The 71126-nt window shown below is 40.4% G+C and overlaps 3 protein-coding genes across 8 annotated transcripts; 1 reads left to right on the forward strand and 2 right to left on the reverse strand.

Moving 5' to 3' along the window:
* Positions 1 to 8161: 8161 nt before the first annotated feature.
* Positions 8162 to 37765, reverse strand: HTR7 (5-hydroxytryptamine receptor 7). 6 transcript variants are annotated; one of them, XR_011681069.1, is made up of 4 exons: positions 36818 to 37765; positions 14872 to 15618; positions 10928 to 11156; positions 8162 to 8763 (listed from the first exon to the last, which is right to left on the reverse strand). XR_011681069.1 is itself a non-coding variant. In XM_071439102.1 (3 exons), exons 1-3 carry the CDS (start codon positions 37342 to 37344, stop codon positions 11141 to 11143), a joined length of 1290 nt encoding a protein of 429 aa, XP_071295203.1. In that variant the 5' UTR covers positions 37345 to 37765; the 3' UTR covers positions 8162 to 11140. The 6 variants fall into 6 exon arrangements, 2 of the variants coding, with proteins under 2 accessions (XP_071295203.1, XP_071295205.1); XR_011681072.1 differs by lacking the exon at positions 10928 to 11156 and having other exon boundaries at positions 14180 to 15618; XR_011681071.1 differs by having other exon boundaries at positions 8162 to 11041; positions 14180 to 15618.
* A 5549-nt stretch (positions 37766 to 43314) lies between these two features.
* Positions 43315 to 60324, forward strand: RPP30 (ribonuclease P/MRP subunit p30). The gene is made up of 11 exons (XM_071439105.1): positions 43315 to 43787; positions 44702 to 44757; positions 45076 to 45132; positions 45825 to 45899; positions 46432 to 46503; positions 51048 to 51137; positions 53230 to 53346; positions 56826 to 56855; positions 57269 to 57306; positions 58432 to 58511; positions 59875 to 60324. Exons 1-11 carry the CDS (start codon positions 43706 to 43708, stop codon positions 59982 to 59984), a joined length of 807 nt encoding a protein of 268 aa, XP_071295206.1. The 5' UTR covers positions 43315 to 43705; the 3' UTR covers positions 59985 to 60324.
* Positions 60325 to 61983: 1659 nt separating this feature from the next.
* Positions 61984 to 69930, reverse strand: ANKRD1 (ankyrin repeat domain 1). Its single transcript, XM_071439201.1, has 9 exons — positions 69898 to 69930; positions 68548 to 68727; positions 66691 to 66828; positions 66494 to 66601; positions 65764 to 65862; positions 64636 to 64734; positions 64395 to 64493; positions 64051 to 64149; positions 61984 to 62889 (listed from the first exon to the last, which is right to left on the reverse strand). The coding sequence occupies exons 1-9, from the start codon at positions 69928 to 69930 to the stop codon at positions 62779 to 62781; spliced, it is 966 nt and encodes a 321-aa protein (XP_071295302.1). The 3' UTR covers positions 61984 to 62778.
* Between the last annotated feature and the right edge of the window lie 1196 nt (positions 69931 to 71126).

Below are 71126 nucleotides of genomic sequence, written 5' to 3' on the forward strand. Positions count from 1 at the left end.
GAAATGTCATTCACCAGTTTCAACACTTCAATTTTAAGATTCTGAGTACATGTGTATTAAATTATATAACTTCTTAAACATCTGCATCATATCCTTTTGGTCAGCAAAGGAAAGCATCAAATTTACTGTGAAGGCTTGCTTAAAGTAAATTTATCTGTGAACCTGTATATATCAATAATTTCTAATTAATGAGAGTTAGTCCTTTTCAAAGACAGCAGGAAGTACAGACGTAAAGACTAAAACTGATCTGTTAACTTTGTGTTTGTTGTTTGCTGGCTTAAATCTTGAGTAAAAAGACTGTTTGAAACTTTCAGTTTACCAATATTGCACCACAGCTAAGAATTGTTCTGTTTTTAAAATAATTCAAAAGTGAAAATGAAGTTATAAGAATATATTTTTTTTGTGCTGAATAATCATCATGGAAGACCAAGAAAGTATAGGAAAAGAAATTTTTCTGACCTTTGTGACCTTTCTGTAAGAATAAACTCAAATTTACCAACTACTGGCCTGGTGTACAGGACACAGGGAGGCAGGGAGTGCACTCAGACTCAGCTGTGCAACCCCCACAGGATTGGGTTTTATTAATCACAGACCCATCAGCTTGAGCTGGCTGGGGGCTGGGGGGAAATCCATATTAAAAAATAAATTATGCTCTGGCTTATCTTCCTATAGGGAAAAAATTAATCCTCTGCCTTCTAATAAACAACACCTGGAAAAAATTTGTTTTGTGGGTGCTCACGGATCCAAATTAGGCAGCCAGCAATGATCTTTGTTTGGCACCAGCAAGAGGCAGAGCTGCTTGTTTCCACTATAATTCACAAAGGGCCGATGTCTTCCAGCTCCTTTCAAAGCCCTTGTTAGCCAAGAAGCAAAATCTGTACTACAAATTAGAAAGGCTGAAATATTATCAAATGTCACTTGGAGGACAGAGATACCCATATGAGTTTGTGTCCCAAGTAATCTCAGGACCATTTTCTCCAATAAAGCCTTAATCTTTTTTCTGTGTTTTATCAGAACTGGTCAGTCTTTTCTACTGTTTTGTTCACTAAATCACAGTTTAGGCTCTACAGACTGTAACATGAAGATAAGAGTTTGAAGTCTAAATGGAAAAAGATTTATCTATGTGAGCTGCAGTTTATGGAACTATAGCAGATAAAGAGAAATATATTTTTGGAGCTCATTCAGGTTATTTTCTTCTGCAATCTGCTGTGCTGCTTAACCAGTAAATTAGGTAGGCCAATTCATGGAAATAGAGGAAATTATAATCTATTCCACACCACTTCTAGGTGATAATTTAACAAACAACAATTTTGTCCAGCCAATTATCTGGGAATGTTCTAAAGGGAACATTACAAAGACTAGAATGTACCTTTGTGGCAACAGAGTAATTTTAAATAACATTTTAAAACTTGCCTTATACAAAAGCTTTTATGCTCAATGGTCTGAAGATCTTTCACTCAGAAAAGTCATATTGGAGCATAAGAGTAAGAGACTGTATGTTATAAAAGCCGTTTTAATTTCTCAGGTTTTCCACATTGCATTTTGAGTTTGAGTGTTACATGGGCTTCCCCTGCCAAATCCAAGCTTATAGTATAGTATGTAAAATATTTGTTTATTGTATGCAACAGGTACTTTTTTAGCTTCAGCTGTAAAAGTGAAAGTATTTCTGCCATCTAGACTTTTGTAGATAGCTAGGAATGAGGGATAAATTCACTAGGACAAATCCAAATAAAGGAGCTTGCCCAATTTCTCACTAATTCCAGCTGCTGAGTGTTAGGAGGTCACACATCCTTCATAAGGCCTCACTGAGGCAGGGAATATCACATCAGTTTGTTATGGCTGAAGAAGAGCCTCTGCTCTGAAGCCCTCCCTAGGGGAGCAGTAATTTATATTTTTCAAGATGTTCTTCATGATTCTGTAGGATGATATGAAGCTCACCTGGGAAACTGTCAACTTGAGTCCTGTTTTCTGCTCCTGGAACTTTATCCACAATTTTGACTGTACTTCCACAATACATTCACTGGATAAAGAGCTCCTTAAATTAGCATCTGAAGTGGTAAGCTATGGAGTCATGTGTTCCTTCAGTTCCATTTTGGTCTGATTACTACTGAATTTTCTACCATTTTTCTCTTGCCTTGCTTCTTGCTTTTGCTGTCCTTTTCAAGAATATGATCACTTACAATATGTCTATTTTTGTAATGTTTTAGATGAGAGATAAGCTTTTTGTTGGGGGTTTGTCTCTAATGATTCATCTAAAAATCATGATCATAAAATAATTCTATTAGTTAATTGCCAACTTGATGTAAGTTGTTATTAAAATTTAGTTTCCTACCAGCAATTACTCCTCAGAAATCATATTTTATTCACTCTGTAAATCTATTGCACTGTTCATAGTGCTATTATACCTGTGACATTGTAATAGCAACAGTGAAAATCAACTCATCTTTCTGCTGACAGAATAAAAGCAGTAAATGTCAAACTAATGAATGTAGAGTGGGCATATGTAAATGACCTAGAAGAGCAGAGAGGTTCTTAACATTTCTCATTTTAAGCATAGATCAACCTGAGTTTCACTGTGTGAAAGACTCTTATGTGGTTCATCTGCACTGGCTGTAACTTGATCAGATTTTTTAGAGGGCTTCATATTCTTGCTAAAAATTAAGTAATGTTCAATAGATATCTAGCTTGAGAAGAGCAAAGCTAACTCAGCTCTTACTCCTCGTCAGGCTGAGCTCTGGGCACAGGGCTGGGCACAGGTGTGCCCAGAGCAGGGATGTGCTGCTGTGTGCCACTCCTCACCTGGGCACTCTGCTTGCTCCATGCTGTGCCCAGAGCAGGGATGTGCTGCTGTGTGCCACTCCTCACCTGGGCACTCTGTGCTGTGCCCAGAGCAGGGATGTGCTGCTGTGTGCCACTCCTCACCTGGGCACTCTGTGCCCAGAGCAGGGATGTGCAGGGTGCGGAAGTTCAGGGACATCACACCATAACCAATATGATCCAGTGAAGCTGGATTTCTTACCCCTAAAAAGACTGTATTTATAATAAATCTCTACTGTCCATGTGCCTCTAGCTAATACATGATTGGTTAATCCCAGCTGTTCCCACATCTGAATTAGAATGCTGGTTGGATCATCTAACTTTTCACAGTCTTGCTGTGGTTGTCTGGCCCACCCATGACTCACTTCTTTCTCACTTTCCCAAGCTTGCTGACAAACTTGCTGAGCCTTAACGACTCTTCTTCTTGTATGTCTTTCAAGGACATTCCGAGCCCATTCCTGAGTATGCCCATTATTCATTGGTTGTGAACGTGTCCATTGTCCATTGCTACAAGCAGGTAGGATTGTGCATCGGCTGAATGTGGCCATTGTCTTGCAAAAACTCCTCAACCTGCAAAAAGCTCTGGACAGGGGTGTGCTGTGTGCCACACCTCACCTGGACACTCTGCTCCCTCCCCACATCTGCATTCAGGCCCTGGGAAGTAGCCCCATGCTGAGGACACAGCTGTGAGCCCTTGCTTGCTTTGCCCTGGCTCTGCAGAATTGCAGAACATGCTCAGGGTCTCAAGTACAGCTTTTCTCTGGTGTGAGTTCCCACCATGGCTGTGCTGCTGTTTGTGTCTTTCATCTCTCCTGAATCTGGTAATTGAAACTGCAAGAGATAAGCTTTGCTCAGAACTGAGATGTTACATGAAAAACTGATTTTTTTTTGAGAGCAGTTTCAAAACACTCTTTCTTCTGAAAATCTCTTTCATAATATGTTGGGGAAAAATCAAAATATCCTCTCTATCTTTCTAACAAATTAAAGAGCATCACTAGCTTTTTTGATTCTAGAAATAATTTGTTTATTTGGCAAAATACCCAACTTAGATAAGTGGTATTTGTAACAAAGCAATTCATAGAGGTAGTCAATCAGAGAAGAATATTCTGGCTAAAGAAATAAGCATTGATTGAACAGATTTAAAAATAAAATTTAAAAAATCCATTAACATGAATGAATTATGTTATAAAACACCTAAATATCATTTTCTGAGGATGTTCCAAGATGGATGTCCTCTATGCATTGAAAATATTATCATAGACAAGAGGTTAGATTATATAATTCAAGAAGTTGGACAGAATATGCTGGCTAGTCTGAGCAGCCTTCTCTGGTCTGAAATGCAAATAAAATTTTTCCACATTCACCCTTCCCTGAAAGGGCTTGAATAGATGAAATCAGCTTTTGTTTAGGAGCAATCAGGCTCAACCTGCTCCATATGGCCCCTGCCAGGGCTCTTTGTAGCAGCACTTGTGCTGAGCAACCAAACCACGCTTTCTTCAGGAGAGTCATTAAAAATCTCTCATTCTTTCACCACTCTCCCACAAGTATAGGTACTTTCTTCAGCATTGAATTTAATACAGTAAGGATTTTCCATTAGCTGAGCTGAAAAAAACCAGACATTTTTGTAGATGATAATGTCTTCCAGGTATCTAAATTAAAATCACTTAAACAAATGGATTCTCTATTTAATGTAGTATTAGTTCAAAAAAGCACATGAAACAGGGATTAGGATTCAGTAGACTTCTTCTTTTATTGTATAAAAGTAATTACCTTTTAAATACTATCCAAATTAACATTTTAATATTCCTCTAGGCTTATACATTTTAAAAGCATATTATAACTTGATACCTAATACAGAAGAACCCTATTTCCTTTTCTGCTAAATTAGTCTGCTGTATAAATTTGAATAATTTTCAATGTAAGTGACAGCAATTTATTCTTACAAATAAAACTCCTATTACAACAAAAGATACTCAGTATTTTCAGCACAGGCTAATTAGAATGTGAAGAGCTTCATTTCATCATGTTTGTATTTCTTGGTAAGCTATTTGGGGAAAAGAGTCTCTTGTGTTACCCATCTTTATGTTTTACCAGACCTTGTCAAGGTTAAATAGATATGATTATATATTTATATAATATATAAATATAGTTATATATTATATGTATATTTATATAATATATAGTTATATATTATATGTATATTTATATAATATATAAATATAGTTATATATTATATGTATATTTATATAATATACATATAACCATTTATATATTATATTTATATAATCAAATGAATATATATATGAAATATATATATGTAAGAAATATATGACCTAAAATGGAGTTCCATCTCAATCCTCTGGTGAATTTTGCATATTAAAAGTCCCAGCTGGCTGAAATAATACATAGAATTCACTTTTATCTTTTAAAAATGAGATCATCTGACTGCTTGCATAGTATACTTTGACATTATTTTCGTGCTTCCACATAACAATTTTATCAGTGTATATTGTGATAATAAAAAAGACTACCTTCTTTTATCACTGGATTTATTTTTTGCTCATGTCTGAAGCAAATTAACTACTTTATCATCTTGATAAAGCCACATAATTTAGTAAGAACTTTACTGGTAGAATAAAGGGGACAGATAGGAAAAGGCTTTAATTTTGTAGAATAAAAAAAGATTAATCCGGAAAAAAAGATTAGGGAAGTGCAGGAGAGATATAATAAAAGTGTACTAGGCTTGTCCACCAAATATCTCAGTGGTCTGTTAACCATAAGAGTATAGGGGGAAAAGACAGGATCAGGTGGATAGTGAAAGATGAAGGGGTATGCAGTTTTTTAAAGTCATTTATTTTATTAAATGATAATGGGAACTGCTAAATGCAATGGTAACTCCCATAGGGCAGCCCTGTGAAAATGCAAGCTGCTCGGTGTGACATCCCAGAACAGGTTTTAGTGGCAGGGTTAGAGAGATGCAGCCCTCTGCAGATCCAGAGGAGTGGTTCTGAGCCTTGCTTCTGCATCACCCACTCTGCTGTCATTGTACCACAGCCTGGGGACCTGGACAGTCCCAGTGTGGGGCAGCTCCATGTGCTGCCCTTGTACTGGGGGCTACAGGAACAACTGGAAGCTCAGCTCCTCGTCCCACCAGGCTGCCTCATCTCCTGACCTCCTTGGATCAGCCCTATTTCCTTCCTAATTCTCTAAAATATTGTGTGCATTGTTTGCTGGTATTTGCACTTAGCCTTGGGTCTCTCTCCTAGCTGCTGCAGTCTGGGTTTGTGCATTGCTTTGAGAGGTGACAGCCCTGACAGTCACAGCAGGAATGAAAATGAGCCTCATCTCCTGTGGCAGAGTATCAGCACTGTGTAGTTCCTAATGCTCTCTGTGTTGTTTATGTGCCTGAAAGATCCTGGGTGAAAAACTTTTAGTGGTAAAACAGGTAGAACTGCAACTTTATAGGTCTGTGATGCCACAGATAGCCTCATAATTTCTGTGAGATTCTGGGAATGTAATAGGTAGTAAAACAATATAGGTAATAATAGATTCACTACTTTCTTTTCATGAGGAAGTAACACCCTAAAACACAAGGGACATAAGTATGTGTGTTATATATATATATATATATATGTATGGATACATCTGCCTGGAACTGTAGCTCCCTAGCAGCCAAAAGCTCTTTCTGACTCTTTTGCCCTCTCTTAAGTTCCTCTTACAGCACACATTTTCCCTTATGCTTAAAATAATGACATTAAAAACCTCATACATTTTCACAGAAATTTTTCACTGGTAGCTATTTTTTATTTGGGTATTTTTTTAATCCTTTAAAATATTCCTATAATTTATAATTTTTCCATTTCACTTCAAATTAAGGTTTTGACACAGCATCATGAACAAGGAAAATGACAGTCTAATTCATCAAAGTAAAATTGTTTCATTGCCTTTGTGAGATGGACATGCAACTGAGACCATAAAGCTTGAAAATGAGTACAGCCACTGCCCTTCATTTTAAGGCTTGGGTTTTTTTAAAAAAATGAACCCCTCCCTCCATTTTTTCCCCTTTTTTCTTGTTACATTTGTGAAACTATTTCCCTTTCTCACTAGGTTCAGTTATAATATAATTTGCCAACGTAGTTTTGCCTTCAGCTGAGTTCCTCTGAATATATTCTCATAAAATGCAACCAGAACTGGTCCACTGGCCTTTGCCAATAACTGTCCCTTTTCCTGTTAAATACTTCAGGCTAACCACGTAAAAAGCATTTCTTTGTCATTCCCTCTAGAAAATAAAATAAACTGTAAGACTCATTTTGTTTCAGAGGCAGAGTTCACAGTGAGTGGCTGTATCAGTAAGACACTGAAATGAGCCTTGCTGACCGAGTGAAATGAAAATCTGCCCCTCTGGTGCTCTCATGGAACCACAGGAGTCATCTTGGGGTGTCAGGATCAGGTGTGGAATAAGGATTAGGCTCTCTCTTCTAGGCTTTACACAGCCTTAACATATATTTGATTTGCTTCCTATGCTGATTCCTTGCCAATAAGGAATTAATTGGCCTGTTCTGGTATGTCTGACTCCTTATTTAGGCAGCTATGCTGAACTTTTATATTGGTATAAACAAAGGAAATTGAAATCCCAGTGGCTCATGCAGCCACTGGATGATTTACCAGCAGCATTTTGGTCAAACTGCAAGGGATTAAATTATCACAAATCCCACAGCTATGGAAATAAGGCAAATGCTCATTGAGGTGTACTTTTAAAGAAGACAGACTTTGGGAATGGGATGTGTTTCTGCATTGTGCATTGTATAACTGTGCATAGTTTAGAAATTCGGAAGGGAAATTAATAAAAGAAGCTCAAAAAAAAAAAAAAAACCAAACAAAAAGAATGTTAAAAGCTGTTTTTAAGGAATGGTGCCTTGAATCAATTTTCCCTGGGAAAAATGGTCATTTATACTCACCTATTTAGTTTTTGTCAAGCCAAAAGGGATCTGTTTTAATTATAACAAACCATTGGCAGGAATAACAATTCTTAAACACATTTTCAAAAATAAAATTTAATTCTCTCTCTAGCTAGGCAGTAAGACAAAAAGCAAAGTGTTGTGGAAATCCTCCAGCCTTTTATACATATTTGAATTGAAATGACAGACATTTATAAATTGGCAGGTCATGAAAATCACATTAAAGCAATCATATTTGTAAATTAGCTGTGGTGTAACACCTGTGCATTCTAATTTGGTCCCTTAACTTTTGTCACTGCATAACTGAAAGCAGCTTTTACAAAAGTCTGGGAGAACCACCCACATGTATGCAACAAGTAACAGACATTTACTTAATACAACAGAAATCTTTAACAAAAATTTGGCTTTTATTGTTGTCATTCTCAATGCCATTGCAGGTGTACAGCATCTCTTTAACACAAGCTCTGAAAGCATCCACAGAGACAGAATTTGCCTGAAAACCTCTCTTTTTTAGTACAGCAAAATACATTCAGTATCACTGACAATCCCTGAACATGAATACCAATGCTGGGATCCACAAGCATGGTAAACATGCAAATGTTCTTCTACATAGTTAAATGTGGTGGAAATCTGTACAGGGCTTTGAGTTTTAGTGGCATTCCCCCCACCCTTGTCAAACTTATTGCTGAAATTATTTGGCTTTCTCAGGCAGAAAACTATTTTCATTTGTATGTAACAGCATTTTCCTCCATAACAAACAAGATGTGAGCACTTCCAATAGAAATGTATCTAATGCAATGTATTGAGCTCATGGAATATTTTTAGCACACTCCCATCAAAGGAAGATGAAGTACATTTTATAAATCCATCCAGTTCTTCAGAAGCCAACTCTTCATTTTTCTTCTTCCTGGTCTGGCTTGACTTTTTCTGGCTGCTTCGAAGCACATTTGGTCATGACTCTTTTTCCCTGGAGAAATCAGAACTTCTCCTGTTGTTAAAAAAGTGGATGAATTAGATGAGCGATATCCTGGAGCAACTAAAAGCTCTGACCAAATATCCCACTGAAATAAATGGAAGCATTTCTCAAGAGGCAATTAGATCATGTCTATTGAGATAATTCTCTAAAATCCCATACAAATGAGGAAGCTGGGGGAAAGTGGAGCATTCTGGGGGCTTTCAGTCCTTTGTACTCATCGTATTTCAGGTTGTTGTGGGAACTGAGGAAGTTCTCTGTCTGTTTTACACAGTTCAGTAGCAAAAGCCCTAAATTCCTTCACCAAATAGAGGTGACTTCATTGAGAGCCCTGCATTTGGTGCAGCCTTCCACCTCTGGTGGCAGCACAAACCTCCTCGTGCTCACGGAGACCCCACATGTGAGAGGGAGAGAAAGGAGCCAGGGCAGTAATGAAGAATTATTCTGCCTTGCTTCCATAAAATTGGCTGTAGACAAAGAATTACTGCAAAGTCTTTGCATGGAATAATCAAATTCCTGCCTCTCCCCTCAAGCTGGGTGAAGGGAAGAGCCACTCTTGTGCAGCAGCCAGGCTGAAATGTTGAACACAAACACCTGCAAGGTTACAAAACAGGGTTTCAGGGCATCCCTCTCCAATCTTGCAGCAAGGTACTCTTTTGTCTTGTGACAGCCTCCCTCTTCAAACCATGGAATTATTCATGTCTCTGGTTGTTTCAGGAGCAGGCATTTTTACAGACAAACCTGCATTCTCACTTATTTCAAATATTTTATTACATGAAAACACATCCTGGTGAAAAATTGTCCAAATTAAAGGAAGGCTGATAATCATATCCAAGTTCAAAACTAGATATAAAGGAAAGACAAAGACATTTTAAATTCTATGCTTTAGGCAACTGTGGATTTTCTTTTAATGCCAGAATAAAATTCTGGGTTTTATACAATTTACCCTAGAGAATGTTGTTTTTCTCTTTTCTGGGCTGATAGAAGACTATTTCAGAAAGGTTATACTAATATTAAAAAAAAATTATTTTGCAGCATTAAATTTATGTGCTTAGCTGAACTTCTGATTTATTTTTTTTCTTGTAATGACAAGTGAAAGGTCCTTAGCATGATTTTCCCTTGCTGCATTTACTGCTTTCTTTGAAGACAGAAATAAAATTTATGGGTTTGTCAGCTTTTGCACTACTGTTGGGAAGTAAATGTTAATTTGCCTAATTTGTATTTTCCTTGCAACCACCTTCAGGATGGTAGATTTGACTGAGACATCCCTGTTGTTTTTACACAGACCTGGTTAGTTTAGCAAGAGATGCCAAGTTTTCTGAGGCAATAATGAGTGTATCCAGATGCATTCTTTTCTATTTTTCCATGCTTCAAAGGAGATTTTTTTAAAGGGCTGAACTAAGTATACTTCAGTGGCTTGCTTTCTCTTCTCTTGCAAAAGGTAAAAATAAGTATACTGTAAACACAATTTCCTGGAACTAGCAAGACCACACAACTACTGAATTAATGAAATATCTTTGATTTTGACTGAGTAGACAGAAAACAAAAGGCAAAATATTTATTCAGTCTGGTATGTTGGTTTATAAAACTGGATGAACTCTTTTGCAAACTTTGATACATTTGAACACATTTTTTTCTGAAGTAACTCAACTAGCTCTATGTTAAAGATTGCAAAAAAGACAAATTATAATTTCAATCAGTAAAGTCACAACGTTACACAAATCATCAAAATATTACCCTCAGCAATCATCATATATTAATATCCTTTAGAAGTAGCTCAATGGGGGTTTTCAGCTTGGAGCACTGAGAAATGAATCTGGGAATCATAAGCATCTTTTCAGTTTTCAGCAAATAAAAGCCATTCTGTCCTTTTGGAACTATCCCTTGGTGAGAATGGATTCAGTGAAAGAGCAGAGAAGCTGAATTTGGGTGTGGGGAAGGACAGGCCCATGTTTAGAAAGTAGATATAAATAATGTAATTCACTTCAGACTCATGCTGAACCCAATCTTTAGTGGTGATAACAACATTAGAAAATTTAAAACCATGAAGAGGGACCTAATTTTGTATTTCTTGCAAATTTTAAAGATTACCCTTCTGATTCAATTTTTCTTAAGCTATTTTTAAATTTACTTGCTTGAGCCTTTCTTGAAAAAAAAATCTAGTCCTCACAATCCCTACCTCGTCAGCATTTGAAATAAGAGGTGTCTTCTATTCCAGGATATTAATAATTTTGCATATTAAAACCATTCCCCAAGTCTCTTAATTTTCTCCTTTCTCTTTCTCTGTGTCTTCCTGAGAAACATTTTAAAAGATAAGAATTACTTCTTAAGCAAACTGTGAAGAGGATTTGATGATGCGTTGATCTTGCACTTTCTTTGAGAATGCTGTAATCTAAAAGGGTTTTTTCCTGTAGGATCAGAAAAATAATATGAAAATTAAATAGGTAGGGAAAGTAAAAAAACCAATGGCATTGCTTCCAACACCTTCCAGTTGTGTAACTGCAGTATCTTGGTCAGTCATAAAAAAACTTAACTCCATAGTGTTCTTTAAATAATGCTGCACTTTTTGGACCAATGGCTGCCTGGACATCTGTTGTCCTGCCAGGGACCACGGGCAAAAGTAAGTGGATTTTGTCTGCATTATTTATAGTATTAATTTGATACATAATTCCCTTCTTTGTCTCTTTGTAATTGATTAATTTGCTAGTCTTTGACACATCTTTCTGCAGGTGGTGCTAGCTCCGAACAGAGCATGAAAAAAAAAGTTTTCTTTTTATGAAATTGAAATGTGAAGCAGTAGAGGCATAATAATAAGATATTATCATCAAGTCACAGTTTTACTACTCTGCTATTTCTATTACTCCCCAGTGAGGCTGTTGCTAAACAGGAGTTTGGCAAGTGCCAATAGTGTGTTGCAGCATTAGATGTGCAGGCTGGCAGGTGGTGGGAGCTGGGAAAAGTGTTAGCAATGAGGCTCCCACCACAGACAGTCTCCCTCTTAAAAGCTGTGCTGAGAGGCCAGGGGGAGTACAAGTCTCATTTTCTCCCTCTTCACTTGGGCAGTGTTATGCTGGCCTGCCTGTGCTCTGGCTGGTTCCTGGAGTCTTTTATTTCCATTTTTTTCACAACCCCATCTACTTGATTCACCCTTCTGGCTTTCCTCTGGAAAAACGTGGAGGAACACACAGACCAAGAGTGCAGTCTCTTCTTGGATTTGCTACATCACCTGTTGACATAGGCTTCTCATTCACCCATTTTTGTATCACCCCCTTGTCAAGCGTAGTGAATTATCTGAGTGAAAAAAAATGTTATTGCTGCAGTTAGATATTGTGATGCAGTTCAATTTAATTATTTATCTTTTAAAAAAGAGAAATGTCCTGTTCACAAACCCAAACAATTATGTCCTTCTTCTTCTTCCTAAAGCCTTTTCCCACTAGAATTCTGTCTGCAAACTTTCTCTTCTTCTCAACTTCTTTGTGTGCTTGGGCAGTGGAACATTGTTCTAATCTTCTCAGCTTCTTCACTTTTCCCCTCAAATACAGCTCCATCTAGAAGGTGTTCCATTTGTCTCTATTTTGATTTGGGTGTATGAAGAAACTTTGTAGTGGTTTGGTTTTTGGAGTATTTTTTCTTTGGTTTTTCTTTTCTTTCCAAACACACCCAGAGATCAGATATGGATGTTTGTCTCAAAAAACTTCCATGATTGGTATAAACACCATAACAACTCTTATTCCTTCCTGGGCTCTCATTACCTGAAACAGATGGTAGAGGAAAGCTGGACTCCTGCAGGATGTTTTCCCAGAGGAAAGCAACTGCCTTTAGTGACAGCTGGGTAAATGTCAATTTCTGACTCACAAGACACATATTCCATTTAAAAAAAAATAAAAATAAAAATCATCTTATTTGGAGGAAACACAGATTCTCAGGCTTTCCTGCAGAATAAAAATGCTGAAACTTCTGTCCAGAAATCTAAAATCTCCTTCAGAGTTTTATAGTCCCACTTGGAGTCTTCCCAAATACATCTATTTGTATATTCCCATGGATGTCCTTATACAGGAAAAAAACTTACAGGGGGCCTTGAAAACTTCTCATTTATGCTGGAAACAAGCAAACAAAAGCTACTCTGATAAGTAATAAAGAAACAACAATCATTTCATGTTCAATATGGAAAATATGCTTGAGTTAACTCTATACTCCAGAGGTTGTGGATCTTCTGGGCCCAACTTTTTTCTTGTCCCTGTGCATAATATTGGAACATTTAAAATAAATAGGACTGTCCCAAGTCAATTGGAAGCTTCTTTAGAAAACTGTTTTGCTGCTGGAATACAGCCTCTTACTCTACAATTCTGTTGTGAAAATGAGGCCAAAATGTACTCCCTACTGCAGCGTATGAATGCATCTAAAATTGCTGTAGCCTGTTTCAGTACATGTGGCTCAGCACATCACCCAGCTCTTGGCTGTGTGCCAGTGAGAGGCTCGAGTGCCTGCAGTACCTCTGTAAGCTTGGAACAAGGGCTCTGGCACTGACTGCCCCTGCTCAGCCCAAATGAACATCACTGAGCTCATTGAAGTCATTTTGCCTTCAGACTTGAGAAAGCAGGGACAGAAATTAGCCTAAAGAGGGATTTGATGCTGAGGCAACTTGATAATGAACATGTCTCCTCACTGGTGTCCCAATGTCTGAAAAAGCAGATCAAGCTCTGAAGATTGAAGTCTTTGTTCAGTAATGTACCCTTGCCCTCTGCTTCAGCTGGAATACGGTGTGCAGTGCAAACTTGGGCCAAAGAACTCATCTTGATCTTATGAGTTGTTTTATTATTATTTTATTATAACAGTATCTTACAAAATTGCTGCATGTTATATTAATACATTACTAGTAATGTATTAATATAACTGATAAGATTATTTTTAATAAAAAATTGTTATACTATTTGGCCCTGCCATACTGACAGAAGAGATCTGTTACTAAAGTCAGAAGTAGGATCACATGCTTGGACAAACTGCAATGATGGTAGAAAAAGCTAGAACCAGAAAAAGTAAATTGTCTTTATTTGTACACACGGCAAGGCTTTAAATCACTTTAAGCACAAGTGATGAGTAAAATCAGATTTCAAGGATAAAGTCCAGGTGTCTCTGAAGTCATAAGGTCTCATGGTTTTTTTTTTTCCTTACTGACTTCAGAAGAGAAAGAAGTCCCAGAAAGTAGAAGAGCTTTCAAATAGACAGTAAATTAACTACTGAAGTGGAACAAGGACTAGCCATACATCACAGAAATTACTTGTGCACAGAGAGTCTCCATCTAGATTAGAGAAGTGCTCAGCTGAGAAAGCCAAGAGAATTAAAGAATGAAGAGATGGACAAAGACCAGACAGATCCTGAAATAAACTGTAATCAGACACATTTTTATGTTAGAAATATGGTACAAGATTACCTGGTGTGATTTGCACAGCAGCACTGCAGCTAACTGTGCTGCAGGGCTGTATGCAGCAGTAGATGCTGGTCCATGTGACTTTACTCAAACTCTTTTAATCACATTGGAAGTGTGACATTCTTTCAGTGCCAGAGTTGCTGTGCAAAGGCAATATTGAATTTCACAACATAGTTCATTTCCAGGCAATCCAGTAAATTAATGTTTAATGAACATATGGGGTTTTATCATAAAGAATATTTCTAAGGAATAGAAGTTCTTTGATTCAGCTTCTTCTTTACTGACTTATTTTTGTAATACTGAAGTGGAAGTAAATTAACTTTTCACCATTCTCAGGTCTTTATTACAGCAAAGAATCTCTGGGACACAAGGTGCATCCAACATTCATACCTACTAAACATTTTTGGGCCAAACAAATGGGTTAGGCCAACTTTGCTTTTTCCTCACTAACCGCTCAAACATCCTGTGCTACATTTCACTTCCATCCTTTCTTATATTCCTCTTAGACCCAAATTCTTTAGGTGATGGTCTTGCTTTTCCAGGCTGATTAGGACTGGTGGGCTCTACCTTGTTTTCTGCTGACTGCAGTAACAGTGCTCAACTGGTTCTTCCTACAACGCTTCTTTCAAACCTGTGGGGGAAAAGCCAATGTGATAAAACAGCAAATGATCACAGTAGAGGATGAGCGACCTTACAGAACAAATTCTGGCTTTTCTGCAAGCTTCAGAGCCTCGTGCATGCCCGCGGCCGAGAGTTTGCGGTTGATGTTCCTGTATCTGCACTGCAGCAGGTTGCGATAGGTTGTCCTCAGGTCCCGGTTGAAGAAGGCATAGATAAAAGGGTTAATGAGGGAGTTTGCATAGCCCAGCCACAGAAATGTTCTCTCCACCCAGAGGGGGATGCAGCTGCACGCTGTACCACAGATGAAGGGCCTTGCAGTTGAGAGGAGGAAAAAGGGCAGCCAGCAGATTGTGAAAGCCCCAACAATAATCCCAAGGGTGGTGGCAGCTTTCTGTTCTCTTTTAAAGATGGAAATGTTTTTCTTGTCATGCTTTAGGAGTCGTGAAAAATTAGTACATTCTTCAGATTCCTTGTGCAGTTTTACAAGTCCATTCACAGAAATCCTTTCCATTTCTTCCAGACGGGGAAAACCAGAAAACTTGTGTTTAGCAGCACTCCTCCTGGCAGCTTTATAGATCTGATAGTACATGAAAAGCATCACTGACATTGGAATATAAAATGCAACCGCTGTGGAGTAAATGGTGTAGCCAAAGTCTTGACTGATGAGGCAAACCTTTTCATCGTTGACGTTCTGGGCCCAGCCGAAGAGCGGGGGTATGGTGATAGAGGCAGACAAAAGCCAGACACACAGGATCATTTTGGCCATACACTTCCCATTCTGCCTCACAGGGTATGTAAGGGGTCTTGTGATTCCCAGGTACCTGGAAGGATAACACAGAGTTACTACAGAGGGCAGAGGTTAACTGTTAAAAGTTATTCACTTACTCTACCCTAGACCAAAATCTTTGGCTAAGTTTTCCGTTTCATAATTTTCAATCCTCTCTTTGCAAGTACTTCCAACTTGTAATTCATGTGTCTTTCATGTTAAAATTTATAATGTTAGTATTCTATATAAAAGATCTTTTATTCCGGAAGGAAATCTCCCATTGGCCATAACAGGCTGTGATTTCTATGAATTTGTTCAATCTTCATGCACATAAAACATATTTAGGCTTTTAAGGAAATTCTGAAACCTAAATTTTATTTTGCTACCTTAAGAAATCTTGGAGTATAGAAGAATGTTCACTCCCCAAAGTCTATCACTTTTTCTATTGAGTGGATGGTTATAACAAGCAAGCACTCATCTTCATTCTTCTTATCTATTCAACAATTAGGAAGAGCTCTGCCACTAAGCTGAGATGATGAACTGTCTTTCTTTCCTTCATGTTTCAGGCAGGAGTAACAAACTGCAAACTTATACCAATAGATTATTTCAGTACTAAAATAATTGGTTTTATCATCTCTTAATCAAAAAGAAAATACATTTATTCAATGTCCAAGGTTTGACTGAACAAAGTAAACACTGTCCCAGTTCAAGAAGACCTGGAGAAGAAAACACAGTTTTACAGACAAGAAAAATGCTTATAATGGGTCAGTTTTTCACAGAAAAAAAAATTAGGTCTGTTGAAAACTTTTATATTTCCTAATTTGGGGTATTTTAAACTAAGTATCTTTTTCTAATTACAAAAGTAGTACTATGGCTCTGCATAGCTGTGTAAGAACATCCTAAGTTTGAATTTACTTTCAATTATAGAAAGTTTCTGTATTTCCTTTCTGACAATGGGAATTTTCTCTAAGATGCAATCACATGCCTTTATTTAGATCTAAGATTTTTAGTTTCAATTTTGGCTTCTGCTCAACTGGAACTTACCTATCAGTTACTGTTAGCTTCCCAAATTGTTCTTTTTCACTTCCTCCAGAAGGATTTAGAGAAAATTGGTGTGATTTGTTTTGTTACTTGTGAAAGAAATTCTTTCAAATCAAATTCCTGAATAATGTTTTGGTTTCAAGAGCTACCAGTGTTTATTCATATAGTGAAAGTTCTGGAGTGTTACAAACAAGAAGTATAGCAATGTGATTTAAAATATTTTTGAGGAGCATGTTTTCTCAGTCTATTCACTTAGCAGAACAAACATGAGATTTGCCTGGCTCTGTGGAATGCATTGTTGATTTTACTGCAGTGCAGTAGCCCCAGTGCTCTTGCTTTATACAAGCACTTGGGTAAGCTAGAGTTATGGAAGTAAAAGAAACATCATTTATTGATCTGTTCTGATAAGTATCAACAATCCTGTTCAACCATGTCATTGGCTTTATATTGCTTTTGTGACAAGTGTTCCAAGAAGGACAGACTGGCTTATTGTGCTCTATTCTTGACAGGATGCACAAGTAAATTACAGCAGATCAGTATTTTGCCAGTGAATCTGTGCCTGGAGGGGCCATGAACTAAGAATTCTAGTTGGAATTGTCTGGGATCAGAGCAGTGCAATCCATGGACTGTGCTGCTAAACAGGGCTGCTTCTTGTGCCCCTCACCATCAGCATTAGAACATAGCCATGGGCATCATGCAGAGACCATGGACATTTCTCACTTATAGCACCATGGCCAAAACCATTCTCACTCCCAGGAGCCAAGGGTTTCCCAAGGTGCTCCAAGATACGGAAGAGAGGAATTAGTGCAGGAAACTTCAGTTTAACTAATTAAAGTACACATCACACTGCTTTAATTAGCGCAACTGCAGCAAGGGTGAGCTCTCAGCTGCAGACTTTTGGGGACAAGAGTGGCCTACCCTTAAAATTTGTCTAAGAATAGCCCAGTTTAGGTACAAAACAGCTAAACACATCCTTTGTGCGCAAAGACTTCTTGTCATTTACAATGTGGTGTTTTCAAAAAAATCCTTATCTGCCTTACTGAAGTATGTGCTCCTATAGCTATTACCCAACTGGTCACTAAAAATAACACTTTTAGGGTGAAGTTTATTACATAGCTAAAAACGTTAAGCTGGATTTCTGTAAAAATCAGATCTGTGGGCTGCATATTCTGAGTGCCTACTGATGCATTCTCATGCACCAGAATATAACAAAAAGAATTCATGAAAGCATAAGTATACTGAAAAGAATGAAAATTCATTAGTTTTGCCCTGGCATCACTTTTTTTGGAGTGTATCTTTTCTTCAGAAATGCTATTTGAAATTAAAATACGTTAATTAGCATAAAAATACACCAGCATTGCTTCTGCCTTATTCATTTTGCTAAATGTAGTATGATAGGGGGAAAGAAGTCAGCAGGCACAAATGAAGGAATGTTATCTTTTAATCTTTCTATATGAAATCCATTACCCTTGAAAACTCATTTGCAACGTCAAAATAATGTAAATCACTACTGTTGTCTAATACACTAGAGAGTGTTCGGGGCTTAATAGATTCATGAACTTCAAAAATATTGTGTCAAATTCAGGAGGAAAATATGCTTTTTAGTGCTTAATCTTAAACTAGTACTTTAATAAAAAATATTAAGGTAAATCAGCTGAATTTAACATATTCAAGTGTAAGTAACGCCTTGAGGTTTTATTATTGGGAAAGAATTAAGTCAGAGTCCCTAAAAAGCCCATTTAATGTGTCTCAGCTACCCCCCACATGAAAGAAGTGTCTCAAACTTGTTATTCTGAGATTTGCTTCTTTCACATGCCACAGATGTTCATTTTGATCTTGGTGGAGAAGAAACTGTGCCTGGGTTCTCACTTTTAAAAGAAGGGCAGTGCTATTCTGTATTTTTCCTGCTCTGAATTTCTTGACTCAATGGTTCTGCCAGACAGGGCATCTCTCCATGTTACACCCAGCACAGTGAGCTCTATATCTGGGTTACTCCCCAAAGGCAGATGAATGGCCTTTATTTCTTCTAAATTGGTCATGGCATTTTCCATTCAGCCCTGCCTGATGCTGCATGCAGAACTCTGAGGTGCAGGATGCTGTTCCAGCCCTACAAGAGGCATAGCAGACACAGCATTCACGTTCTGCTGCCACTCCAAGGATGCTGGGTGAGTGGAAAACACTGAGAAGGAAGAATATGGCACTGCTGTCCAATTGATACAGCAAAAAAGGGTGATGTGAGTGCTTTTCTACTGCATCACATATGTGGGAAACAGACCCTTGCTTGGAGAGCTCGAAGGAAACAGCAGAGACCAAAAAGATGGCAAAAGGTGAAGGGCAGAGTAAACCTTTTTGTTAAATGTATGTGTATAAACACATGAGCACATTCCTGCTCTAGGCTGGTTTCTTATGATTTCTTCAGTGTCTCTTCTTCCCCACTGGGGGTTCTGCTGCAGTCCCATTCAGGTGTGAGGCATATACAGCTCTGGGGAGGAAAAATTACCCCATCCTTTTTCTGGAGCTCTGGTCAAACCTGGGAGGGGGTAAAGAATTCCCCCCTTTCACCAGCCATTGTACACAATTCCCATTTGCCACACACGATGTACAACAATGGAAAAGGTGAATAAACAAATCCTTTCCCTTTGCTTTACAAAAATCTGATTCCCTGTGACATAGAATTCTTCCCCAGTATCTCTAAATGGTTATCATTTAATGACAATAAATTGTCATAAACAATTTAATGTAAAACCATTATAACTATATAGGTCTGCTCCTGAGACAATTCAGTTTTTGGGCTTTTCTGCTATCAATCTATTACAATGACCACAGAGAATAGTTTTTATCCTACAGGGCTAAAAAATTCCTATGATCACATAGACAGATGGGTCTAGTCCTCACACCTTTTGAAATATCCAGGAAACAACCTGAGGCTTAACAGCTACATTGACTTAAACAATAGAAAGAAAATAGTAACAGGATGGTCCAATTTGTGATCATGTGTCCTAAATCTTTCTCTCCTAGCTCCATTATATGGCAGAAAGATAAAGAGTAAAAGAGCGTCACTGTAGGCAAAGTCACAGAGCAATAGAAAACTGTACAGTTAAAAGAATTAAAATAATTTTGAAGCTTTTTGCCAATTCAATAATAAATTGAATGCATTGTGACATCAGCAATCACTTATGCAATGTTGTGCATACATGTAATTCCTCTGTTTCTGGTCTCCATGTACTTTATAGGCAGATAAGCTTCCATTCTAGTTAGTAGTCCACATTTATGTCTCAGATATCACTGTCTTGATCTAACAGATTCCAGAATCAGATTAGATCTTTCATTGTCTGACCATGCTTTTATGAAGCAGATTGGATTGCAATGGAATAGGACTAGAAACATTATACTGGAAATGATACATATGTGTATTACAGCTATTTCTGCCAGGAACCACAAGATATTTTGTTATCACTTACCATTTGATTAGGAGTTGTGCTTAATATGAGATTCTGTCAGTTCTTCTATTGTTGTATTTTAAGAGGCATAAAACTGCTTTATTCCAAAGACACAACAATATTTCCTCCTTTGCTGCTCTGTTTCTCTAGCATAGAAGCTTTCTGTCTTCAATATGTATGTCCATGCAGGATTTCTTTGCAAACCCACATCTATAGAATCCATCCTGTATTTCACCTGCAATAATAACTTATTCTGAAGAATTGTGCTGATCTACTGGCTTTTCTTCATTGGCTATGATTCTCTCATCATCTTTCATAATTTTTTTCTATTTGGTTCAGCTCAACATTAGAAGACTCTTCACAGGAACAGGAGCAAAATGCCATTCCTAAAATCTATCCAGCATGGAAAAATATTCTCTCTAGTATAGTAATATATCTAGATAATTTTTTTCCTTTCCTTCAAATGTAAATGTAACAAGTTGAAACAAATACCAAATCTATTCTTTCTGTTATGGCGGTGTCAAAACACCCAGCAAATACTGTTTTCTTTTCAATTATATGTTTACACAATGCAAGAGTTGCCTTGTCCCTCAGACTTCCTTTTAAATAAAACAAGATATACCAACATACAAACTGATCAGGGAAATACTATTCCCACCACATATTGCAGTAATTGAGACAGAAATAAAAGAACAGAAGCATAGCAAGGCCTGAACGGGGGACATGAGCATTGTAGTGCACAGCTATGGTCCATAATGTGACAATTACCTTGTTAGTTATTGTACAAAAGTACTTTACCTTTCTGCAATACAGACTGGCCTCATAATCACATCATGATCACTGCCAGCTTATCTCCTGGGAAGAGGAGGATATTTCAGAGGCAGTAAAAGACTTTTCTCCTTAACAGAAATGCTCAAAATTACTAATTTCAATGCATATATGAAACCTTTCAGAATATGAATTGGGTCACTTTAAAGCCTAAACAAAATATCATGCCATGGTAGAGTGAGACAGCAGAACTAACAAAATCAAAACACTACTCAGTGGAGAGAAAAATACTTTGATTAATTCTATGTTATATCTAGTTAAATGTTGCATCTTTCCTATGCTGTGAATTAGCAGAGTTTATAGAAGTCTTGGCACTGAGGTCAGTTTCCACATCTTGATTGCTAGAAATCCTAGAAAGCTCTGCTTCATCCTTCTCAGCTGATGGTGAATAAACAAATACAAAAGATCTTAAATTTATGTTTTGATACCTATTCTTCTAGATGCTTATGCTTCACATTTGATAAAATTTCAACATTGTTATAATTGAAAGGGTGATGTGTTAATTTTGCTATTTGAAAACATGAGAATGAAACACTTGTTTTGCTTTCAGTGAGGTTAACACTTTACATTATTCCTCTTTTTCTTCTTAATTCCCCTTTTTCTTCTCCCTTCTTACTTTCTTCTTCTTTTTCTCGTTAAGGTTGACACTTCAAATTATTCCCCTTTTTCTTCTTAATTTCTTCTTAATGAAATGTATTTTCTTAAGTTCTTTTTATAATAGGATGACCTTCATTTCCACTGCTATAGTGGGCACATATTTAATTTATTCTACATAGTAAATGTTCTTACTTGATTTTTCTTTTTCTCAAAATCATTGTAGGGGGTTATTTTTGATGAATTCAAGAAGTGTAGGCTTTCCTGGCAGTGGGGGAGGATTAAGTCAATCAAAATTAAATAATTCTAAAGGAATGTAATTTGCATAGTAGAAGGTTGCTTTCTCCTCTCATACGTTTTAGTTTCTCTGTGCTTTCCTGGGCTTTCTTCCTTTCATATTGTATAACTTTACAGCCTCATATTTTTCTCATTGATTTTAGCTCATTTTTTGTCATTTTATTTCACTCATTTTTATTTCACCTTCTTGCTCTCTTATTCCTCTTTCTCTGTTAGCTCTGTATTTTTCCTTCTTCATTTTTGCCTACTAATCTTACACGGGTAGGGGGATGCATTCTGTTCTCTTTCTAAGAAATACACAACACCCATACTGCCAGAATATGTGTAACATCTTTCCATTCAACTTCTATTACCTTGCTTGTAATTCTGAAACCATATTACTCTTTCTTTTCAGACCCTGGCAAATTTCTTTCACCTGCCCTCACCCTTTGCCTTTCATTCTCCCCCTGCATGCCTGTCAAAGCATTTATCACCTGTCACATCTTGTTCTCAGCTCCATGACAAACCAGTTCTTTAGCCTTTCATTTTCCACTGCAAACTATTCATTGCTTGGAAGGAAAAGTCCCAAAATGCAGTTGCTGGTGTTTACCTTGCAGCACTGCCTGAATGTTAGATAATGTGTATTTCCCACCCAATATTTTGCAATTACCCTTGTAAATATTCTAAATTATAGACTAAAAGCTTTTATTAACTCTCTTTGAAGAAAATTATACTTATGTATTTTTCCTTTTCTACCATCACCAGTGACATTATTGTAGGAGATATAAGGAGGAAGGTGGATTTCAGCCTGTTTAATCCTTCACCAGCCTCCTAGAAACCAGATACATTTCAAAACTGGAAAGGTTTTGGACACAAATTATTTAGAATTAAGTTGCATTCTGTAATGGAAGACTTACTATTTTTATATGTTTTTAAAATGTCTGAACTCCAGCTTTCATCACCACTTGTTTCCTGTATACAAGTGTGGTTTGCTTGCTGAGTGCAACAAGATTAATTATATACAGAGCTCAAAAGGGCTTTTCACCCCACTTCTTGATAGATAATCTGTAACACTTCAAACCTCTCCAAATCTGGGCAAGTCACACAATGGAAGAATCATTTTTCTTTACACTGTACAACAATGTGGAAGGATGAGGAAAATAAAAAATAATTTCATGCTTTTCTGAAAGAAAATGTGTAACTGTATCAGGGACATACTACCCAATTCTGTCTTTTCACACACTCACCTCCCCTCCTAGATCTGCAAGCTCCTTTATTTAACACAGATATATTTATTTTTGTGGAAGAAGCGACAAGAGAGTAAAAATGTTTTTCTTATTTTTTCTTTTTCTTCCTAAGTAAGAAGTTATATTAATCAAAACATAGAATAAAGTATGATTTACAATACATGCTAGTAACATTTTAGGAATATTCCCTAGAGAAAGACTTCTCAGGCTTTTTAAGAAATATTTAATTTACTGAAAATTTCTTCATGAAATCATCATAGTACACACACAAGCTGCTTCACCAGTGCAGAAGCTTGTGAATACAGGTTCATACCCTGTGGTATCATCCAGAATAGCTGTTAAATCATTTTATCAATCAAAGAGAAGAAGGAAAATTGAAACCTCTTCAAAGACGGCAGTTTTTTGCTATCTTCAATAAGGGGATTCATATCAGAAAACACTATTTCTATCACAATTCACATTTCAACTTATTCCACATTGAGACCCTTTTTATCATCCCAAAATATTGTAGACCCATAGAAACAAATGCAGTGCATTTGTATCATGACAACTTTCATACCTGAGTATCTAATTACATGGGGTCTTACATTCATTTTTATCTTTATGTGTATGATGCAGTATTTCATTTTATTAAGTTATTACAACATGCCTGGCTTCTTTGTGAGAGGGCAGAGAAGATATTTAACCTTCTGATACTATCTGGGAGACTAAGATAGGAAAAACTCTTTTCTAGAAAAAGAATTAAAGAGGAATTGCATTCCTGTTTATTTCTGTCTGGTTGTGATGCAATGTTCATTAGCAATTGAACGTACAGGAAAATAGTTTGGAAAAAGCTAGGAAAGAGGTTTTATCTCATATGGCCTTCTGTATGTTAGAGGAGAACTGGGTAACTCTGAAAAGGGAAAATGAATCTGAGTAAATGATGGGGCTGGAGGGAGGTGGTGCTGTCAGGGAGCTTGAGGAGAAGAGAGAATCTGAAAGCTACTGGGGAAGGATGAGGCTTGACTTGAAATTTGTTTGATAGTGTTACAGGGGACTTAAAGATCCCTTTAAAGATCTGGTTTCTTGAAGCAACAGCTCAGATGAAATCCCTACTCTTTTCAACAGAGGCAGTTTCTGAACAAACAAAAATGGAAAAGAATATGTTTTGCAGATAGGAGCTGGAAAATCCTCATTTTCCTTTTGTGTTCTCCCCACCTCAACCTTCTTGTCCCTCACACCCAGGGGAATTGTCAGAGAATGTGTGGAGGCTCAGTTTCAGAGCTATGAAAAACTGTCTTTTGTTTTTTAATCAATGACTACCATAAAGCAGAAATGGCTAAGGTGATTTTCTCCAACTTCACTACATGAGTCACGCTTGGATTGATACTAAACATCAGCTTAAAAGGAATTATTTTGAAAGTTATAATAGTGTTTCGAAATGAAAGCCTCCCACAACTTTAACTAGAAAATCATGACTGATGTCTTCAGTACAATTAAATTAAACATTTCAGAAATTTCCATCGTATAAGTGATGAATGAAATGAAAAACCACAGCCCACTAAACTGCTAATACCACTATATTAAAACAAAGTATCCTCAGGGAATAGCTATTTCAGTGTGCTGATATTACGTCCTTTCTCTTCCTTCCTTGAATACAAACAGTTTAAACATAATATCTCCAGATAAAGCACTTAAGGAACAACCCCCTCTAGAATACTTCTTCCCTCCTCCCCCTCTTTTTTTTCCTCCCTCTGAAGACAGGAAAAACGCTGGAAAGACCAAGTCCACATTCTCCTCTGTGCTTCTCCTTGACAGTAATTTTGCAAGAGCCCTGAGGAACACTTGAACAGTCATTATAGCTGAATCTGAGTACAGACCCAACCTACTTGGGCATTTTTGGCTTTGTCCATAGTTGTATTGGCCTGAAGGCAGATCTGATTTTTTTTAAATCACAGAAAAGTTTTGCTGTGTTCCACTGGATCAGGTATGTGAAAATTATAAATGTTGGCCTCAAGCTTTACTTGTTTGCCCAAGTTTGGCCAGACAAAAAACAAACTATATCAATTAACTGTTTTAGATACACAGGAAAATCCAAGTCTAAAGCAGGTTTAATTAAGAATATTCTTTCAAAAACTTTGGGATAGATAAAGCATCTTGTATAGTGTTTATCTGGCTGTTTTTAAAGATGCACACTGGAGTTTCTTCCCCTACAGTCATAAAATAATTTCTCTCTTCCTAGTATGAATAAGTCTTAACACAGGAAAAATCATATTCAGGTTTGGAACAGAGGCTGTGGGCTGGGGAGAGCACAGCATGAGGGGAAGCTATCAGGGAAGGAAGGCAGAGAAGGTTAGATCAAATTGTGAGTCTACAATTCAAGAACCTTTTAGAAAACTGCTGCTCACAGTCCTTTCCAGCAGACACTTATTATCATTAATAAGGTGATTCCTACCCTGTAACTTATATAAACAGTGATTCTGTGCAATGGCTTGATATTTTAGCAGTATATTTTCTGCTCAGTATGTGGTACAGAATGAGGTTATCATGTCTTATCATCTTTCATGCCAATGAATGTAAGGTTTACTGTAGCTACCACACTTCTCAACAGTATGTCATTTATTTCCTTAGCACTCATTTTAATAACATATTCACTTACAGCATGCTTAAACACCCAGGCTCGAGTTCTCCCTTCATGTGTAATTCTTCTGCTTGCTCTCATTTTCCTCACAAAATGTCTCATTTAGTAATATTTTGGAATTTAGTATCCATAAATAAACTGGTCAGGTTGAGCTTTCCTATATAAATGGGAAATAGAAAATTTTCAGGAATTTAATATTATTTTATGAATATTTCTTCCCTTTGCAGTCATTCAGAATCCATAAATACAGAGCCCCAGGTGCCCTTTACCTGAAGGAGAAGGTTAAAGGAGAGAAAGATATAGTGATGAGAAGTAACTGCAGCAAAACCCAAACTGCAGTCAGTAAAACTGTGTGTTCAGCCTTTCCCAACCTCAGTATTTAGTAGTTCATTTGTCATAATATTTATTCACTTTTGCCAGCAGCCTTTGGAATGAAGAAAGCAATGGCCAAGTGGACAAAATCTCTTTCTAGCTGACAAGTCCTCCACTCTAGTGACCTTTGCATCTCCTGGGTCTTGCTCAGACCTGCCAGGCTGTGGTTCCACACGGGTGGCTTTTTCCAGCCTGCACCAGTAACATTTAATCCAACTCCAGGAGTCCATCCTCCCCATCTAAGGTGTCACCAGGTCTGCCTTTTAAAGGCAGCTGCAAGTAAGCTTAGAGACCACTGGACAGAAACCTGGGGAAAGGTTTGCCAGGACGCTGTGTCCTCTCTGTCTAGATGAACACAGGCCTGCCTACGACAAATCTCCACTACACTCTATCTTCTTATCAGCAACATCCTTCGTATTTTTCTCTCTTTTTAAAATCATGTGAAATCTACAACACTAAATATTTTTAAAATATAGAACACATTTCAACACAAACTGCTACCACCAACTTCACAGGCATGAAAATATAGTGCATCCAATCTACAAAATTAACCTCTTGCTTTTTTCTTGTCAAGAAATTAGTTGCTGGCTCTCTTCCCCTGGGGTTTCTATCTAGAATGACAAAGTTTGAGAACAGATTCAGCTATTGATTTTTCACAAATACCCATTTTTCCAGCTCAACACATGGTCACAATACCTCACATTGTGTCACAATACCTTGGTAACACCTTTTTGTGCGCCTCAGAATTTAGAATTACACCTTTATGCTAAAACAGAAACACAGCTGATGATAGATAGCAGGATGTGAAGATTATCAAGGATCACAGAACTCTCTTTTATATTCATTTTACAGATGCTACACCACACGAGTGGGATCAGCAGAAAGCAGCCCTCCTTCCCACCTCTCAGTGAGTATATATTTCCTTTGCTTTTTTTCTTTTTTCCTCAGCAACAAGTTGGCAATTCTAAGGTTCTTCTGAGATATGGTGGCATCAACTCTGTGTGGGTAAAAAGTAAAATACCTAAGGTTTATTTCTGTGACTACAGTTTCCAATGATAACAGCTTCATTGCCAGGCAGAAAACCTCAAACATTCATTTAAATTTAGGAGCAGAACGTTGGCATCAGTGTGGGCTGAATGACCACAGCTGGGCACCTCTGGTAGCTCACCACAAGCTGCAGGTGCTTGAGAAATTTGACAAGGTCCTCCCTTTATTTCAACAGTAGCAGTGCAGAGGCTTTGTGTTAAATAACAGGCTTTGGTAATGTTAAAATCCTTCTTGTGTTGTTTAATTCATAGACAAATGGTCCACAATGCTATTTTATTTTCTGTTATTTAAAAAAAAAAATATTGTGTTCTGTTAATGACCACATTCATTTTGCAAAAATAGCTTTTTCATATGGGACAATACACTCTTGAGACACAACAATCACTATTGTTGCTAAAAGTGCTTGTGATAAGAAGTGGATCTTCAAATGCAGATATTTAGAGTAAAAAGGAAACTGCAGTACTACATAACTACATAACAATTCAAAAGTTAAGTCTTTTGAGCCAAAGCTGTACCACTTTTAGCATCAAAACATCTTATTAGAGTATTAAAGGAAAGCTTTGCATCTTTTCAGCAGCTCTTTTGGGTCATGGGTATAAATATTTCCAAGTAATTTATGACCAGAAAGAAATTCTTTGCTCAGGGATTTAATATTTCAACGATTTGCTAAATGTCCACTTCTACAGAAAATAAACAAAATTTAACAACCCACATGGAGAACTGCTTACAGAAAATTATTCTGGCAAATTGTACTGTATATCTGAAATATTTCATGACAATCACAACATCTTTTCATGGCTTATATTCAAGATGACAGGTGGTAAATTCTGCAATAAGTTTAGATAATAGCATATACCTCTGTTATCTGTACTTATGCCTTCCATTTTTACCTTCTCATATTTACACTGATTGACAATTTCTGAATGAACGCCTGTTATCAGAGTAAATCTTCTAGGGCACTATTCTTTAATTTAAAAATTCCTGTATTTTCTCACATGGGAACAGTCCTCTAGTGAACAGATGCTCCTGGCACAGACTTGGAATTTTTACAGTTACCTTTTGTGCCCTTCTCTAGAGATCTGCAAACCATATGTTGAAATACATTGTCCCCAGTCTCCAACACATCTCCTGAAAAGCAAACAGTTTATAAATAAGGTACTTAAAGCTCCTTATTGGTGGCCCAATTTCACTTGCAGCAGCAATAGGCCATATTTCTGGTTACAGATACTTGTATGGTTGACAAGAATTTATGATTCAAATGCCACCAAGGACATCAGTATTATTCAGTGGCAGTGAAGGTGGCACAGCTCCATGCCAGGCTATTGGGAAGAGACATCATGATGTGTTTGCCTGGATCTCCAATTACAATCTCTTCCTAAAAGACTGGAGAATTTTCAACCAAAAAATCAAAAGTAAAAATTTGTACAGAAGTCTGCCTCAAAAATAGTGTTCTTGCAGGCAAGCAAGTTCTGATTTTACCCAGCTTGGTGAATGTCTGAGATACAACAAGCTCTGCCCATTCTCCCTTGGTCCCTGACCCGTTTTTCCACCACTATTAATATGTGGAAAGCCTCTGCTTGCCCTCAATCTGCCACACCCTTCAGGACAAATAATTTCCAGTGTGAGAAAAATGTTACCTTTCATATGGGTCTGCCTGCACTTCCCACAATCTCCTTAAGAAAAATAAGAACTGTACACAAAAAAGGATTTTTGTCAGATTACAGACTTTCCTTGTGGCTATACTTTAAACTTCTACAAACTAAAAAAACTGGGTTTAGTGTTTAACTGTACCAAAATCCCACCCTTTTCCTTGATATATCTCAGGAAAAAACTCTGCTGCCAATTTTCTCTTCACAACACAATGTACCTCTAAGAATAGACTTCACCCCAGTTTTCCTTAACTTAAAAAAGTTATTTTTGTAATATCCCTCTTGGCTTTGTGTTTTGGTTTGGTTTTTAAACAATTATGACAATTAGCAGTGAAATAGCTATCAGTGATGAAATAAACCCCCTTCAGTGGTGTCTTGTGCTACCTCCCATTTGCTAGCGAAGGCCACGATAGACAGAAAGAATATGCTCAGTTCTGATTTGATTTCCATGCACATCTCTCTTCTGCACTACTAGAGAATTCATTTTTGTCTGTGCACTACCCAAAAGCCATGTTTATTGTTAGAAGTGAGTCACCACCAGATTTGCATACATGCTAATATGTACAGAACCACACAGATGTAGCAGATAATCTAGATTTCTATACAAAGCCTTGAATAAACAGCAAGGTACAAAAAGAAAAATCAATGACGCTCACTCTCTAATTTTGCTCTATTCAAACAGAATAAAAACAAATTTTCACTATGACATATTTAATCCTGGGATGTTTGAAAATGAAAAATTTGCAGTAGGAGATTGTTTAAAAAAATTCAGCTGGTTTTTGCCTCTTTTTAGTATATATAGGAATATATATATATATACTATTCAATCTTTCAGAAATACTTAGCTATCCAGTACAACAAGAAAAACTAAAACTTGTAAGCTTTCCAGGTGAAAGGAGTTATCCTCACCTTACAGACAGCAGTGACCATTAGAACAGAACTGCAGTGAGCACTGTTTCATGGTACTTGTGCTTTGGGCGTGCAGAAAGCAGAACCTGTGATTTTGCTCCCCAGTCTTTCTTCTGACAGTAGACTCAACTATTTCTCAACCTCTTTATTTTCATACAAGACCTACAGTGACCAGTTTTCTTCAGACTTTCTGGTCCACAGAGGAAGGACCAGATCTGTGTGTTATATATTGAGAGGGAAAAAAAAAGAGGTGTTTGTAAGGTGACAGACAGTGCCATATGTACTTATCAACTGCAGATGAAGCAAGTTTCAAAATTTGCCACAAATATTTCCAGTTAAATAGTTCAAACTCAACAACAATATCAAATATAATACTGTGTTTCACTAAAAGGAATAAGATACGTTATATAATTTTCAGGGAGTTTTAGAAATAATTTCCAGAGAAAATTAATTCAGGAAAGTGAAAATATTCCCTGATTAATTTCTGTTCTTCTAGACTCTTATGTGGCATGCTGCTACTGATATAGTAATCTTGTTTCAGTGTACAAAACTACAAAAGCTTTGATGTTTCATTCTATGGTACTTATCCAGTTCAAGAAAAATACTAGGAAAATATATTTTGATACCAGTGTAATCAGGTTACACTACACATCATGCCAGTATGATATGCATTTGCATTTTTTAAATTATATTTGGATATATTTTGAAAGCTCCCTTCAAAAACAAAGAGGAGTGTTTCTAGAATTGCATTTTTGCTGTGAATCTTGAAGCAAATCCAACCTTACTTACAGAAACTATTTTTGTTACCTTGATAGGAAAGAAATCACTTTTTACATGTCTCCAGAGTGCCCTGCTTGGCAAAAATGTGAATTAATGTTCCCTTACCTCTGACTTATCAGGCTCCTTTGAAATGTCTGGATGAACCCCCAAGAATTAGAGACCCCAAAATCACTTCTGAAAACTCATCCAGTCTTAAACCCTGGTAGGAGCAAACAGAAGATAGTTTCAAATGTGGGGGGGAAATGCAACATCCAGTTTCAAGAAAAGGCATTCAGGTAAATGTGGTTTAATCTCAAATCTCCTGCTACTCACTGAACTACAAGTCCCCATTCATGCACCTTGAAAAATCACCAGTTGCAGTCCCCTCTGCACTGCCACCTCTGGGTTACCTTGCTTTTCCACACTTTGGGACTCCCTTGCAGTAACACTGCTTAAATGCATCCAGTACAGAACAGCAAGAGAATAACCAATCTATAGATTTTCCTTCTAGAGCATCTTTCAGCTTCCCAAACTTTGTCAGCTTCTACTGTGCAGACAGAAGTCACACCCAGCAAACCTCAGATCTTACGCCTTTTTCCTCTGCAAAAGGACAGAACTTCCACTGGTTTTGATGTTAAAATTTTTTTTCTGTGTCAAGTTTTCACAAAATAGTCCATCTGCTATATAAAATATCTTTTATTTGTTAATTCCCACCTGCTTATTGTGCATCTGGCAGTGTGCTCATGAAGCTTGATTTCTCTGCAAAGATATAATAAAACAATATCTGTGGCTAAAATCTGGCTACTCTCTAAGTACTGCATCTCTTTCCTGTGCCTGTGATACAGGAAATAATACCCAAGGATGTCACAGAAAGGCAACTGAAGAAATGGGATCATGGTAATGCAACAAACACGCCCAGATAATTTATTTATTTGGATTGGGTTCTCAGCAACAGATAAACATTGCACTGCCTTATACTGCTTAATGCATCCAACTTCCAATTGAACTTCTTCATCTCTGAATTTTGGACCAAAAATTTATATTGTATATTTTTTACACATAAAGAATGAAATGGAGATTGCATAAGTGTTCAGCAATAAATTCTCTGCAAAAAAGAAACTACATCAGCTTAAGGAACAGTCTTTAAACAGACTGCGTTAGAAAAACTACATGGAAAGGAGTAAAACCAAATCTGTTCTTTTTCACTTTAGTTTAGTTTATCAATTCTGTGTTTTTCATAAGCTAGACAAGTTATTTATAGGCTCAAAAAGAGTACTGTTGTTTAACAGGCTAAACAATGAAAAAAAATGGCTCTTGTGAGGATGGCTGTTTTTAGCAATTAGCTCCCCTACTGATCTCAAAACTTTCTTCAGCAATATAGACTTTAACTGCAATAATTCCATCACATACTTTTCCTATAGTTCCTTTTAGGTTTTTCCTCATTTCTCAGTTATTTCTGTGTGAATATAAATATATTAAACAAAATCTCATGAGTGGCACTACTGGTGGCTGTCTATGCTTTTTCTAGATCCAAAATATATTACAGAGAGGAATTTTTCTTAGCTATTTCTGCATACATATTCTACATGGATTTTGTGAATGATCTGAGCCAGGCTGGCAGAACAGGCTGCTGCCTTTTCCATCCATGGAACTGAGGCAGAAAAAGTCTTCATACAAATAGGAAGCTACACAGGACTACTTGCTATCATTAGGTTTAGCAAATTGCTAACAGTTTTCAGGTCATATTATCAGCTTGGGATGTAGGTACAATTTAGACATCTGGATTCTATTGCAAGTGCCTAAATCTTTATTTTAATTTTGTTCCAAATTCTTCCTCTGAGGAAATTTGAGATCTGCACAATTCCTAGACATAGGATGAGGACTCAAGAAGCCAGTGAACTTTTGGGATTGACACATTCTAAGGAGAAGCATGAGTACTCATACTTGGAGTGTAGCAACACAGGCAGGGAGAGAGAGCTGATCCTTGTATATAAAAATCACAGAATCTACAAAAAGGCCCACTTATTTGCATAGAAATTCTAAATCCTCATCAATTTAATGGAAGTCTGGTATACTCGTGAATTGTTGGCCAAGATACAGACTGGAAAAGTTCCCAAAAAAGTGTTTCATTACTTGTGTGGGTGTGGGGAAAGTGCTATAATTCTTCAACTGTATCTGAGTAGTTATGTTTCTTTATCACTTTCTTAGCCAAAGAACTATTTTTAAATTGAATTAAAAATTGCTACTTATGCAGTTATCTTGTGGATACTCTACAAAACAGCATTTCTGTAGCTATCTTGGGTCAAAACAGCATGATGAATCAGCATGAAAACACCACCAGTTCAAACACAATTAATTCCCTTTATTTTTCATTCCCCACTAAGATGTGGTTTGTATCCATCCCTCATAATTCACTCATAATGTTTCCTCACTCTTAAATGTAAAGAATGTTAAGGAATTGTGATGTGATATAATCTATTTAATTCAGACCCAGAAAAGAGGAGCCTTAAGAGCAAAAGAAAAAATATCCCAACACACTAATAGGAAATTCTTAAAGATGAATTCAATTTTGTTCAATTATCCTGCAAAAGCCTCTGTAGCTCCTACTGCAGAGCTAATACTCATATCACAGAGGGAGAGAATAGCAAAGGTAATCCTTGGCTGAGTAGCAAGTTGTCTTCCCTGTTTAATCCTTTAAAAATTTGAAAAGGCAGAAATACTCTTGTCTCTCCATCATACCTGTTTTAGTTCTGACAGACCTGCATGTAAGCAGATAGCCTTCTTCCAAGTGAGGGCTTAAATAAGATAGAGATACCTAAAATATATGTTCATCTCATATCCCCCTGACAAAGATCTGTGAAGGTTTTTATCTTGTGGAACAAAAGGGAAGATACGATCTGAAGAAACGCACAATAGTCCAAATCTCCACAAATTTAGATCTTTGTGGTAATCAAACAACCTTTCCAACCTAGCTGTTTCCTTGTACACCCTGTGCATAGTTAGATATCCCCATAATAGCACTAACATCTACTTTGCACCCTTAGAGTTTGTACAACTTAGAACAGAAGCAACTTAAAATGTACAAGAAGTGCTTGGTGTGTCTAACTAGGAAAAAAAAAAAAGGTTTTCCAACAGAATGAAACCAGCCCAATTGTATATCCTATGCTAATATTCTTCTTTCAGGATCTGATATATTCAGCTAAAAACCACATCCACCAGTAAAGGCTGTGCAGCAAAATCTCTCTGTGAGCAATAGGCTGCCAGCTGCTGGCATTTCAGGGCTCTCAGTGGCATAAGCTGAGTAGCACATATTTCTGCAAGGGAAACAAATCAAAAAGCCTTTTCAATTTACTCATTTTATCCTTCTTGGTAGCTCCTCAATGCCTCTGCTTTACTAACTAAATTGTTTGTTTAATAAAAGGTATTATTTCTCTTTACAAACCCTGCCTAACAGTTTGCAACAAATATGGTTCTTTAAGATTAATTCAATAGCAATATTCTTTCAACTATATACATGATTCTCATATCTGCTTTGGGAAGAAGCTAGAGATTCAACAAATTTTAAAATAGTCAATTTATTTTTCCCTCTGCACTGCTTACAACAGCCTCATCTTTTACTTCAGGAGAGATGTTACTGGATCACAACAAAAGTTTCCTATAGTGCCCTAAAGAGACAGGTGATAGCACAATTCTTAATTACATTTCAAAAATGTTTCCTTGTCCTGTCTTAGCCCTACTTCCTAAAGAAATGTCTCCCATGTACCCTCAGGATTTTCAAGTTTTAATTACCTCTAAATGCCTCTGAGGATAGTGGCCAACTTGAAAGACAGTGAATTTCATTCACGTTCTCTGCTTCTGTAATTTCTGACTGAAATTTCCTGGTCCTGTATTTGCATAGGTTGCCCTGAGATAGTAAGACTAGTAAGGGAGGTATCATTGCTAATCTTCTCCTCCTACATAACAAAACATGGAAGTGATTTCACCAAAGCCTTGGAAAAATGGACCTTGTGGAAATGGTCTCTCATGCACTGTATACAATGTGATGTGCAGCTCCTGTAGCACAAACAAAACTTAAACTGGATGTATGTGCTCTCAGAGAGAAATTTTCCTCAGTGATCATTCAAGGATTTCCTAACTACATACATGTAAGAACAGCTGCCAATGTGACAGCACCATTACCATCAAAGCTATACTGGCAACATTTCATCATTCACATTTGATTTTCATGCTGCCTCCCTGCTTTGCATATTTTGTAGATATGCACTATTCAAAGATTTCTTAATATCCAAAACTAATATTTGGCGGGCTTAGCAGTATTACAGCGGTGTAAGATTAATTACTTTTAAATAGGATTACAAATCATGGAGATTTTTTAATTCTTTATTGCCAACTAGTAGAGACATTTTGTTAATGAATTGCTGGCTTGTCTCCTTTTATTTATGATACCCACTATCTCAACTATATAATGGATTTGGGTGGCAGAGGTTAAGCCTCATAAGTCACAGAATTTTAATTTCAAGTAGGTAGTAGACAACAGTATACTAAATTATGAAGAGATGGTGTTCAATAAACATTCAGTGAAAGAAGTGAGAACACAAAGACAAGAGAATAACTCTAGTTTAAATCAGCACTAGCTGGTGAAAATCAGCCATTTACAAGAGGTTATGTTCTTTCTCAAAACAGAGATACATCTCTTGTTAGTATTTTAGGGGGAGAGGGGAGTGGAGGGAGAACTGAGAACAATAAGAGATGCAGCCATCAGTGTCACCAGTTCAGTCAAAGCCCCTGTTCAGCACACAGCAGGGACCTCATATGTTAAACTAAGAAATAGAAAAGAGCAAGAGCCCAGTGCTACAGTGTGAATCATCACACATCCTTAAGAAAGCTTAATTATGTCAACCTGTTTTCAAAAGGTTGGTAGAGATGGAGAGCTCAGAGATGGACATAAGAACAATCAAAGAATAGGAATACTTAATGGGGAGAGAGTGTAAAAATGAAATCACCTATCTTACAAATAGAATAGAAAAGCAGAGAATAACATTGGGAAGGTAGATAAGCCTATTCATATGCTCTTGCAATACAGGAATTAAGTTTAAAAATCAACTTAGATAAATTAAAATTAAGCAAATGTCAATGTAACAGCAATTAAGAAAATCAAACCAACACCATGAAAACAGATCGTTTCATACTGTCAGAATCTGTATGTGGATTTCATTGTCACAAGATGCTTTGCAGCATTCAGCTAACTGCTGGCCAATATTGAAATCACAAAATAAAAAGTACTAAAGCAGAGGATGCTTGTACAGAAATTAAAGTTCTGAAATTAACACAAACTGTGATGCTTCCTGATAGGAAACAACCTCCATTTACTGTAGGAATTGCTTTTGAAAGATTGCTGCATTGCAGAAACCTAATGTAGAGCTTTTCTTAAAACTTTCTGAAGTAAGCAGTCAAGGCTGCTGTTGGATATCAGAGTTGGTAAACTACTTCTAAAATCTAGTTACGAGGTTTTTCAATTTCAGCCAATTGTGTAAACTTTTAATGAAAAATTACCTTCTAGCTGTTAAAATTTTTGGCATAGAATTTAGGCTGTGGAAAAGGGAAGCTACAGGCTGCAACTTACTTTAGAATAGAACCTACATGGAAAAAAGGAATCTGTCAGCCTTCCCCTGTAGAGGACTGACACAGGCAAATGTGGGCTCTATGGTATGGTATTTGCATCAGAACTGAACACCTAAGATATTCTTCTGCAGTGTGTACACATCTTCTTGTTACCCCAGTCACTGTATCTTTTGGAAGAAGCTAAATGCCAATGAGCATAATTGGTTTTTAAGATAGCAGGTGCAAATTTTTAAAAAGCAAACGTTTGAAACTAAATTTTCCTTCAAACAAAACATTCTTTGTCAGAAATGAAATTGACCTATTCTGGGATTGTCCTAGAATAAAGATAAAACCTTAGCAAGCTATAATTACTGCGCCTTCTCTGGTCTGGTAAAACTCCACTGAACCCAGTGAGGTTGCACTGTCACTTTGAAAGAATCAGCTCAAATCTACCTGTGGTATAAAGCAGTTTAAAGACATATGTTCCAAATATTAAAGCAGCTGGAAATGCCCTATTTACTTGCACAGAGCCGTGGTAAACGGTGACAGTTTAGGTCCGGCTTTGCTTTGACACCCTGGCTCCCGAGTGGCAGCAAGGGATACCCAGAGGGACAAGCAGGCACCCGGGCTGGCGCACGGGCGGCAGCTCACCCTGCTCCGGCGGGCTCCTTCCAACAGAGGGGCTGCGGGCCGGCCCTCGCCTCGCTCCCTGCTCTGAGCACGGCTCATGTCCAGGGACCCGGAGGAGGCAGGAGAGCGCAGGTGGGACCGCTCAGTGCCGGGCCCCCGCGCCGGGGTGCGGGCAGAGGCGCAGCCGGTGCCCGGAGCGGCGGGAGGCCGGGGCAGGGCTCGGGGCGCCGGGCTCTCTCACCTGTCGATACTTATCACACAGAGGGTCATGATGGAGGCCGTGCAGCACATGACATCCATGGCGATGAAGACGTTGCAGAAGAGGCGCCCGAAGATCCACTCCCCGCCGATAAGGTCGGTGACGCTGACGAAGGGCATGACGGCCAGGGCCACCGAGAGATCGGCCAGGGCCAGCGAGACGATGAGATAGTTGGAGGGCTGCCGCAGCTTCTTCACGAAGCAAACGGAGATCACCACCAGGCAGTTGCCGGCGATGGTCAGCAGGGTGATGAGGCAGAGCACGGCCCCGATGAGAACTTTCTCCGCGCTGCCGTAGCTGAGGATCTGCTCCCCGCACTGGGTGTCGTTGGCGGGGAGGGGGCTCGCCGTGGGCAGCGCCGACGGGGGGGGCGACGGGCCGAGCTTGGCCAGGCTGCGCGGGGGCCAGGAGCCGGCGATCATCCTGCCGCCGCCCAGCGCCCGCGGCTCCTCCAGCGCCAGGGGCCGCAGGTTACCGGAGAGGTGGCTGCCGTTGAGGGCGAGCACCATGCTGCCGTGAGCAGCCCATGAAGCCTCGCCGCCCGCTCTCCGGCTGTCCCCGGCGCCGGGATGCTCGGGCTCCTCCTCGGGCGCCCGGCGCCGCCCGCCCCCTCGCAGCCGGCCGGGCGGCCCGTGGGGGCCCAGCCCGCAACTTCCCCCGGGGCAGCTGCGCTCGCCCGCCGCGCATCCCGGGCGGGCACGGCGCTATCGCCCCCAGCCCGCGGGCACAGGGGCGGGCGGGGGCTGCGGCCGCTCCCTCCCACCCGCGCCCATCGCCCGCTCCCACCCGCGGCTGCTTTCCGAAGGCGACGGGATGGGAACCGCTCCGCCTCCCTCTCCCTCCTGCCCTCTGAGCTGCCGGTGGGGGTGCGCCCCTTCCCCGCAGTCCGGGAGCCGGTTCCTCCTGTGGCTTCTCCTTCGCGGCCGCCCCGGGCGAGGGGCGCTCTGGGATCCCCTGTACCTGTGTATATGTGTATCTATGTACATGTGTATATGTGTTATATGCGCACAGGTCTCACCCGGGAAGAGGCGGCCGCAGGCGGAGGTGGCCTGACCGGAGCGGGGCTGGCGCCTCTCGGTTTGCCGGCTCCAGCACAGCCCTGCGGCACGTCCCGTGTATGTAAGCACTTCTCTCTGCATCCAAGCTTGCGAGTTCTTCTTCATAATAAGTTGGTGTGAGTACCATCACCTATAGTTTCTCTTCTATTAATATTTTGATACCCTGGTTTTGAATTTACTCAGTGCTCCATGTGTAATTCCTTCTGTAAAGCTAAAACCAACAAACTCCTATTGCTTGAATTACCTGCTTTTCTTGTAGGTTCCCTGGACTCTTAGATACAAGCCAATTTCTGGGACTCACTAGCTTTCTCAATTCCTAAAGTCCTCCTATTCTTGCCTCAGAGTGGGGTGAAAATTAACTGTTTGTATTGTGAGTTACACATGGGATGCCAGCAGAAGATCACACCCATTGATATAGTAACATGCCAGACAGTAAGGACTAAAGCCAAGAAACACCTGCTCCTGAGTGTCCCTCAGGACATTGTCAACATAAGACAGAAGCCAGGTGAACTAGAGAAGGAGAGGAAATTAAAACTATTGGTCCCAGAGGTATTAGTAACCGTGAGGTTTAAGTGAGGGGAGCTCTTGCAACAACACAGAAAGTTTTGAAGTATGCACAGGACAGGGAAGAACTGTTTGTGTGGCTCAGTAGTAAGGAAGGCTGCAGGATGGTTCCACATTATACAATTTTAAAATCTGCTTTGACGACAAACCTAATGAGTATCCAGTTATTGGGAAAAAAAAACCAACAAAACCCTCAGCTGACAGTCCTACAGAATAGTGAAACACAAATCCATAGCAACTGAGGCTTCTATACTTGACTCACAAGAACACAAACTGAGCACAGGCAGAGCCTCCTGTGGTCCAAAATGCAGGGTTTGGTTGTTCAATTGCTGCCCTTCCCTACCACCCCCACATCTTGATTTGACTAAGATAATAAAATAAGCAATGATAAGGATGAAATCTTGTTGGGCAGCTCCTTGACCATTACCAAGTTGAAAGCATTTTCCTGTTCAGTCAAGTGTTTTCCCACACTATGTTAGTTGCTTTATTGTGTCAAATCACAACAAAAGCAATGAAAACACAAAATAAAAATCCCTGTTTAACCACCCAACATGTGTTCATGAGCCTTGAGCTTCAGGCGAGTTACCCTACCAGGTGATAAATGAAGTATTTTGTCCTCTTCAGTTAAGCAAATATTAGGAAGAAAAAGGTCTTTAGAAATTGCAAGGATATATCTAAATTAAAACATTAAGGCAAAACTTGGAGAGAGAATGTTTCCTTATTGGTTGGACATATTTTTCAAAAATAGTGTCTGAAGCACAGCTAGGGAGTTAGGAACTTAGTAAATTTTGTTCAAAATAGATTCTTATCGCAAAAGCTGATAAAATTGTACAGTTTAATACTCCCATTAAAAGCAATTTTTCAGTTGCTTAAAATGTCACTAAGGCAGAGCAAATTATAATCTGGTGCTTCCTGCAAATGCGTTAACACAGTTCATTAAATCAGTCATTCTTCTTGACAGCTTTTCAATACACTTCTGGGATGTGACTCTCTAAATGTTCTCAGTGGATGATACACAGGATCATTTGGTAGGGTAGGGATCACTCCTACCCATTCCAACCCAAAAGTAGGACTGAACCTTGTCTTTTGTTCTGTATCTTAAATTCCCTTACAGTTCATTCCAAATTAATCACCCGATTTCTTTCCTTCTCAAAGGCCATGGTACCACTCTTTGAATTTGCTGTTGTAATCTTACCTTTGAAGAAACAAAGCAATTTAAAACAATTTATGTACCATTGTAGAATTTATGTACTATTGCAGAGATGTGAAAAACCCTGGCAAGACAAAGCAGCTGACACCTCTCTAAAATATGCTCTTTGAAAGCTTTTTACTGGGACACACCTAAAATAACTTCCAGTTTCCCAGGCTGGGCTGAATCTGGTGAGGTGCTTTTCATGTGGGTTTAGAGGGTTTCACATGGCCAGTGCTTGGAAAAGCATAGAGAATCAATCATTCCATGAGATGACATCTATTCTAGGTACTTAAAATAACAACAAAGGAAAGTAGGACTCTATCTTTCCAAGGGTACATCCCATTTTTGTCTTCAGTGATCCTATCTAAAAATTCTAACACATTGTTCCAGACAGAATACAGAAGTGAAACGAATGTCCAATTAGATGTCAAGAATAACAAGCTGACATTTATTCTCTACCCAAGAAATTACTTTTTCACCTTCTATCAGGCTTCAAAAATATAATCAAATCATTTTTCTGGCTGGGCTTAGTAAAATCCTATCCTTTCAGTAATTTAGGCTCTCTATGCCTCTTAACATTTACATATGCCTCCAATTCTGTGCTAAATCATTTGTCCCCCATTCTTTCTGCACAAAATACCATCTTTGGTATTTTATTATTGTTATATAGAAACATTTCAGATTATAAAAAGAAAAAAAAGGAAAAACAGAAGACAACTTCTTACTTTGATTTTTTTCCCTCTGCCAAAGTAGTTAACTCCTCTGTTTAATTTTTCCCCTCCTCCAGAAACATAAGTGCTGATCACATAACATCTTCAGCATTTGTTATTGATACTAAGTGTATACTGTAGCAGTGGCTGTTGCTATCAATTCTTTGCTGCCATGTTAGTGAGATAAGGTAAGACAGGTCATTAAGGCTATACAGTTTCCCAAGCACATTTTGATTTAGTGGGGCCAGACTGTGTCTATCAAAGTGTTTCTGTTGAAAAACCCTGCATTAAATCCTGGATCCTTCATCCCTCCCTGGAGGACTTGGTGCTTGCAGACAGCAGGTCTGTGCAAACTTGGAGGATCCCGACTGAAATGGGTCAAGGGATGCAGTGCAAGAGCTTCAGCAGCAGAGGAGAAAACGCTGACAGCCCAGCATGGTAACACCTTCCCTCACACAGCTGCCTCTAGAAAACAATAGCCCTGCTCATCTTAGCCTAAAAAGTTGAAGGCACTGCTACATTCCCCTTCTTAAGCCATTCAATACTGTACACATGGCAGGAAGGTTACATGAGTATGCAATGCAATAAACAATCAGATCAGAAATTTTTCTTGTTCTTTTGTTCTTTCTTATTATCCCCTCTTTTGTCCTTCCTTGCCTGAGAGAGCTTATCTCCTTAAACTGTTTTTTCATTTGTCTGTCATATCTCTCCTCTCCTCTTCTCTCCTCCTTTTCTTTTTTTTCTAGAGGTATTACTGAAACCTTGATTTTTATTCCCAGCATGTACTGTTTAGCAACTAACACTTGTCTAATTTCTAGCAAATATGTTGCAGCTGCACTTCTCTTTTCTGCCTTTTCTTGTCTTTGTGAAGATAAATCATCATCACTCTGTGGCAGTAAAACAGAGAGGTAACTATTTCCATATTTGGCCATTTCTTACCATTGTCAAAATAAATACATTCATCTGTGCAACTTAAATATGAAATGATGTCTTCCCTTTTTTGAAACCAGTAAATACTAACAACAGCAAGCTGGCATCTGAAAAGAAAATGAACAATTAAGATGACATTTATGCTTAAAATTCTGTATCACTCAAAATGAGAGCTCCCAACTCTGAAAACTCCATCTGTACTTTTATATTGAAGGTTACAAGGTTATGATAAAAGAGACTGTGACAATCATGTTACTGAGTTGCTGAGGTAGATAGTATTAAATAAAATCTTAGCACCTAAAAAGTGCCAAATGCAGAAGTAAAGCAAAAAAAGCCTTAACAGTTGCTACCATGGGCTGCCCATTGAAAGTGTATTAGAAGAGTTGTGACTGTTTCTGTATTAAAATTTACTGAAAGGACTGTCTTGAGGTCTAAGTGTATCGAGGAAGAAACACTTGGAGTGAGGAGATCTGTTTTCACCACGGAGAACTTCAGGACAGCAATGAAACAAAGCATGTTAGAAGCTTGCAGCTTAACAGTGAGGACCATAAGGAAGCTCTCCTCAGACCACTGGGGCTGGCATAAATAAAAGCAGTAATAACGAAATAATAACATAGGAAAGAATGCTGTGCACTGTTCTGAGTACATGATTTGTGATACCTGCTGCTAAAAGTGCTTTGTACTCAGACTTTTACACCATTACAGCAAATAGGGTTCTGCAGAGCTTCTGCATGAAGATCTGTTTAAATGTCCTCCATTTTAAGCACCTCAAAGAAAGGTTTCTTTTGCTTGTATATTGCCAAACACGAAGGCTGCTTAATCTTCTTTGGTATCTCTGAACACTGCTGCAGTAGGACTGTTCAGAAATAACTGATACATGCTTCTGGATCGCTCTTTACATTCATTAAGACAAATCAAGTTACATCAAACACTGAGCCAAAGAAAACCTGGAATAATATCTCAAGCTGCTCCATTTTCACACACATCGAAGAAAAACCTTGGCAATACCATTCAGGTTGTGCTCTTTCTTCAAATGGCTGGCAGAGAAGCAGTATTGGCTGATGTGATGTAACAGGCAAGCAACTTACAGATGCAGATGGACTCAAAGAGAGCTTCTTTACTGACATATCTTGATCTAATATTGTCGAGAAAAAAATGCTGCCATAGATGTGGCATGAACAACAATGGTTTACCAGCTGGGGGTTTGTACCCCTCTCAGAGTGATGTGGAACTTTCCTGCCATACAGATGTGGGAGCTGTTTTCTACTGACCCTCAAAACTGCTTCAACTCCTACTCCAGTGTCTGCAACCCACAAGTAGCTTCTCTGCTACCACCATCCCAGGTATTTGTAACTCATCAGGCAAGATGTCCAGAAACATGCCAAGAAGGCGCTGTTGTTTCTCAGCCATACTTTGTTAACCAAGTGGTCTCTTTGGTAGAAATGAGCCCCAGGTCCCCACAAGCCCTGTGGACTCACCTGGCACAAGCTGCATCAAACCCTCCAAGGGTTCAGGGTTTGGCAGCAGCCTTGGCCTTGGTTAGAAGCCTTTTTGCCATATCAAGAATTCACAGACTTCCCCTGGTGAGCATTTAGCCCAATTTGAAGATAGAAAAAGGGAAGGACCACCTGGTCTGGCCGCCTGAAGTTGGACAGGAATTGCAGACCTGCTGTCTTCAGCAGCTGCTCTAAGTCACCAAAAAGCACCTATTGAGAACTTCCATTTGTATTTTACATATTGTGTGCTATTTATCTGCGGTAGAACAATATTAGTACTTTTTGTGGCAGTGCTACACAGTGAACTTTTATCTGAATATCAGTCTGTGAGAATTCCTCTGTCCTCTTCAGTGTCAGGCGATATCTTTGACATGGCAGCTCGGGGCTTTGTAGGAAAGAGAGTAACTATGAAACCATAAATAGAAAAGATTGGATTTGATTTTTATTGGCAACGTTCAGACAGAGCCGAATCTGTTTCACAGGGGATAACACGCCACTGGAGCAAGGCTACCGCTCCACCTGGTGGGCACCCGGCGGCTCCGAGGGGCGCGGCGAGCCTCGGCCGGCGCCGCTGCGGCCACGGAGAGCGGCAGAGCCGCTCGGGGATGCCCTGCCTCGGGGGATGCCCCTCAGAGCCAGCCCGGGGTGCGTTGCCTGGGAACGAACCACGATCCTGGGGGATCGCCTTCAGAGCCCCCGCCTGAGACCCGAGCCATCACCGCCCGGCCCTTCCCAGGCCACCGCAGCGTGGCGGCGAGGCAGCCAGGGCCCCGCGGAGCACGGCCCCGCTGCGGGGCGACGGGAGCCGCCGGCCCGGACGGGCGGGACTACAGGGCCCAGGCTGCCGCGGGCGGAGGGGCGGTGCCGCCGCCGTGCGCCGCCGCCGTGCCCGGCCTGGGCCCGCCCGCCGCGCCGGGAGCATGGCCGGCTTCGCCGACCTGAACCTGCCGCAGGGAACGGACAAGAAGTCCCTGCAGAGCCTGCTGGAGGCCGCGGCGCACCGTGAGTCCTGCGAGTGGGGCGGGCGGCGGGGCCGGCTCGGAGCTCGGTGGGGCCGAGCTGGGGAGCGCGGCCGGCCCCGGGCAGGATGGCAGCGGGACGCGAGCGGCGGCTCCCCTGGCTCGGCAGGCACTGCCGGACTCCCCGGGATGAGCCTTCCCTTCCCTCCGTTTCCCTCGGCGCCGCTCCGCTCAGCCCGCGGCTCTCTGCCAGCCCAGTGCCCAGGGCTGCCTATGCCCGGGACGGGGCCGCAGGGGAAGCTCCTGCTGCGCCTTGCAGCTCTGTCTCTGCCTGCTTGTCCCAGTGCCACAGTTGTTTTCTTCCCTACGTGCACAAGTTTTTCCGCCTGCAGTTTGGTAGGGCCCGGCTCTTTTCCTGCGGAGCTGTTGCACAGCCACGTGCTGCCCGTGCGGTGTTTGGGGCGGGAGGTTTGAATGCCCCTGCCAAGTCTGTCATCCTCCCCAGAGCCTGGGAACCAGACCTTCTCCTCCGTTCAGTCGGCATCGTTTGGAATTACTGCTTTGCCTTCTCCGACAGCTGCATCTCTGCCGGCTCTGCGTTATCTGCAGTTTTAACAACTGTCCTGATTACAGCAGTTTTCCATAAAGAAAGTCATAACCGGGGCCAAGCTAGGCCAGACCTTTGGGGACACCAAATCCATGTGTTTGTGTTCATAAAGCTCTGCCATTGAGTGAGAGTTGTCAGGCCAGGGCTATGTTAAAAGCCGAACAGATGATTTTTTTTTTCTATTTTAAAGCACTTTTTGGGTGAACCAGTCGTCTTAAAAAATACTGTGAAATCTAAACTTGCACGTGATTATTAACTTTAGGACATTTAAGTAATGAGTATTTTACAGTTTTCTCATTGGAATTGTTTTTTACTGTATTTTAACCAAATTTTTACTGTGTGTTTTTCAGTGGGATATTCTGTAGTTGCACTTAATCATGTCATTGACTTTAAAGAAAAGAAACAGGTAATTTTTTTTGGAATTATTTGTTCTTACTGTGTTTTCTTTAGTAAATCTGCTGCCTTATTGCATGTTTCCAGATAACTTTAGCTGCAGAATGCACATCTAGACACAAGCACAAATCTCTTTATTTGTAACAAAACTCCCATTTTATATTTCAGGAGAACTGCCTTTGGATTAATTTTTAATATGGTTCATGTACTGTCTCACAAAAATAGTTTTCTTAGTGTAGTAAATTTATTCTTAAGATTAGAACACAGTTTTTGTTTACATGTAAACATAATCCATGACATTTTTAATAACTTTGTTCTGTTCTCTTTCAAGGAAATCATGAAGCCAGTATCCCCTTCAGAGTTGTTTCCATCTTTACCTATTGTACAAGTATGTCTAGTTACATTCTATAGATATACTGTTATTCTGAGTCACCCTTTTTTATCTTTGTATGTTTGTATATGTGATTTTGTGTATGAGGTGTTAATCAAAAAAGAAAAATTTGTCCATTATTTCATGGTTCAAGCTCCAAGCATTGGAAGAATAGTAAGCTCGCATCAGAGTAGGCTCTATTCATTATTTTTGAAATTATTAAAGAAGTTGCTTTGTGTGAATTTTGAATCTGCTTGTAGTTGAATAATTGCAGTACAGTTCTTGAAATTTAAGTTTTGAAAATAATTTTGTGGTTTTGATGGAGCAAAACTTGAATATAAAGAAGTACAATAATATGTTTTGGGTCACTGACATTGATTAATTCAAGAACTGCTTTTCCTTGGAGTTGTGGCCTGCATGGGGAATCACAGCAAAACATACTCAATTTTTCTGCATGGTTGTTTTTCTTTTTTTTTTTTGCTTTCTATTCATCTTTCCCCAGAGAGACACAGTAAATCATTTTTTGTAAGAACAGGTATAATATCAAAGAGATAATGTAAATTAGGGAAGTGTAATTCAGACTTAAGAAAATGAGTATAGCAAGACTATAAGCATGACACCATTTTCTTTTTATAGCAGACTGGGTGGAAATTACCACAAATTTTTCCTTTGGGTTATTAATTTTTTTTATATTATTCTTTTTTCTGTAGGGGACATCTAAAAGAATTAAAGTCTTGACCAGGCTAACACTTGTTGTTTCTGATCCTTCCCACTGTAATCTCTTGGTAAGTATACTCAACAAGGAATTTTGAAACTTTTATTTCCTTTTCTTAATGAATGAATGAAACTTTGGAAATTCTATGGGGACAAGATCCTGGAATTTATAGGGCACTCAGCTGTGGTTTCTGAGATTGCATCTCTAACAAGTAATGTGATCATGAGGAGATGCAGACTTACAAGAGCATATATGGCTTCTGTTGATCATTTGTGATCATTAGGGAACAACAGTTCTGTTCCTTGGTTTCTGGACTTCTGTGCATGAACTAGAAGACCAAGAACAACCCTTGCATCTGGTTATGTTTTTGTGCTACAAGATCAAAGCAAAAAGTGTCTTAGTAAATTGGTGGGACAAGCCTCCAATTGAGAATTAATGACTTCATTGTAGAAACCTGCTGTGTAATTGGATGATTATTGGCTTTGTTTTAGTACTTGACAGGGGAAAAAGGTTTTTTTTTCTTATTGTTTTGGTTGTAATCATTGTGCATGGCTTTGTCATCTATCAGAATTCAAAGTAGTAATTGTTTGCTCCTTTTATAGAGATCAACATCTGCAAACATAAGGTTATATGACATCATAGCAGTATTTCCAAAAACTGAGAAACTGTTCCATGTAAGTACAATCATCTCATCAGTAATGCTCATTCAGTAGCCTTTAGTGCCTTGTGCTAATTTAAGTACATGCTTTTGTTTTGATTTTATTTCCCATTTTATAAAGACCTCGTGGAGTTAATCAAACAATCCAGGCTGCCAGGGCAGTTGATGGGCGGAGGGGTTTGGGAGGATTTGCAGGAGGCTGCAGGACCCTGAGGTGACAGGTTAAAGTCTGAAACATTTTCCTTGCCTACCTGATGAAAGGGCTTGTATGCCCTGCACTGTGGTTGCCTTTATGTGCCTTGTACTATAGTGAGGAGAGAAAACATCCTTTTTTTTCCTCCAATATATTTATACTATCATGTAGAAAACTTCTGTCTTCAACTTTAGCTTGTCAAACTCTTGACAACTTCCCATCACAATGCACTTGTGATCTTCTGTTAGAACTAGTTACTCCTGATCGCAAAAATGCTAGGGAGGATTTTAAAGTGGAACTAATGTGGTTCTGTGAGTTACCTGATGGCTGTTCACCTCCATTTCCTTCATATTTTATTTAAATTGTTCTCAAATACTTGATAACAGCTGTTGATGTTCTGATTGGGTGGAGCACCTTGAAAAAAGTAATGTTTTTGTCAGAATTTTTCTTACAAAACCCAAAATTTGATGTCCGTCCTGTAGTAAGCTTGTAAATATTAAGTCTGAATTGGTGGTAGGTGGAAGTGTTCCATCTCTGTTAGCCTTGGCAGGCAGGCATGCAGTTTAAAGCAGTGTGAAGGAGGGACAGGGACAGCAAAAAAAGGAGTTTCTTTGAAGAATTTACTTTCAAAGGGAGCTTCTCAGTTTAAAACTGAGTCTGGTGGTTGGTTTTTTTTAAATAAATTAAAGCCACTTTCTAGTACTGCTGAGTACCTGTTTTGCCACATTAAAATTGTATTATTCTGTTTCGTTTTTCTACAGTATTTCTCCTCCTATTTCAAGTCTTGTCCAAGTAAACTACAAAGCAGGAGGCTGTCAAAGAATATGAACTTTAGAGAATTTTTCAGCAGAATTCAAACATTAATTATAAGAGTTACAGCAAAATGAAACAAATTTCTGAATTTTATTTCCCTTGAAAGATTTTAGGACTCTTCAGGGTGTGACAGAGGCAAATGGTTTAAAATATTTTTTGCTGGCCACTCTCCACGTCTTTCTTTTGATCTCTGGTAATAGTGTAAAATCTCATTTCTCCAGTGAGCTCAATCAGTTTATCATGTGCTTAAACAAGCACCTGAAAATAGTTGATCAGCTGGGGTGTGCTGTGTTGTTTTTTGGGAAAAGGGTATTCTCTCACTTAAGGGTTATTAGTGTTTATTTTCAGCCATATCACTCCTCCTGCTGCAGTTGCACATCCAGCTGTGGCCGTGTTTAAGCAGCCACTCATTTCTGCAGGTCCCTGTCTGCTTTGCTTCTGAGCTGCTTGCTTGCTCAGCTGCATGGCAGTTTGCTTGGGGGAGCCTGCTTTCGGCCAAGCAGTAACCAGAGGTTTTGCCAAGTTCTTTTCCAGGCAGATGCCCTTTCCCAGAGTGATTCAGCAGGCAGGCAGGCAGGCACGCAGAGTTTGCCAGCGCAGAGGGGTGCTGTGCTCCAGCAGGCCAGTGCACACAGTGCTTGGCTAAGCTGACACTCTGGCAGGTGATGGACAGGCTGTGAGGAAAGAAGCAGGATTTTCAGTGAGATTATCTCCATTGCTTCCATGCTAGCAGCACTTTGAGCTGGGGAGGGAACCCAGGTGTGTTTCCTGCAAAGTGCATGAGGTGAAAGACTTCATTCATCCTTCACGTTCAAGGCAGGTTTGTATGGCTGCCTTTTGTTTAGAGATTTTAGAATGTCTCGCTGTGGAGAGCTGATTCAGTTTCACAGAGGTATCACACAGGTGAAAGGGACTTTACACAGGTGGTTTCAGCACATGCAGTTGGCCTCTTACAACTCATGGATATTTCTTTATTAAGAATAAAGCCTTCAAGAGTGGGTCTTGCATGGCAAATTAACTTCCTATTGGCTTTTGGTAACTCAGCATGAGCTCAAGAGCATCATCTTTCTCACCAACAATTTGGCACTTATATTTTCTCTATAGAACAAGATTTTTCATGTTTTTGTGAAAAAATTACATGACCATTGGAGGTGTACTCCAATTTTAGCATGGCCCAAAAACTAGTCTGTGCCCTTTTGTCACAAGCCAGGGAAGCTCTTTTGTGGCTGAGTGTGGCAGTGATATGTACTGAAAGATGTGCTCAAATTCTTCAAATAATTTATATCCTTAAGGGGATGAGGAAGCCACATTTGTGAATTGTAGAATGGGCTCCTTGTTTAAATTTCCCAAAAAGATTGTTTTGGCCTGCAGCAGGAATGCCCACTCCCTGCAGGTAATAGAGTACTTGCTGCGTTTTGCTTTCTAAGATTTCTGATTGTTTTAATGATTGTTTTAGTTAGCTCTGTCTGCTGTTTGTAAGCACTTAGCATATCACTAGTATCTAAAAAAACCTACCTATGTACGCCTGAAGATGTAGTGCAAAGTCAAATTTCAATGTTTATTCCTAAAAGTTTGCCAGAGCTTGCTCCAGAGCGCCCAGACAGGGGCAGATGTATTTATTAACAGCTGCTGGGTTCTCCCAGCAGATGGGGCTCTTGCCCACGGTGCTGCCAGGCAGTTGCTGGGCTGTGCAACTTGCTGCACGTCATTTTCTGGATGAAGTCGTTGCACTTCAGATCTTTCCAGCAGCCAGGGTAGCCTTAGCTTGACTGCATATTTGATTTGTTTGGGAGCCAGAGCTAGGCTGAACATTAGAGTTCTTGGAGAAATCTGCTCTCCAGTTTTTCATACAGTGCAGGAATTCCTCATATGTGAGGAATATGACTCGGAGTTTGTTTTTCCTTGGTTTCCATATTTTGTGACATGTTCATGTCACTGGAATCCTGTAGATATTCTGGCTTTTGAGTCACTCCCTGTCCCACTGTGCTAAATTTGCAAAATGGTAAAGAGTTTTCCAGTTTTTCTGGAGCTCATTAGGAAGGCTTGATTTCTCATCAAATAGGACAACTTGCATGTGTCTGATGTCTATTCTCACTTCCCTTAGTTTTTGCCATAATCTCTTCTTGAATTTTTTATGACCTCACTGACATATTTCCTAGGGCATGATTCAGAGCTATTTGTTCTGTGCATGTTCCCATAAATCACCTCTGTGTAGTAGTTTGTACCTCATGTAAGAAAAGGAGGGAAGCTGACTGTAGTAGGGCTGAACTTCCTCTTGCAAATCTAATTCTATGCCATAGATTCCACAGGCAGCCCATGTCCTGCCTATTGGAGGATAAAGATAAAGGTAGGGCATGAAGAAAAAGTTTAGTCTGAATGTTCTGGCAGAGACATTTCAACTTCAAAAATGTTGTGGTTTGCCTGCATGTGTACTGTGGCTGTCTTGTCTAGGAGAGAGTGCTATCAACAGCTAAGAAACATTCCTAAAGCTGGGCCTCTGCTCTCATCTCCATCCAAATTCCATGTGAACAAACTGGTAGAAGACCAGTTTGCCAAGCAGCAGTGTGCCTTGTGTTAGAGCAGCCCTTCCCCTGGGGCTCCTCACAGCCCCCACTGCTTTTGTGCCACTGGGAGGAGGGATGAATGGTTGGCACCTGGCCCAGGTGTATTTGGAGCAGTTGCTGCCAGGTTTCTGAGTGCAGAGAGTTCCCCTACCCACAGAAAATTCCTTTTCAACTTCTCCATCCTGTCTTACCTTCTTTGTTACAACACTGCTTACAGATGTTAGTCTGGCCCTGTGCAATCATCCTTTCAGAGTAGGCATACACAATTCCTACCTTGGGTGCATGAGATTAATCAAGGACTCCTTTTTAGGTCCCCTTAATTTTTCCTGTATCTCAGTGTGAGGAGCCTCTGCCCCTTGTTCCTTTCCTCTGTCTCTTAATACAACCTGTAAATTGTGGTGTGAATTCAAAGCTAAATTCTTAAACTGCAGCCTTCAGTGCTGTCTCCAGACTCTGCCAGAGGTGTGGCTGTCAGGAGGAGCTGCACTTAGCCAGGAAAGGGAGTGCTTTTTCATGCTTTTCTCTATTCTCTCTTTTCTCTATTTTACCATGCTGGTAAAAGTAATTAATCCTGAAAACAAACAGGTGCTGCACTGGAAGCAGAGCAGGATGGGACAAGGGGCAGTTCCTGGGCTCTTCCCTTTCTAAACTGGGATTGGTCTTCATTATCTGTGAGTTGTTTTGTCAAAAGCCAACATTGCTTCTGCATGTCCTCTGTCAGATAAAAACAAAGTAAGTACTGCTTTGGGGTTGACCATTATTTTATTGTAAAATTAGTTCTGTAAGAAAGGGAAGACTTGGGTTTTAAGTCGCAAATGCTGCTGTTGTATTGGCATATCTGCAATGCCTAGTACTTCTTAATTTTAAAATTGATCTCACCCTGGAGAGGCATTTGTTGCATTAAGAAATGAAGGAGAATATTAGTGCACCTTAAGTTGGTTATGTATTTTTTGGCATATCTAATAATCTGTTCCTATTTCTTTGCTGCAGATTGCTTGCACAACACTAGATGTGGATCTGGTCTGCATAAATGTAACAGAAAAGCTGCCATTCTACTTCCGAAGGCCCCCTGTGAATATGGTAAATTTACATCTAAATTGTATTCTTGCTGTTAGACTGACATTAAATACAAAATCTGAGTCGAATTCCCTACTGCTTTCCACCCACCATTCCTATCCAAGTGGTTCTTTTATTTTCTTGCATAATGTATAGTTTTGTTTCAAATGTCCTTCACTTCAGGGCCTCCACTGCAGCACTTAATACACATTGCTGTATGTTCTTTCTTTTTCTCCTCCTGTCCCCCACTTAAGAAGGCAGAAGTGGTGTTCCCAAGGAGTGGAAACAGAGCCTTCAGGCCACTGTGCTGCTAAGCAGGGAGATATGGTGTGAGTGCTGACAAAGCTGCTTCCCAAACCAGAAATGGTACAGCTGTGTCAAAACAGATAAACAGCTCTTTGATTTAAAAGACAGGAAATGTGAATGGCAGTGTTAATTTAGGAGAAGGATGTTATGCTGGTTACTTGAAAGACAACTGTATTGAATCCATTCTTGGACAAAAGAATGTCTTGGTAAATGAACCCAATGTAGCATTGCTAAATATATGCTGTGGGACCCAAGATGGCTATCAGTGTGGATCAAATATAGTTCTGCCTGCTGTTGGTAGTTTGCCAGAAAACCTAATCTGGATGTGCTCTTATGGGAACTTGTTTTCTCCTCTGAGTATATGTAAAGGTTCATTCCACATGGGCATTCTTGGCTGATGTAGAACTTAGTTCTCAAAATTTTAAATTTGGAATTGGCTAGTAATCCTACTTCCTTTTCCTTAAAGTTTGACCTAGAATAAAAATTGAAATTTAACTAGAATTAATTCTGAGACAGAATAGGAATAATACATTGTCATTTATGGTAAACTGAGGATTTCAACATTCCACTTGGAATAACAATTTTGTATGAAACACTGTATGAAAGTACCCTAGCTGTCTAAAAGTGCAGCAGGTGGCCCAGGTAAGAAGCTGTGTGGCTCTTAGAGCCCTGTGTTGGGAGACATTTTCCTTGCAAGCTACCTCTCATCTTCCACACTCCCAGCCTCAAGGCAGTCTGTCTGTTGGACTGGTCTGTGCATCCTGGGGCAGGCAGTTTTGGTTGTTACAGTGCCAGACAGATTGGCAGGCAGCTGAAGTGGTAGGGATGAGGTTAAAAACCACCTTGACTGGAAATTGGTGTATTGCCATCACCTGTTTGGTTTTGATAAATTCAGGCTTCTCTTGTTTGCAGTTATCAGGCCAGATCTATGTAAAACATTTGATGTATGTATAGCTTCTGTTGTGCTGTATACAGAGGTCATGCATGGGTGGGAGCTGGATTAATTCCAGCTGTATTCAGTTACTGGACTCTCTTACAGTATTACCATTGTAGCCTATTTTAATAATATTTGTGTAAGAGCAGAGTATCATTTCAGGCAAATGTAGGATTGCCATGGCAAAAAGAACTCCTGGCCTTACATTGTGTCTTTATTGCTAGCACACTGTGTGCAAGTTGCTTAACCTTTCTGTGTTTGCAAAAACAAGAATACTGGGCTTTTGGTGAGGCAGTGTGACAGCAAAGGATGTCAAAGCAGCTGAAAACATAACCAGTGTTAGTATTTGAAACCTCTTCTGTGACTCAATGTTTTCTAACATTGTCACAAACACCAGAGTATGCTGTGAGACAGGAGAAGGGTCCTCGTTGCTGCTTTTGTGCAAGGAGGAATTCTTCATCTGCAATGCATGGCTGCTGAGGGAAGTGATGATCTTTCTTACAGTGGGGTGTGGGACTAGAGGACTTGGGCCCTCAAAGTTTCAAGACAGCAGATTACCAGCAATGGTTATCTGTCTCCTTGACTCTGATTGTGTGTATATATTAGTGATAGCCAATTACAGCAAATAAGTGGTTGGTACTTGTTTGTTAAACCTCATTTATCTGTCCAAGATTTATGCACACGTATCTGGTGTACAGTGAAGCCTTCCCCCACTCTCCTTTCGTGCTATGCTGTGCTCTTACTGGAACATTTTTTTTTTTTTCTTTGTATGTGACACAGTTAAAGTGAGAGTAAGCTGCATCAATAGCAGACAGCAGTTGTTAGATTGTTAGGCTTCTCTCCTTTTGATTTTTGATCACTCTCTTTCATGTGAAGGCAATAGATCGAGGCATCTACTTTGAACTTCTTTACACACCTGCCATCAAAGACTCTACTATGAGAAGATACACAATTTCAAATGCCATCAGCCTGATGCAGATCTGCAAAGGAAAGGTAAGCTCTCAAGTGAAAACAAGGTAATTAAATCAGTTCAAGTTTTTCTGGAGTTGTACAGACTGAGCCATTTTAAATGAATTTGATGCTGGGACATCTGAAGCTGTGACTAAATTTTGGCCTACTAACACAAGGACACAATCATTGTAGCTCCAGATACTTCCAATCTTGCACCACTGCATGCTTTCTTCTTAAGCTGTCAGGCTGTTAGATTCTTTTTCCAGAACAACCCATGTGTTGTTATGGTATGCAATTCCCAAAAACAAAAGTGGGAGGGGATGGAGGGAGATTAAAGTGCCAGACATCTAAGGTTTGCACTAGAACTGAAATTCATTTATTTCTTTAAAATCTTCCACTTCATATTTCTCATTAACCAAAAGCTCTTTTGACTGCCTAATTTGAATATGGGGGCTAAAAAACAATTTTTTAAAAAAGTAGAAATCTTGTTTTGTTAACAAGTAAATTCTCTGTGTCCAAAATAGACCACACAGCTAGCTGGCTGTCAGCCAAGGCTTTGCTGCAGTCAGATGAGCTGCATTCTTCCATTCTACTGAAACCCAAGGAAGAAGTAACTTTGAGATGCCTGTAACACATTGCTTTCATAACTTACCTCCTCCCAGGCTACCAGGTTAAGCTGTTTTATGCTGTGTCCTCTCATGCCATGTTTTTTAATAGGGGGTCATATCAAATTTAACAGAAATTGTAGCTCCCTCTTCTGTATTGCAAATGGCCTCTGCCACATGTAGCTAGTCAGAGAAGCTGGATTTGGAAAATCTCAAGTGGGATGTAGAGCTTGGAAGGTAAATTAAAAGTAGATCCTTCATTACCTCAGTTCTCCTCAAGCATGGCAGCTTTTATAGAACAGTAGGGTGGGTCAAACAGATTAATTTCCTTGGTGCTACAGAAGAGGTGAGTGTTTGCACAGCCTGTCCTGAGAAGCCCAGCTCTGGCAGGTGATGACATGAAGTACTGACTTGGACATGACTTCTATACACACCAGACCACTTTCCTTTGGAATTCCCTTTTTGATATTGTTCCTCTTTCCCCTGTGCAGTTCAGGATGTGCTTCTCATGTGCTCATTGATGAACTGGAGAGCACCAGCTGTGTTGGTATCATGGATAGGGCAAGCGAGATGTTCAGTCTATGCATGGTGCCCTTTCACTCTGCATCTGTCAGTCAGGGTTTCATCTGTGGCTGGAAGGTAAATCAGCTGGAGCTGCACAGGACAAGTTGTTGTCAGGCAGGAGGAGGACTGCTAGCTTGTCTTTGTTCTTTGCCTCCAGACTCAGTAGGCTGTGGACCAACTCTCCCTTACTGAGAGTTTGCTCTGTCAGTGAGGTAGAGGCCCTTGTTTCAATGAAACATGGGATGGCTGGTCCATAGGCTGCTTCTGTTGGCACCTGGCATGCAACTCTCATGTTCTGTAATGTGTAGTTGCTCAACCCATAGTAGTTTTTGGATACTTTTATTCCTCCTCTATTATAGCAGGGCAGAGAAACCTTCAGAAATTTACTTGTGATCTCAGAACTGGCATTGAGCAGTGTCTTTAAAATATTAAAATGTGCACGGAATGAAGGAGAAACTCCCCTGCCTTGCCAGACAGAAGGTGTGTATAGCCACAGTCCCTCACCTCCTGTGTTTTGGTAACTGAGTTGGAGGCTGCCTGGAGCAATGTACTGAACAGCTGCTGTCTGCTTTACCTGGGGAGATAGTGTTTTGCCTTTTAGATTTGCCTTTAGCTCTTGCCTTGGATTTGCCTTTGCCTGCTGCTCTTCACTTGCCAGCAATGCTTTTCTTATCTGCTCTTGTGTCCCTCCTCCACGTTACCCCTCCCCTAGTGAAAGCCTTTGAACCAGGCAGGGCGTATCTCCAGTGCACAGCAGTGATCCACAGCACTGATCTCCAGTGCACAGCAGTGATCCACAGTCCTGTGCTGCCTTCAGATGGCTCATACAGCTGCTCTGGGAGCTCCTCTGAGCCTGGGTGACAGGCATTAGTTGCTACAGTTTGCAGCAGGAAACTTGAATTTTCTCAGCAAGCTCTTGCAGTCAGCACCACTTATGCCCAAAAGCACCTTTGGGATCCATAGTGTAGTCGTTTTAAAGGTGAAGTATTCAGAAAAAACAATGTCCTAGGCTCTGTCAGGATGTGTGCTGTTAAGTCACTCTGATGTATATATTGCTTCTGCTTCTGGCTTTCCTTGTGGTGAGGCAGAGTCATCTGTCCCATGCTCTTCTCCTCAGCACGTGAGGAAACCTTTGGCACACTGTGAACATGCAGTCAGTTTTACACTGGTCTTTCAGCTGTTGAGTTCTGGCTGCACACAGGACATTTTCTTGCGGTGCCTGCCCAGCTCTTTGTGCTGAGGAGGTGGCAGGGGAAGCAGAGCAGTGTGGGGAAAGCCCACCCTGAAACCAGAGATGAGTGATGTGTTGGTGGTACTGACATCAGAGAGGGAAAGTCTGTCTCTGCCTCAGCACAATTCTAATTCTCACCCACTCAAGCAGGAATTCCCAAAGCCTTTTTTATTCAGTATAATTAAAGGTGCAAGGAGATTTTGCTGCTGCAGAGTTAGCACCTGAGCTAAACAGGCCCCCCCTAGGTGAGCATCCTTGGAGCTCAGCATCAGAAGAGCTCTGGCAGCTGAGCTGTGGGATCTGCCAGCCCCAGTGTAGTCACATGCCTGTTTTGCAGAAACCTTTTGGGAGAGAAGGGAGAAGGATTTCTCTGCCTGGTGATTTTCACAGGGGTGCCAGTGTTAAGGGAGAGGAGTGTGTGGCACAAAGTGGCTGCCATTTCCTAAGTGTAGATACATTTCCTGAGCCAGTGTGGGTATGGTCAAGGCTAACATGAATGCTTAGCATTGAGTGGTACTGCCACAGCATAGCCTGAAAATCTGGGAGTACCAAACTGTCTCAAGGCACTATCTGTAAGCTGCTTCTGGGGGATCCTGGACTCCTACATCTATTTCTGTTACAGCTCAGGGTGAGTTGTTGTTTATGTGGGGCCTTTTTCAACTGGTGTAAATAAAGGGGACACTTCTTAACACAGTGCCTGCAGCTCTGCATTTTTTCTTTACCCTTAAGGGCACTTTGAAGTCCACTATGAGAGATACAGGCTGATAGGTGATTGCTTAATGCCATCACTCTGGACACTTACGCTGCTTTGCCTGTCACTCTAAAATGAGATGTGCTTACTAATCTCTTATCTGGCTGTGAGAGGTTTGTAATGGCAAGGGAGGGCTTGTGTCTGTGCCTTGTCTGTGTAGGGGACAGGGCAATAACTGAGTTTATCATGTCCCCAAATTAAGATTCCCACCCTGACAGAGTTCATCTGAGGGCATCAGATACCCTGATGTTTAATTGGGCTCTGAGCCTGAACTTAGCTAATGCTCAAAAATTTTTTTGCATCTTGCTGATTTTTTTTCATTTCTTGGTGCTGTCTGACAGATGAATGTTTGTACTCTTTTGTTTTCCAGAACATAGTTATATCTAGTGCAGCTGAAAGGGTAAGTCCCAGATTTTTTTTAAAGTCAGAACAATTTGGAATTTTATCTGTGGCTGAAAATATAGCTTTAATTACACATTAAACATATAAAAATGTATGTTTAAATATGGTTGCCATTACCAAAGAATTGTATTGTGGGTTTTGGGACTTTTTTTTTGGTTAGTTGTTTTGTTTTGTTGGTTTTTGGGGGATTTTTTTTTTTGCTGCTGCTGCTGTGGTATTTTTCATGACAGTTTTGTCTCTGATGGACACTCTGCCAAAATAGTGGTATTTGCTTGATTTACTGTTATCTTCAGTAGCTTGCTATTATATAGCATTTAATCTTGCCTATCTGATAGCCTTGCCCTGCCTGCTCACACTGTCAGCCTAACAGCACCGGCATTCACATATCCAAACTTCTTTGTTTTGTTTTAGCCTCTAGAGCTCCGAGGTCCTTATGATGTGGCTAATCTGTATCCTTTCCCAAAGTCCAAGGCAGCAGTTAGTAGTAGCATTGGAAAGTTCAAAGTGGTTTTGAAATTCTTTTCATCCTTTACAGTCCTTGAACTTTATACAGTGGTACTTGTTGGTGACCCATTCAGTGAATCAAGGCTCTGAATGTGTGTGGAAGGAGCAACAGATCTTGGTCATGGGGTGGCATGAGAATCACTGTAACTAATAATGTTTGTGTTCAGCTCCAGGAATGTTTTGTTGTGATGTGCATTAATGTTGTGTGGGTGTAAATGGAGAAATTAATAAAACCCATAAAAATCTAAGGACGCTATGAACCATATGAGAAATTATTATTTAGTATCTCCAAAGTGTCACATTTTTGGTAGCAGAAGCTATAAAATTGGTTTTATGTAAAATTAGAAGTTCCTATCTGAGCAGTAACTACTTCTGTTCTGGATTTTCCAGTCCTTAGTTATACATGTAATGTTAAATAACATTGTTGTGTTCTAGAAACAAAGGAGAGTGTCTTGTCTTCCCTTCTTTTAGGAGTTCAGATGCATTTTTGTTACTCTCCCCACCCCTGAAGCACATATTTGGCCTGTCCCTGGAAGGGAAGGAGCTTGCTCTGAGTCATGAGAACCATGTGGGAGGCTGTGTGGCCTGGAAGGATTTTATGCACAATGTTTTTTCTTCCCTCTTAAAATGAGCAGTCAGGCTCAAGCCAAATTAACATAGCTAAGGTGGTGTCATCCTTGCTAAAGGTGGCTGGAAACTTCAGCATAATGCGTATGTATCAGACAGTGCCCTGTCCCCAAAGCTGAAATTTTCTGAGGGGTAATTTTTTTCTTGATTATGCATATCTAAAATGTTTCTGTGTTGACAGACTTTTATTTTCAAAAGTACAGCTTCTTGTCTGGAAAGAAGCAACATTGCCAGGAGCTTTCCAGGAGGGCTGCTGGGGAACTGCAGCCAGGAGGGTTGGGTGTCTCATTTCTGCTTCTGGGTAACCTTATGCAAAATGTCACTTTGAGTTACAGCTTTGCTAATTCCCAGTTATTTGTAGAGTAAGCAAGCCTGTTGTGCAGAGAGCCTTCCCTGTTGTGTGTGTTGCTTCCTGTGTGTTTGATCCTGAGCAGCAGTGACAGAGGTTTGCTGTTTGGCCTGTCAGAAGGTGAAGCAAAGGCAGCTGTGTCCACCAACTGCAGAGCCACCATGCTGCATGGAGGTGAGCACTTGGAAGCTCCTGTAAATAATGTGTATGTTTGTTAAACTGAGTTCTTGTGGATGCATATTCTCCAAAAGGTCTGAGACCTTACAGAGCAAGTCAGATCAGACAAAGAAGTAATCTTTGTCCAATACATGAAGAGGAGCTTGTGTGGCAAGGCTGTTTTATTTTCCCTCGTTGCCATGTTGGCAAATCAGTGGCTGAACTGGCGGTGCTGTCTGTGCTGGAGGACTCATGCAACCACATTAATGAGTCATAAAGGATTGAACCAAAATAGGAACCTGCTGCTGTGCTTCATAGTGAAACTACCCCATTTTGGAAAGGTTTGAATGCTGATCTTGGTGACACTCACAAAAACTCAGTGATTGACGTCATAAAATGGGTATGCATGTGTTTTGCATTTGCCTTTTTGCAGCATGTGTGCAGAAGCAGCTTAGTCATGTCCCTTTCTGATGCTTTAATAGGTGGATTATTTCTGATTCACTCTTCAGTGTAGAACATTTCAAACTCATGGCAAAATCAACAGGTTCTCCTCCGGCCTGCTGCTCATCTACATAGAAATACAGAGTTTATCAAATTTATGTGAGATTTCTCAAGCCTGTCATCTATCTTATCTGTGAAATTAAATAGCAACTGTCATTTCCCTTGTCCCAGAGAGGATACTAGCCCAGAATAAGTCAATATATTTTTCTCAAGGTTCTTGCAGAGCCTCTCTGCTAATAGAGTATTTGTAGGGAATAGGGAATCTCTTCTAACTCAGATTTTGCAGAGAAGCTTCCCACCAGTAATTACAAAATTGGATTGGGCTCAGTAGGTTATTTGACCAGTATTTCATTATAATGTTGAGAGTTTTGTAAATAAAATTCTTGAATACCATAAAATACTTCCTTGGTATGTAGGGGATCCTCTGCCAATACAATTGTGCCCACATAGTCTAAGAATCCTGGGGTATGTGAATGCATTTTTTAGTGTTTTTTTAAGAACAGTATGTTTGGCTCAGAAGTGCTTTTGATAGCGCTTCAAGAATGTGTCCTTCTGTGATTATTGAACTGACTAAGCCTGGTTTCCTCTGATTTTGTGTCTCTGCAGCTCCTCAGCCCCTGCAGACCTTGGTGTTCCTTGGTTTGCTATAATTCTACACCCACCATTGTATTTGCCCCGGTATTTTCTCCACTCTGTAATGCAGTGAATCCCAAGCTCCTGCCCTTGCAGGTTGCTTCCCTGCTGTGTGTGCTGACTGGCTGGTTGCTCCTCATGTCCAGCTGTGGGTTGGGGCATGGACACCTGAACTGAGTATGCCTTAAATGCATTTTATTTCAGCATTTGAGGTGCTGGTACTGCAGCTTCTGCTTGTGTATTCCAGAAACTCGAAAGAGTGCCTGTGGTGTGGTGTACACGGTGAAGAAGCCTCGCAAGGTTGAGGAGGAAGAAACAGCAGTGCCAGCCTGCAAAAAAGCTAAGACTCAAGCTTGAGGACTGAACAAGTTGTCAACAGAAGCCTCCATCTTGTCTTTACCCAGTGCTGAGTCTTCCTCCAGCCAACCTAATTTTTCCCCTTACTACCTTGCTCAGCCGGCAGAAGAATTATTCTTCCAGCATTCAAGTGGGAAAAACTATGTGAATGAGACTGCTGAATAGTATTCACCACATCTGAAAGGTCATGCTGGGCTTCTGGCCAAGGGCAGGAGACTGACTCTTCACCCTCCCTTAGGTGTCCTGGAGTTAATGCAAACTCAACAGAACATTTCTAACGTGGAAGTTTTTACTTGTACACATGCATTCCTTTTTTATTAAAAACATGTCTAAGAACACATGCCTTCATAGTCTAGCTCCTCTGGTTTCTCAAGTTTTAAACACATCTCTGTACAGCTGCAAGCCTGTAGATGAAGTTTACCTTCAAGTGGCCTGTGAAGAAACTTTTCAATTAGCTCCTGAAGCACTGTATCTAATAAAGTGTCTTCTCCCCCAGTTTTCTGAAGCACATTGCTGTGGCCACTTGGGTGCCTGAATGATTGAACTGCTGCTGAGTTAGGTGATGAACGCACTGAGTTAGCCAGCACTGATGTCATTTCTGTTTCCTGCCAGGCTTGCTGCCAGTGTGCAGGTAATTGGGCAGAAACAAGCAGGGAAGTTGTGGCTTGCAGCAAAGGGCAGCAGGTGGAGGTGAGCTGTGATTTCTGTGGAGAAGGATGTGAGCACACATCAGGCCTGTGGCTGGCAGGGTGGCACTCGTGAGTTACGGCGCTTGTGTGAGAAAAGCACCTGTCTGAAGCTGCTGGCCTCAGTCTAGGAGAGCTGCCTGCAGACAGAATAGGTGGTTCTTCTTGCTCCTCTGGGTTTTGTGCAACTTCACTCCAAAACTGGCTTTCCAGGAAAAGCTATTCATTGCTGCCTACTTCTGACTCCACCTCAGGATACTGCCCAGGACATTGCTTTGGTCAGCAGACTATAAAGCCAGCTGACATGGGTTGGTGAAGTAGTGTGAGATCCTCTGACATATTTGTCTGTCAGGCCACCCAGTGGATAATCAGGCATTTAACTGAATGCAGCATCTGGAGTGCTGTGTCCTCAGCACAGGAAGAACATGGAGCTGTTAGAGTGTGTCCAGAGAGGGCCACAAAGCTGGGAAGAAGGATGGAGCACTTCTGTGTGGAAGTACTGAGAGAGCTGGGGTTGTTCAGGCTGGAGAATAGAAGGCTCCAGCACCACCTTACTGGGGCCTTTCAGTGTTTAAAGGGTCTTATAAGAAAGATTACTCCAGAATATTCATCAGAGCCTGTTGTGATAGGACAAAAGATAATGGGTTTAAACTAAAAAAGGATGGATTTAGTTAGAATACAAGAAAGAAGTCTTTTACAATGAGGGTGGTGAAACACCAGCACAGGTTGCCCAGTGAGGTGGTAAATGTCCTATCCCTGGAAACGTTAAAGGCCAGGTGGGACAGGGCCCTGAGCAACCTGATGGTGTTGAAAAGGTCCCTGCTCATTGCAGAGGGGTTGGAATAGATGAGCTTTAAATTCTCTTCCAGCCCCAACTGTTCTGTGATTCTGTGACATGGGACATCATGCCCTGGCTGGCAGGTTGTCCTGCTTCTGCTAAAGCAAAGGCAGAAGTGCCTGCCTTTCCTAACAGGACTTGGCATCTCTCTTTACTTGGGTAACTGGAGTTGTCTCATGTTCCACATAGTAGTGACTAACTAAGAGATGATATTTTTTAAATCAAACTCAGTAATGGAACTATAACTTTGTTTTACTAGCTAGCTGAAATACTGTCATTCTGCTTTCACATGTGCCTCCACTCAACAAAATAAGTGAGATGGGGTTTATCTAACAGTGACAAAGAGGGAGTGTAAGGGATGGCTGCTCTTGGCAGCTGAGACTTTTAAGTTTTTAAGAATTTTGCAGGAGACATGATGTAAACTTCCTTTAAAGAGAGACAAAATTACTCCATGCATGCTCACCACTCCAGCAAGTAAAAAGAACCACTCAGTTAATTTATTCTGAAATGGATCAGTTCAAAATGTACAGAAAAAGCAGTACAAATTTACAAATATACATAATCTGATTTTGCATTCTTCTGTCATCATACTTTGTAGTAGTCTAGTTTTTAAAAAATTCACTTCCCTGATACAGTCTCCTCTCACCTTCACAACATTACATCTGAATCCTTCAGTCCAAAGGGGTTCATGGTGGTTGGAGCTCTGTCCTCAAGCTCGTTATCAACCACGATTGCCAAACCCTGTGTAAACACCATTACTCAACTGCTTCATTAAATCCTCTTGGCACCTCAGTACACCTCCTTCCAGTGCTCTTCCACATACCATGACTCAATTCACAGGTTATTTTAGTAGTGAGACAAGGCAACAGTTGCAAGTATTTGCTATTTAGAGCTATTGGAAGGCTTGAGAAAACTTGCTACTACAGTTGAAAATTCTGCCATTTAAGACCAAAGGATTTATGTTGCTGGCAAAAATTGCATTTAGACCAATTGCACCTATAAAAAAAAGCTTAAATAACATCATTAAAAATTACTTTCAAATAAATAAATAATAAATAGAAATAAATAAAGCCATTTTAGAGCTAGTGGAATTTTAACACTCAACCTGTCTTTTAAAATAATTTCTTTGCAGGTTTCTTGCAGTTTCAGTGAAGGCAGCTCAAATAATCCAGTGCCATAAATATTTTCAATAGATGTTCAAGGACATTTTCATCCAGGTTTGTGGGAAGCATTTCAAAGCAGCAAAAAGAGCGTGGTCTGGTTTCTCTCTTCAGAATTTACCTAGATGGACACTCTTTTTGGAATTATCTTTCAGGCTGTTGAATATCTCTTTGGTGCCATTCTGCCACTGAAGGACAAGATCCATGGGAGTTTTCCCTTCCTGGTTAAAAGAAACAGAGAAATATTTAATTTCATCCAATGACGGCCAAGTCCTTGTTCTTTCCTAAATACTTGTTCAGTGCATCTTCATGATGTGAATCCCTTCTGCACACACAGGCTTAGACTTATTCTTGCACCCGTGGAATCAGAGTACTTCTGCTCTACTAATCTAGTCCCAGTCCTGGTCAGACCCATGATGAAAACTGCCTGGGTTTCAGTGGGCTTAGGCTAAGGCTGTGACCAGCAGAACATGCAGGTCTTCCTTTTAGTTTCAAGTGATTAGAAATATATTTAGGTGCAATCTCAGTAAGAGACTCTTCCATTTAAAGCAGAATTCAGATAAGAGTTTAACTACGGTATGAGCCACAGGAATTAAGTAGGACCAACTTTTGTGTGCAGACAATGTCTGAGAGGGCAATCTCTGGCCTTTGGGGCTGTACCTTCCATAATTGTCATACTCTGATGAGGGATAATGCCAGAGCAGCCACACTTCAGGGAGGTGGGCAGAGAGTAGGGAGTACTGAGTGCTCCAGTGACTGTTTTCCTCCTTGTCCCCTGGGGTTTTGACTGACAATGGTAAAACCCATGCTACTGCTGCTTTTGGGAGAAAAGGTCTGTCAAATGCTGTATTTTAATAAGTGGTCACAGAGCTCAAGCAATGCTACTGCTGCTGCAGTGGCTCTGAGCACAGCCAGGTGTGGGACTTGTCTCTGCTCAGCCACAGGGATGTGCTGGCCGGCTGTAAGGCTAACAGCCAGTCCTCCAGCTCTAGTGCTGGGGCTGGTCCTCACCTGTGGGCTTAACAAAAGGATTTCTCTTGCAAGCTAAGATCCTTGTTGTCTCAGTGGTGGTTGAAGGCCAGGAGCTGTGCAGAGTAAGTGTCCTGTCTATTACATCTTTTCATGATATGAGTAATTAAAGTAAATTATAGAAAGGTGTGATGTCTAAGTAGCTGATAGTGGGTTCTGGTTTTAAAAGAGGTACTGGGTTTTCCTCTTTTCCCTGACCTCCCCCAAGTTACCCTTTCCCTGTCTCAGCTGCACTTTAATTAGCTCTGAAGTGATCTAATTAAGCTTGTTCAAAAAAGTATCTCCTGGTCTCAAAACCTTGCTGTGGTGGGAAATTTATTTTAAAATTACTTGGATTTTGTGCTGTTACTTACGCAGTTCTTTAGAGTCAGATCCGCTCCGTGCAGGATCAGAAGCCGGATGATTTTGTAGCGGTTCAGCCTCACGGCGTCGTGCATTGGCGTGTCCCCTTCCTGGAGAGACAGAGAACGGCGTCAGAGCAGCCTCAGGCAGTCCCGGCACTGCCGGTCAGCCCCGGCCGCTGGGGCCGCTCCCGGCACTGCCCCGGCCGATCCCGGCCAGGCCCGGCCGCTGGGGCCGCTCCCGGTACTACCCTGGCCTATCCCGGCCAGGCCCGGCCGCTGGGGCCGCTCCGGGCCGGGCAGCTGTGCGGGCGGGCGGCGTGCCGGAGTGGCGGGGCAGAGCTGGCGATGCTTACCCGGTCCCTGGCGTTGAGATCCGCCTCGCAGGCGATGAGGTGCTCCCCGCAGTCGTAGCGACCTGTCCGCACGGCCACGTGCAAGGGTGTGCTGAGCAGCTGCGGGCAGGGCAGGAGATGGTCAGTGGCATGGAACAGGGGAAAGCTGCTTCAAAAACAGCTGCCAGAAGTTAGCTGCTGGGAGTAAGGGCCAGCTTTTCGTCTCCAATTTAAAAAGCTGCAGAGTTCCAGAAGCACTTACCTTGTCTCTTGCATTTATGTTTATCCCTTTGTCCAGTAAGAATTTCAGAACGTCCAGATTTCCACCCCGGCATGCCCAGTGCAGAGCTGTAGAATGAAGCTTTAATGGGAAAAAGAAATTTAAAGTATTTTAATACATCATTATATTAAAAAAACCACTATTTTAACCAAATTTCCAAATGAATCCAAATTAATTTTATGTGATTTAACCTAGAGCACTTCACTGTGATCACACAGTGATGACAGTTTCTAGTAAAAAAAAAATTGTTTCTAGTAACAGCTTTTCTTATTTTGCCCTAATTTCTGCAGTACTGTGAATTTCTCACTCTTCACATTCATTGCATATTACTCCTAAAGACAGAGATCTTGGCAATGCTGCTGTGAAAGAGGATGTGTTTTGTTTATTCCTTGAGCTTAGAAGTTACCTTTAGCCAGGTATGTGCTAGTTATTATTTTTTATTTAATGCTTTTTAGGTTCTAAAATGCATAGAAAATTAAACTCAAGGGAAAGAATAGTTCTCTTTAAAAAACAAATCCCCATGTTATGCAAGTCCACAAAGTCCTCTACAAGATTCAGCATCTCCTCCCTGAGCTGTGCTGGAAGGGGTCCCTTGATGCTCGCACTCTGCCTGTCAATCCTCCTCTTCCTCACCCTCTGGGACTCCCGCTGGGTTAGCAAGGCTGGCAGTGCAGCCAAGGGCAGAGGAGCAAAGGAGCACCTGCAGGAGCTGTGGGTGCTCAGGACCCCCTGGAGCTGGCATTGCAGAGGAGCAGGGAGCTCTCGGGCACAGCCTTGAAACCCTGGTGTTCCTGCTGAGCCTGGGGACCTGCGTGGGGACAGCACTGGGGTGGGAGCCTGACCTCAGCTCTCCTACCCTACCCCAGGCTTTCCTGCTTGTGGCACTCTGCTGGCCAGTGCTTCTGTGATTTCCAACAACCACTCTGGCACAGGGAGGCAGACACTCCCTCCTGAAGCCTCTTCTCAACAATGTTATTTTAAGGATAAACTTCAAGGACGTTGCAAGGCCTTTTAGTACTCCTCCTCTGTTAGAAGCACTTCTATAAATGGTTCTGGCACCTCTAAAACAATGAGCTGCTTTTGGGAAGAGGTGTGAGTGGATGTGCATACCATGTCTTTCTGTTCAAGCTGGGCTCCAGCTTCCACCAGCTTCTTCACCACCTCTAGATGTCCTTCAGAGCACGCCCTGTGCAGCGCAGTGCGTTTGAACTGGCAATTGAAGCAGTGCAAGGTTAGATATCACATATGGCACAAAAGATCTTTAAATCTCTTCTCCCGCCCTCCCTAGGATGATGGCAAATACATACTTCATGCTGGCTCCTTTTAAAGAGCTTTTGAGACCAGAAATCTGCTAAATTTTAATAGCAACCTGATAGCTGAGAGCTGCCTACCCAGCATTTTAAAGGATGGGGGAAGTATCTGCAGTGTGGTATCCAGATTTAAAATTATGCCTGTTGAGTTCCCCATCCAACATGCCACACTGTGTTTTGAAAGTGCAGCTCATGCATCATGGAGTATGAGGGCAGCCACTTATTTCTGTTGTTCTGCAGAAAAATTTCTTCTCTCTTTTTCCATAGCATTGGAAGATCACCTTTTACAGAAAATCAGGTTCTCCTGGGCACCAACAGCCTGCTTTTAAATATACAGACTCTTTTGAGGTAATATGATTTTGAAGGGTCTCAGTGGCCACTAGAAAACTTGATGTACACAACACCCAGAATTTATTTACTTTACCCCACCTTTTTTTGCCTCTCATGAGGGTGGAATCTACAAAACCTCATGGTAAAAGTTATTTTTGTTCTCTTCTGTAGCAGGCTTTGTATTAGGAAGAAGACCGTACCTTATCACAGACATTTGGATCCCCTTTGTCTGACAGGTATTTTTCAATTACTGGCAACTTATTCTCCAGTGCAGCTTTGAAGAATGTAGGAATATCCACAGGTCCTGTCTGAAGGAAAGAATATAGAGAACATAAATGTGTGTGGCACAAACCCCCATGAATACTTTCCCAGAATAAGCTACTTTGAAGTAACTTACAATAACTTCTGGTTCAGGTTTCTTTAAAACAGGCACTTTCACTTTCTTGCATCTTTTCTTCTTCTTCAGCTCAATAATTTTTTCAAGATCCTCCAAATTTTCAAGTTTTGACCTGGCCTGTAATTTCTTCTTCTTCAGCTGGAACAAATCAGGGAAAGCAGCAAGTTGAGCTGTGTGACCACCTCTTCCCTTTCAGAGTGGCAGGACAGCAATGTGATAATATTCAGCTGAATTCAAGTAAGACTGGATGAACTTTGAAATAAATTGTTTTAATTTTTTTTTCAGATAGGACTAATTGACTGTTGCAGTAAGTTGCTAACTACATAAGAAATTCTACCTCATCTATAGTTTTTCATATGCCATTAGACCTCTTCCTAACTTCTTCTTGAGCCGTATGTTGTGACATGAATTTAAGCCAGGAGTCAGAGCAGCACTGCTACTACTACCACCACTGGCACAACAATTTTAAAAAATCTTGTGTGCAGCTTATGAAAGCTGGAAAGCTCCTGAAGTTTCAACTGACTTCCACCAAGTGATTTTCTTTAGTCCCTTTTTTAAAACGATGCAGCCCCTAAATTACTGGAACTTAATTCTCTTTGCTTAAAAACATACCCTCAAGAGAAGAACAAGGTTTAGAATGATCTTAGCATTTCAGTTCACAAGTGTTTGTACATTTTGGGAAGCCACAAAGAATGTCCTCAGTCTCCTTGATGGGGCAGTTGTCCAGACCTGCTTGTAAAAAGCATCTGGGCATGAAGTGAGTGTGGGGCACTGCTGACACCAAGGGCAGGTGTTGTTTCCTGAACTGAGATCCCACAAGGTGTCTTTGGCTTCAGGAGATTCACAAACAGGAACTAACCCAGGGTGACAGATTCTGTCCCATGGTGTGATTAAGGTGAATACACTGGTATATGGTCAAAGGGTATACAGTTTTGTAAACTTATTCAAGTGTTCTTATTCAAGTTATTTCCACCTCTTCTTTTTATTGTTCTCTGCATTTGTGGTTTGGTCTGCAGGTCATTGGCCTAATGGAAAATAATTATGCTGACTGTGGATAACTGGAAACCCACTAAGTTCTTAGGAACCTGCTTTGAAGGAACTCAAAAAAAACCTCTGTAGCCAGTAATGATGTCTCTGTTGAAGTTTAAGTAGTTTTTATTCTAATGTTTCTGAGACTGACTTTCTTACTCCTCATGTTTTAGAACAAAGTATTATTTCCCCTGCTACTTAAACTTTGTCATTTCCAAATCACTTGAAATTTTTAGGCCAGTTGATTGCTTATGCACAAAGAAAAAAAAATTAAAGCTATTACAGCTACTTTGTTACTGGGGGGAAAAACATCAGTTCTTAAGGATCTAGGGAGAATTGTCATGCTCCAGGAATTGAAATTAGTACTTTTCTGTAGACCAGTATGAGTTTCATTTGTAGCAGTTCTTCCCAAATGTGCTAGTGAATGTAATGCCTTGTTTTCATAAGAAGAACATTTTCATGCTATTGGTGGGTTAGTAATTTTGGTAGCAGTCATTAGGTGTGCAGCTGAAGGTGTCTCCCTGGCTCTGATTGCTCCCCCCCACTGCCAGCCAGCAGCAGCTGACCCCTGGGCACAGGAGCTCTCAGGGGTTCAGGCAGGCAGTGTAGGGGGGGTTGAGGTTCTGTCTCAGTGTTACAGGCTACACAGGTGAGCAGGTCTCCATGGTCTTCAGTGGACTTTGGACCAACCTCCTTTCATGGTGGTCTCCCAAGGGTTTTTCTAGCTCACCATGTATTTCTAACTTAGAGAGAGGCAGAACTTCAAGGACTGCAGCAGGAAATGCATACGTGAGGATAAAAATCCAAGCAGAAAACCCAAGAGCCTACCTCTGCTTCTTGCTTTTTCTCCTTCTCATAATCCAGATCACCTCGGGCCAGTGAGTGCTTAGGGACTGTCTTTAGGTCCTCCTGCTTCTCTAATCTTACAGCAGCTTCATACTCTCCATTTTTGAAGTCCTCAGGGAGGAAGCTGCCAGTCTCTTTATCATCCACCTTCTTCCCAGTCACCTGTAAATGAAAACATGATAAAATATAATCCATGGATTCTTGACTGCAGTGGCCACCACCTGGAAACACAGATTGCTAAGGGCTGCTTTTACCTCATTCCTACCCTCTCTCAGTGTGTATGACAACCAGGCCAGGCCATTCTGCCTGTGCCTGGCTTAGCTGGGATGCAGCTGGCTGGGGCACATCTCCCAAGCAGTTAAATTGGGTTGCTGAGGGATTTCAAGGCTGGTTTTATCCACTGCTGTCAGTACCAATGTCCCACTCACAGCAGAATGGCAGAAGCTTTGTGGTGCTGTGCAGCAGCACAGCTTTCAGTAGTTTTCAGAAATATTTCGGATGCCCAATTAAGTGTGTATGAAGAGATAACTTAGTAGAGGCAGATGTGTATTTTGAGAGTGGTTCATGTGGCCTAGACTGCCTTTCTGTTTGATTACCTTGTAAAATTCTATTTGTTATAGAGTCTAATGCAGAAGAAACTGTGAGAACCTTACCAAAGAATTTAAGACATCATTAACTACTTGGGCAGTTGTATCTTAAGAAAACCATCTGGCAAAACAACTGCAGTGTTTTACTGAATCATTCCTGTTTTCCCAGTTTCTCCATCAGATCAGACATTCTTAGTCTGAATCCTACAGTGGAATGTCCCATTACTTGTGGTCTAGACCTAATTTTTCAAAGACTTCTACATCAAGAACAGCAGTGGCTGTAGGAACTGTTAGTTTACTATTAGAAAGCAATACTATTATTAAGCTGCTAATTTAATGTTACAAAATACTGTAGTTTCTAACCATTAATATGTTGTCCCAGTCCCTTATTATATAGGAACTACTTAGTGTGATCATAAGATTACTGGCTTCTAAAAATATATATGAATGAAAATCAAGGACAGAGTCAAATAAGTAGCTAAATTTTGGTTGATCTTTTCCTGGTGAACTGTGCTGTGATGCCAAATCCAAACAGCTGTGTAGTTGTATCTGTGGTGAGACCCTTTCCCAAGGAAAACTTAAAATGAAAATATAATAATATAACAAACAGTATATAAGCACCTAGAGCACAGCAGTGTGGTTTCCTGCTAAATCAGTGATCCACAAAGGTTGTCTTTCTCTGCCTGGTCCAATGACAGTCTAGAAAATAATTCATTGTGAATAAATGAAAGAAGGTTGCACCTACCAGCTCTTCTACTTTCATCATCATGGTCGTCATGTTTGCTGTGATCCGAGGCTGTGCTCCTGTGTGGCTGAAACCTCCCCGGGCTGGGGCTCTCAGGGACCACCACGCTCACTGCACTTATATATCTTTGGGAGAACTGTGCCTGAATGAGATAATCTTCCAACCTGGGAATCCAAGTATGCCCTTGTGCTTGCCAGCTGAGAGGTGGCTCCGGCTCGTTCCAGACGCGTTAACGAGCCAGATCTGGTGTCCGGGCAGCCAGGGGCCACAGGGGCGCAGCCCCACAGCCCCGCACAGCATGGGAATCAGAATGGAATGTGAGCTCATCATTCCTGTGGCAGTGACTGCACTGCTCAGCAATGCCAGCCACGCTGGGCTCCCAGTGCCCACTAGGACAGCTGTCTGTTGATGTGGAGTTATAACTTCATCTTCTTCTTCTTTCTTTTTTTTTTTTTAAGTGACATTCAGATGACTGTCAGACACTGGAAAGGGTAAATGGCTTATGTACAATGCTTATAGCAGTATCTTCCTGATTAATGGATGATTACCTCTGAAGTCTCAAAAAGCCATTATTTTCATTGCTATTTATTCTTGGATGATAAACACTTTTAGGGGAAAGGCTTTTTCTCATCATGATGACAGTCTTCTATATTTGTTGGAAGGAATTCTCTGAAGGGATTACTATACCAGAATGATGTCTCTGGTGCTAAAAGGGCCTATGACATGATGAGTTACAATCAGTGTAAGATATCAAAACAGTAAGATTTGCATTTTTTTGACCCTTGTCAATGACTATAAGCCAAATAATAAATTATGTTTATGCAAAATAAAAAAAAGAGGGACAACTTAATACTGTTTTCTCAGGCAATATATGAGAGAATAGGGGCCCAGAAGTGATTTTTTTATTTTTTAGTATGAGATGAGATGAGATACACACAAATATAAGCAGATGATGTGTGTGTTTTGGGAGAAAAGAGCTATTGAATCCTTTGGGAAAGCTTTTCTTATGCTATGAATCAGAGTTGCCTGGAATCAGGAGAATGATCACCAGCAGAAGGCAGTTTTATAAGAGGAAGACACACTAATCTTTGCATTCAGAGAGTGTGGGTGAATGCCAAGACACATCAGCTCTGTGACAGTGCAATGCCTGGAGGTCCTGTCCGGTGAGGCACACAGGTCACCTGGCTGAAATGAATACAGCAGCTCAGGTGCTTCAAGTACGACATGTA

This window comes from Agelaius tricolor, unplaced genomic scaffold, assembly GCF_023055355.1.
Source record: "Agelaius tricolor isolate 1412-34295 unplaced genomic scaffold, bAgeTri1.0.p SCAF_13, whole genome shotgun sequence".
Classification (NCBI taxonomy): domain Eukaryota; kingdom Metazoa; phylum Chordata; class Aves; order Passeriformes; family Icteridae; genus Agelaius; species Agelaius tricolor.

Excerpts from the sequence above, each read along its gene's own strand:
- HTR7 (XM_071439102.1), bottom strand. The coding sequence starts at position 37,344 with ATGGTGCTCGCCCTCAACGGCAGCCACCTCTCCGGTAACCTGCGGCCC. Across the intron at positions 15,619-36,817 it reads TGTGTGATAAGTATCGACAG|GTACCTGGGAATCACAAGAC; the intron begins GTGAGAGAGCCC and ends TTATCCTTCCAG.
- ANKRD1 (XM_071439201.1), bottom strand. The coding sequence starts at position 69,930 with ATGACGACCATGATGATGAAAGTAGAAGAGCTG. Across the intron at positions 65,863-66,493 it reads ATCCAAATGTCTGTGATAAG|TTCAAACGCACTGCGCTGCA; the intron begins GTACGGTCTTCT and ends TTCAATTGCCAG. Across the intron at positions 64,735-65,763 it reads AGCTTGAACAGAAAGACATG|CTTCATTCTACAGCTCTGCA; the intron begins GTATGCACATCC and ends TTCCCATTAAAG.
- RPP30 (XM_071439105.1), top strand. The coding sequence starts at position 43,706 with ATGGCCGGCTTCGCCGACCTGAACCTGCCGCAGGGAACGGACAAGAAG. Across the intron at positions 45,133-45,824 it reads CATCTTTACCTATTGTACAA|GGGACATCTAAAAGAATTAA; the intron begins GTATGTCTAGTT and ends TTTTTTCTGTAG. Across the intron at positions 45,900-46,431 it reads CTTCCCACTGTAATCTCTTG|AGATCAACATCTGCAAACAT; the intron begins GTAAGTATACTC and ends CTCCTTTTATAG.